The 71120-nt window shown below is 43.5% G+C and overlaps 5 protein-coding genes and 1 pseudogene across 10 annotated transcripts in view; all 6 read right to left on the reverse strand.

Moving 5' to 3' along the window:
* Positions 1-14481: 14481 nt before the first annotated feature.
* LOC111951170 (ras-related protein Rab-1B) lies at positions 14482-18238 on the reverse strand. The gene is made up of 6 exons (XM_023969217.2): positions 17898-18238; positions 17312-17384; positions 17114-17209; positions 16902-16997; positions 16681-16812; positions 14482-16498 (listed from the first exon to the last, which is right to left on the reverse strand). The coding sequence occupies exons 1-6, from the start codon at positions 17909-17911 to the stop codon at positions 16304-16306; spliced, it is 606 nt and encodes a 201-aa protein (XP_023824985.1). The 5' UTR covers positions 17912-18238; the 3' UTR covers positions 14482-16303.
* Positions 18239-18373: 135 nt separating this feature from the next.
* Positions 18374-47408, reverse strand: ehbp1l1b (EH domain binding protein 1-like 1b). 6 transcript variants are annotated; one of them, XM_070434634.1, is made up of 29 exons: positions 46808-47408; positions 40400-40457; positions 40182-40277; positions 39968-40021; positions 39652-39830; positions 39389-39528; positions 39153-39218; positions 38063-38617; positions 37394-37564; positions 37043-37207; positions 36402-36776; positions 34691-34750; positions 34330-34543; positions 33062-33565; positions 32125-32733; positions 31571-31771; positions 30840-31319; positions 26439-27758; positions 25854-26199; positions 25547-25719; positions 25253-25301; positions 24573-25139; positions 24349-24400; positions 24131-24192; positions 22040-22160; positions 21769-21868; positions 21521-21594; positions 21255-21369; positions 18374-20903 (listed from the first exon to the last, which is right to left on the reverse strand). In XM_070434634.1, the coding sequence occupies exons 1-29, from the start codon at positions 46909-46911 to the stop codon at positions 20816-20818; spliced, it is 7098 nt and encodes a 2365-aa protein (XP_070290735.1). In that variant the 5' UTR covers positions 46912-47408; the 3' UTR covers positions 18374-20815. The 6 variants fall into 6 exon arrangements, with proteins under 6 accessions (XP_070290735.1, XP_070290734.1, XP_070290733.1 ...); XM_070434633.1 differs by having other exon boundaries at positions 22040-22151; positions 31571-31981; XM_070434632.1 differs by having other exon boundaries at positions 31571-31981.
* Positions 47409-50036: 2628 nt separating this feature from the next.
* On the reverse strand, positions 50037-54181 carry fam89b (family with sequence similarity 89 member B). The gene is made up of 2 exons (XM_023969218.2): positions 53237-54181; positions 50037-50936 (listed from the first exon to the last, which is right to left on the reverse strand). The coding sequence occupies exons 1-2, from the start codon at positions 53486-53488 to the stop codon at positions 50652-50654; spliced, it is 537 nt and encodes a 178-aa protein (XP_023824986.1). The 5' UTR covers positions 53489-54181; the 3' UTR covers positions 50037-50651.
* A 418-nt stretch (positions 54182-54599) lies between these two features.
* znrd2 (zinc ribbon domain containing 2) lies at positions 54600-57412 on the reverse strand. The gene is made up of 4 exons (XM_023969216.2): positions 57306-57412; positions 56225-56376; positions 55920-56004; positions 54600-55487 (listed from the first exon to the last, which is right to left on the reverse strand). The coding sequence occupies exons 1-4, from the start codon at positions 57382-57384 to the stop codon at positions 55042-55044; spliced, it is 762 nt and encodes a 253-aa protein (XP_023824984.1). The 5' UTR covers positions 57385-57412; the 3' UTR covers positions 54600-55041.
* A 13-nt stretch (positions 57413-57425) lies between these two features.
* On the reverse strand, positions 57426-58620 carry LOC139022908 (solute carrier family 35 member F3-like; annotated as a pseudogene).
* Positions 58621-64873: 6253 nt separating this feature from the next.
* The window catches only part of arr3a (arrestin 3a, retinal (X-arrestin)), a 9942-nt gene continuing 3695 nt past the window's right edge, over positions 64874-71120 (reverse strand). The window contains exons 2-14 of the mRNA XM_070434638.1: positions 70433-70464; positions 69468-69498; positions 69272-69332; positions 69127-69171; positions 68768-69021; positions 68592-68665; positions 68289-68427; positions 68084-68168; positions 67931-68003; positions 67683-67820; positions 67507-67590; positions 66983-67390; positions 64874-66635 (exon numbers count right to left, since the gene is read on the reverse strand). Coding sequence (XP_070290739.1) covers positions 67300-67390; positions 67507-67590; positions 67683-67820; positions 67931-68003; positions 68084-68168; positions 68289-68427; positions 68592-68665; positions 68768-69021; positions 69127-69171; positions 69272-69332; positions 69468-69498; positions 70433-70440 — 1083 coding nt within the window. The 5' untranslated portion in view covers positions 70441-70464 and the 3' untranslated portion in view covers positions 64874-66635; positions 66983-67299. The remainder of the gene's footprint in view (positions 66636-66982; positions 67391-67506; positions 67591-67682; positions 67821-67930; positions 68004-68083; positions 68169-68288; positions 68428-68591; positions 68666-68767; positions 69022-69126; positions 69172-69271; positions 69333-69467; positions 69499-70432; positions 70465-71120) is intronic.

Raw genomic sequence — 71120 nt, forward strand, 5'->3', positions numbered from 1 at the left:
AGCTGCAAAGACAAAGCCATATCTCAGACTGGCCAATAAAAAKAAAAGATTAAGATGGGCAAAAGAACACAGACACTGGACAGAGGAACTCTGCCTAGAAAGCCAGCATCCCGGAGTCGCCTCTTCACTGTTGACGTTGAGACTGATGTTTTGCGGGTAGTATTTAATGAAGCTGCCAGTTGAGGACTTGTGAGGCGTCTGTTTCTCAAACTAGACACTCTAATGCACTTGTCCTCTTGCTCAGTTGTGCACCGGGGCCCTCCCACTCCTCTTTCTATTCTGGTTAGAGCCAGTTTGCTCTGTTCTGTGAAGGGAGTAGTACACAGCGTTGTACGAGATCTTCAGTTTCTTGGCAATTTCTCGCATGGAATAACAAGTTTCAGAAGAAAGTTATTTGTTTCTGGCCATTTTGAGCCTGTAATCGAACCCACAAATGCTGATGCTCCAGATACTCAACTAGTCTAAAGAAGGCCAGTTTTATTGCTTCTTTAATCAGCTCAACAGTTTTCAGCTGTGCTAACATAATTGCAAAAGGGTTTTCTAATGATCAATTAGCCTTTTAAAATGATAAACTTGGAATAGCTAACACAAAGTGCCATTGGAACACAGGAGTGATGGTTGCTGATAATCGGCCTCTGTACACCTATGTAGATATTCCAYAAAAAATCTGCCGTTTCCAGCTACATTAGTCATTTACAACATTAACAATGTCTGCACTGTATTTCTGATCAATTTGATGTTATTTTAATGGACAAAACATGTGCTTTTCTTTCAAAAACAAAGACATGAATGGTAGTGTATCAACATATCAACATTCCCACAGTAAAGTTTATGAAATGCTGTGCCATTATGCATAATTTAAATTGTGAGGCCTTTTAATTTGCAGGGATGGGCACTCTCGAATGTCTTAATTATAGGCTACCCTGACATTTTCTTTTTCCTATTTCTAACATGTTAAATATTAGCCAGTACCAGTATAGACCAATAACTACACATATCAGTAGGCCTAATATCCACACATATTCAACTTCCAATTTACTGTTAGTTCCATTCAGTTGGTATAGCCTACATTATCATTCCATTTAATTCCATTCTTTCGTTTACCTTCATTTGGCTTCTTCTGTAAACGCTGTCGCGGCCGTCTCGTTGTTGCTGAGGATAATTTGTAACAGTTCATAATATATTAAAACATGTAGGCTATTTCAATTGTTATGGACCCAATGTAACCCAATGCAAACCCAAGCCGGAACAGTTTGAACTCGACACACGGCGCAATACTTGGCCGTGTCATCACACAGTTCCATGGTTAGTGCAGGCAATAGACAAGGGTATAACCAACTATTGTACATATTTTCCTTAAAGTAATGAAATGTACACAAATTTTCCAACTTTACAATGGATTGAAGAACTGAATGGATACGTTTTCAGTATGAATCATACCACCGTTTTCTTTCTTTCCGGGGGTAAAGGCTCTCCAAACCTGTTTTTTAKGATTCATAAATACTTTCCTAAACCTAAATAATCTACAAGATCAGACTATTTTTAAATCTACCAATTGGTGCTGAAACGGAGACGAATATGCATATATTTMGATGTCTTTCTTTAATTGATCCCTAATATTCTGAACCCGTTCTCCCGATATAGTCTAGCGAGTCTGTCAACAAAATTCGAACTAAAAAGTGCACCGTATTTAAAGGGATGGCTTAAGATAAATGTACTGGAAACCCTATTGAATCAAAACTCCACGAGAAAATCTGTTGGCCAGAGGGTTTTCAGCGATTGAATGAAATGTATTCAGAGCGCGCAAGKTAGCCACACTTGCAGAGCACTTTACGTGACTGAATAAGATACGTCTTAATACCAAATACTGAGAAGTTGGTAGGAAAAGCATGCGTAGGAAAGCATACATTTCTAAGCCTGAATCGGCCCTCTAAATTTACATATGCAATAGGCAGTGGCATAGTGCATATAGCCATAGAAGCACAGTGACATATGTCTCAGTCATATACGTGGCTTATTCGGGGTGTGGCTTTCAGTTAGTTATTTTTGGCAATCTATCCCGTGAGAGTGAACATCCTTCCAGTTAATAGGTTCTGCTATATTTCATCAAATCTGACTAACCCAGTGCACTGCTTGCCATCAATTATATCTGATGGTGTTTGCATGTTGAGGTAAAAAGGCAAATAATGTCCCATTTAGAACAGACAAGTAAAGGGCATTTCTCAATCTGATTGGGTGGGCGTGCCGACGCCCCTGAGCCACGGTAGTTAATAATGAAAAAATTCAGTACATCTCATTTTGTAAACTTTTTYCCCCCCATGTTGGAATGGTATGTAGGCTATAGTGTGGAGAGAMGTTATAGTCACCAGACCTGTTTTCCCCCCAAACTCGTCTTGGATCAAGMTATGAATCAACTAGGCAACCGATAGGAATGGTAAAACAATGAAACCCCCGACAGCAGACATCTGCCCAAGTACACACTAGACTAGACTATCTAACTCTAGCCCTCTGGGAGACGGGAGGACACAAGGACGTAATACATCTGTCCAGCTCTCACACAGAGCCCAGAGACCCATGCGGACCTCTCTGGTGCAGCTCTCAGACAGAGGAAAGAAAGATTGTCTGTGGCAGGGCTTGCTCTTTCTCCTTCTCTTTCTCTCGCTTCTCCTGGCTTTTCAATTAGTCTGCATGAGAGTCTCAGATCTGTTAACTCCTCCTGCTTCCATATCCAGCCAAAAACCCAGCCTTTGTCTTTTCAGCAAGGACTTCTGGAGCTGCATTTTAGAATTGCAATAGATAGAACAGACAGGGTTATCCACTCAACATTGAAGAGAATCCATTCTATACAAAATATACTAGAATCACTAGGGTCCCCTTCTGATGAAATAGTATTGGGCGTCCTCTCAACTTTATGGCCGATTACACTATACTRCCCTACCAAGCAAAAAGGCGGCAACTGCTAATTTGGTTGAAAATGAGTTAATATCATTYTTGCTACATTAAATACATGSTTAATCATGTGGACAAGTATCCTGCCTCTATTGTATTGTGTTTTGGAGAAAATGGGGGTCATGTTAAAAGTAACTGCATAAAGTTACGGTGAAACTGTGAAACTCTACCTACATGTACATACTACCTCAAATAACCGGTGGCCCCGCACATTGATTCTGTATTATTTCACTAATGCTCTTTAATTAATTACTTGTTACTTTTTATTTCTTACTCTTATCTGTATTTTTTTGAAACGGCATTGTTGGTTAGGGGCTCGTAAGTAAGCATTTCACTGTAAGGTCTACACCTGTTGTATTCAGCGCACGTGACTAATAACATTTGATTTGACTTTGATTTGAAACCAAGGTAAATAAAAGCCATTTTTATCAGTTCCACGCTTTGAGCAGTTACTGCCTTTTAAGACACATATACAGTATGTGTATGTTCCTCTTCTATGGACAGTAAATACGCTGAGACATCATCCAATTGAATAGGTCCCAGGTGTGACCTTCTTCTTCTCTCCTCACCACTGATGCATAGTTGCAAGTTATTGCTCCTTAATGTGTAAACCATGTGCTGCCTCCGTCTCCATGGACCTGGCAGCCAGTTTACACATACCCCCGTCTCCATGGACCTGGCAGCCAGTTTACACATACCTCAGACCTTGTCTGGTGTGCAGTGCAGTGCTAAGGCACAATAGATAAAAAAATGATGGCTGGCTGTCTTGCCTTTGTTTAGCTAGTCCTACTGTATGAAGGAACCCTGGAGATATTAAAATAGCGCAGGTACTCTGTCCCCGTCTGTTTTTAGTTGTTCAGCAGACCTACTCTGAGTCTCAGTATTCTCAATTGATCTTTCTAGTTTGCTTTGAAGAAGACATTTGTTTTTATCATCGAWTATTAATCATTTCCTATTTCTATATGCTACTTTACGTGTCTCTTAACCCTAGACTTTTCTGACTAAGGAGGAAGTTGATGCCCAAATTCACACATCTTGTATCGATGTGAAGTGCTGTTTTCTTGTATTGGTCAGACCGCCCATACCCTCGCCCATGTCCTTTACRTTGGCTTCCAGGCACCACGTACAAGCCGCCGGGCAGGGTTGGGTAGRTTACTTTTTAAGTGTAATCCGTTACAGTTACCAGTTATCTGTCCAAAAATTGTAATCAGTAATGTATCTTTCAGATGACTCAAACTCAGTAATGTAATCAGATTACTTTAAGTTACTTTTGGATTACTTTCCCCTTATTTTAATGTATTTGTATTTATTTATTTGCACATAGGAAAATGCAAAACAATATTAATGAAAGTTTAAAAGGTAGACAAAAGTCATGTGCAGGAGAGGTAAGAAATCCCGAGAGGCTTGTAGCACCCCCTTTCAATGTTTATAAAACAAAACCATGCAAAAAAACATGATCAGATTTTTAAGAGAGACACATCAAATCAAATCAAATTTTATTAGTCACATGCACCGAACACCTTACAGTGAAATGCTTACTTACGAGCCCCTAACCAACAATGCAGTTTAAAAAAAATACGGACAAGAATAAGAAATAAAAGTTAAAAGTAATTAAAGAGCAGCAGTAAAATAACAATAGCGAGACTATATACAGTGGGGTACCGGTACAGGATCAATGTGCGGGGGCACCGGTTAGTTGAGGTAATATGTACATGTAAGTAGAGTTATTAAAGTGACTATGCACAGATGATAACAACAGAGAGTAGCGGGGTGTAAAAGTGGGGGGGGGGCAATGCAAATAGTCTGGGTAGCCATTTGATTAGCTGTTTAGGAGTCTTATGGCTTGGGGGTAGAAGCTGTTTAGAAGTTTCTTGGACCTAGACTTGGCTCTCCGGTACCGCTTGCCTTGTGGTAGCAGGGAGAACAGTCTATGACTAGGGTGGCTGGAGTCTTTGAACATTTTTAGGGCCTTCCTCTGACACCGCCTGGTATAGAGGTCCTGGATGGCAGGGAGCTTGGCCCCAGTCATGTACTGGGCCGTTCGCACTACCCTCTGTAGTACCTTGCGGTCGGAGGCCAAGCAGTTGCTATACCAGGCAGTGAATCAAACAGTCAGGATGCTTTCGATGGTGCAGCTGTAGAACCTTTTGAGGATCTGAGGACCCATGCCAAATCTTTTCCTGTAGTCCACAATCATCTCCTTTGTCTTGATCACGTTGAGGGAGAGGTTGTTGTCCTGGCACCACACGGCCAGGTCTCTGACCTCCTCCCTATAGGCTGTCTCGTCGTTGTTGGTGATCGGGCCTACCACTGTTGTGTCATCGGCAAACTTAATGATGGTGTTGGAGTCATGCCTGGATGTGCAGTCATGAGGGAACTGGGAGTACATRAGGGGGCTGAGCACGCACCCCTGAGGGGCCCTGTGTTGAGGATCAGCATGGCAGATGTGTTGTTGCCTACCCTTACCACCTGGGGATGGCCCGTCAGAAGTCCAGGATCCAGTTGCAGAGGGAGGTGTTTAGTCCCAGGGTGTCACGCCCTGACCTTAGAGAGCCTTTTTATTTCTCTATTTGGTTAGGTCAGGGTGTGATTTGGGTGGGCATTCTAGTTTGTCTATTTCTTTGTTGGTCGGCTATGGTTCCCAATCAGAGGCAGCTGTCTATCGTTGTCTCTGATTGGGGATCATACTTAGCAGCCTTTTACCCCACCTTAGTTTGTGGGATCTTGTTTTTGTACAGTTACTGTGTAGCCTGCAGAACGTTACGTTAGTTTATCTTTGTTGTTTTTTGGTGTTCATCAAAATAAAGAACAATGTACACTTACCGCGCTGCATCTTGGTCTCATTCCAACAACGGACGTAACACAGGGTCCTTAGCTTAGTGATGAGCTTTGAGGGCACTATGGTGTTGAATGCTGAGCTGTAGTCAATGAATAGCATTCTCACATATTGATTTGCACATAGGAAAATGCAAAACAATATTAATGAAAGTTTTGTCCAGGTTGGAAAGGGCAGTGTGGAGTGCAATAGAGATTGCATCATCTGTGGATCTGTTGGGGCGGTATGCAAATTGGAGAGGGTCTAGGGTTTCTGGGATAATGGTGTTGATGTGAGCCATGACCAGCCTATCAAAGCACTTCATGGCAACAGATGTGAGTGCTACGGGTCAGTAGTCATTTAGGCAAGTTACCTTAGTGTTCTTGGGCACAGGCACTATGGTGGTCTGCTTAAACATGTTGGTATTACAGACTCAGACAGGGAGAGGTTGAACATGTCAGTGAAGACACTTGCCAGTTGGTCAGCGCATGCTCGCAGTACACGTCCTGGTAATCCCTGCGGCCTTGTGAATGTTGACCTGTTTAAAGGTCTTACTCACATCGGCTGTGGAGAGCGTGATCACACAGTCATCCGGAACAGCTGGTGCTCTCATGCATGTTTCAGTGCCATTTGCCTCAAAGCGAGCATAGAAGTAGTTTAGCTCGTCTGGTAGGCTCGTGTCACTGAGCAGCTCTCGGCTGTGCTTCCCTTTGTAGTCTGTAATGGTTTGCATGCCCTGCCACATCCGACGAGCATCAGAGCCGGTGTAGTATGATTCGATCTTAGTCCTGTATTGATGCTTTGCCTGTTTGATGGTTCGTCGGAGGGCATGGCAGGATTTCTTATAATCTTCTGGTTTAGAGTCCCGCTCCTTGAAAGCGGCAGCTCTAATCTTTAGCTCAGTGCGAATCCATGGCTTCTGATTAGGGTATGTACGTACGGTCACTGTGGGAATGACATCATCGATGTACTTATTAATGAAGCCAATAACTGATGTGGTGTACTCCTCAATGCCATCGGAGGAATCCCGGAACATATTCCAGTCTGTGCTCGCAAAACAGTCCTGTAGCTTAGCATCTGCTTCATCTGACCACTTTTTTTGTTGATCTAGTCACGGGTGCTTCCTGCTTTAATTTTAGCTTGTAAGCAGGAATCAGGAGGATAGAATTATGGTCAGATTTGCCAAATGGTGGGCGAGGGAGAGCTTTGTATGCGTCTCTGTGTGTGGAGTAAAGGTGGTCCAGAGTTTTTTCCCTCTGGTTGCACATTTAACATTTAACATTGGTATTACGGATTTAAGTTTCCCTGCATTAAAGTCCTCCGCTACTAGGAGCTCTACCTCTGGGTGAGCGTTTTCTTGTTTGCTTATGGCGGAATACAGCTCATTCAATGCTGTCTTAGTGCCAGCCGCTGACTGTGGTGGTATGTAAACAGCTACGAAAAATACTGATGAAAACTCTCTAGGTAGATAGTGTGGTCTACAGCTTATCATGAGATACACTATATCGTGCACCAGCTGTTATTTACAAAAATACATAGTCCGCCGCCCCTTGTCTTACCAGACGCCGCCGTTCTATCCTGCCGGTGCAGCGTATAACCAGCCAGCTGTATGTTGATAGTGTTGTCGTTCAGCCACRWCTCCGAGAAGCATAAGATATTACAGTTTTGAATGTCCCGTTGGTAGTTTAATCTTGCGCGTAGGTCATCTATTTTTTTTCTCCAAAGATTGCACGTTTGCTAGCAGAATGGAAGGAAGTGGGGGTTTATTCGACCGCCTACAAATTCTCCGAAGGCAGCCCGCCCTTTGGCCCCTTTTTCTCCGCAGCCTCTTCACGCAAATCACGGGGATCTGGGCCTGTTCCCGAGAAAGCAGTATATAGTTTGCATCGGGGTCGTCAGACTCGTTAAAGGAAAAAAATAGTTCTGCCTGTCCGTGGTGAGTAATCCCAGTCCTGATGTCCAGAAGTTATTTTCGGTCATAAGAGACTGTAGCGGCAATATTATGTACAAAATAAGTAAAAAAAACAAGTTACAAAAACCGCAAATAAACAAACAACAACACAATCGGTTGGGGACACGTAAAACGTATGCATTCTTCTCCGGCGCCATTTTTAAAACTCATGATTGGAGATATATACAAAGAAGAAGGAAAATATTGTGCATTTTACTTGAAATTCAGTCGTAATCTAAATAAAAGGCTGATAGGCACAGGGATAAGACGTTAAGTCGAAAGTCCCTTAAAGGCCCAGTCAAAAATTAMGTTTTTCWTGTGTTTATATCATCTTGTRCAACAGCTGATGAACTGTAAAAGTGTGGAAAAAGTTGACCAGTGTTATCTCCTGATAGTTGCTGGTTGAAAATAAAATCTACACAGAACCTTCTAATCAGCAGGTTTGAATTGAATTGAATGTCATTGAGAGAACAGAAATGTGTCAATGTATATTTTCATCCTTTCTGAATAAAAAAGTCATCCAAGAAGTAATMATCTAGTTTTTCAAAAGTATCTGTAATGGGATTACAATATTTTAGCTGGTAATTTAACTGATTACAGTTTTTTTGTAATCAGATTACATGCAACTGATTACATGTAATCAGTAACTCCCCAACCCTGCCGCTGGGGACTCCCATTAGACATACTGAAACAATTAACTAAAGCCATATGGTCAACTAATGGAAGGGAACAAATTCCCATTGATTTTGGTATGGAGTAAAGGAAAAATGTAATAATTATATCCACATCTTATCCACAACCCTGTCTCAAACAGTTTGCAATTAATAAGCAAATGTTTCCAGGGAATCAYTCTTTCACAAACAAGAAATCCACATTCACATTCAAAATGAAAAACACTCATTCAACATTGAAACCTTGACCGTGAACAGTAGTTTCATAGAGTTAATGTGTCCATTGTGGAATTCCCTGTTTATTACCCCGGGTTCCTGCTGTTAATGACGGGGGGCGTAGACGTCCCATCAGGGTGGCGTGTCAACATAATAGAGCTATAACGAGCTCCCTAATAGGACCTATTTATCACTATGGGAAATGTCCACACCATAGAATTACATGTAAATGATAGGATCTCTATGGTCCACACAGCTATCTAAGGCTGCAGATACAGCCTAGTGTGAGAGTACAAATACATGTAGTCCAGCTACAGCGGTGTTGAAGCCCCCCTGGGTTCCTGCTAGGAGAGATGAGTGGAGGCTCTGGGCTATATCTGCCTATAGAGGATGACCGTATTATAGTGTAAATGTTTTGAGTGCTGAGATGACAGATACCAGAATGGCAGATGTTTTCTTCCAGTCTTAACTCTGYTCAGTCTCAAWTCTTGCGCAAAGAGGGGGAAATGGAGAACCTCCTCCAGTTGCAGTGCTTTATACGTCCCAGATAGTTGCAGTGCTTAATACGTCCCAGATAGTTGCAGTGCTTTTTACGTCCCAGATAGTTGCAGTGCTTAATACGTCCAAGATAGTTGCAGTGCGTAATATGTCCAAGATAGTTGCAGTGCTTAATACGTCCCAGATAGTTGCAGTGCTTAATACGTCCCAGATAGTTGCAGTGCGTAATACGTCCAAGATAGTTGCAGTGCTTAATACGTCCCAGATAGTTGCAGTGCTTAATACCTCCCAGATAGTTGCAGTGCTTTTTACGTCCCAGATAGTTGCAGTGCTTAATACGTCCCAGATAGTTGCAGTGCTTTTTACGTCTCAGATAGTTGCAGTGCTTAATACGTCCCAGATAGTTGCAGTGCTTTTTTAACAGGGGAAAATACTCCGATTCCTGGGCCAACACTGACATCTCTGTCCAACACATTATGATATATCTGTTTCCTTCGTCAACATTTTTTTAGGCTAGCTATTAAGACTTATCTTTGGTGGGAAATTATGTAATCTGTGTTTGTGTATCAGTGGGTGGCTAAAATTGATAAAGATTGTGCTACTTGAGCAGTACTCTTCCAGAGACCGACTTGTTCTGTCGTTCAAACTTTCCCCCGTGAAGAGTTAATTGAAACGTTCTGATTATTATCGCCACCTCTTCTCCACACGTGATTTTGTCAACACATTTGCGACGGGGCTCTTGCTGCAATGCTAATCTAATCTTTATAGTTCTGTACGTTCTGTACTCACCGTTGCGCATATTTTATTTCACAACGCTACAGTATGATGCCGCGATTAACGTTTAGAGTTTAAAGATGTATCACTTCGGGTGATTTACAGTGAGTCCAGTAAGACAGATTTACATGTGCAAATGATTACAGCTGTAGGCAAAAGCAGTAACATCTTCTGTTGCTGTGMTTTTCAAATGGCTATCATTCCTCCTCTCTTAAGTAACATTGAAAGGAATCACTGCAGTACGAGAATTTTCTGGGTACAAAATGACTCATAGATCATTCATTTACCAGATGAGATAGCCTCAGCTTTTCCATATTTCACAAGCATCAGTGTGTCTGTCTGTGCCTTTCTGAGGGCTGGAAGAAAAGGCAAAAAGGACTATGTGAATGGATCATGGTAAATGCATTAACAATAGGAGGTGAAATGCCACATTAAAGCTTTACGGGAATCAAAGCCTCCGACTATTGATGGTTGCCTRTGGAAGTTCACAGACTTTCTCTCTAAAGGATAGGGTGGATGGTGCCCTTGATACTGGTTACCCTAAGAGATGCAAAAGGCCCAAGTTCACGCTCTACACTGTTCTCCTGTCGAAATGCTTCATTTTTCCGTAGTAACATATTATCRAGCTTCCTGTGTGGCTCAGTTGGTAGCTGTGGGTTTGATTCCCATGGGTGACCAGTATGAAAATGTATGCACTCATTACTGTAAGTCGCTCTGGACAAGAGCATCTGCTAAATGACTAAAATGTAAATGGTTGGTTCTGGAATAACATGCAATGGTCCTTGAGCATCACGAAACCTTTCTGTCTATAGAATATATTGCGCTAGCTTTGCATAATTCTTACCAAGTGATTCAACATTCTAGATTTTTAAATATTCCAGATAATTGTTTTATTGTTTGACAGGGGTTGACAGAGCTCTCTTGATTTTATTGACAGTTCTGTCTTGATTTGTTTAACATCTGTATGCCTCCTAACCTCTCTCTCTCTCTCTCTCTCTCTCTCTCTCTCTCTCTCATATAATAGGGGAGGGGACATTTATTTATATAGGCCATTATTATTAATTTTTTTTTTACAAAACCTCATGCACAGAGAAGCATGTACATGCTCACATACACACCCCACTGATCTCTGCTTGTGGTCCTGAACCCTCTGTCTGTGGGTCACCGTGATGTCTCTGGGGGCCCTTGGCCTGTGAACTGGCTATTAGCGGAGCTTGCCGGTTGCCGTATGTTAATACACTCCAGGCAGTCTCCAGTTACTGCTCTGTGATGCGGCGTCTTTGACCTTGTGCTGTTGCCACAGTGCCTCATGAGGACGCTGGAATGAAAGTTTCCTGGATCTTGAGTCTTCCTGAGCGGCCTCTCTGAGCCAGGTTCTCTCAATACTGAGAAAACAGAGAGAATGGAAATAAKACTAGTTTTCAGGCTGAAACCATCTTAAACCAATGCTTCTGAGTCCATTTATAGACACTCAAAAACGTATTTCTGTCGTTTGAAYCCACACCAATTGGTAAGTGTGGTTTTTATGTGAACCCACTCAGTTGACAAGACACCTTGGACAGATACTGTCAGCTGCTAAACACATGCCTTACACTCAGGAAGAAGGAAACTGACCACCGAGTATAACATTCCAGTCCATTTAGAGAAAAATGTACATGACACAGGGTCAGTGAACAGCAGCCTTTGTGTATTGTACTGGAGAGCAGGGTTTCCAATAGCATAAGACACAGGAGATATTTTCACACATTCAGCAAATGTCTGGTCTTGCACAGCTTGGTTGTTATCACATTTGAGTGTCTTTTCAACAAATTGTTTTTATCTGGTGGCTGATATTCTACCCACATTTCTTTGATTAATATACACTGGGACACAAAGAAAATGTGCAGCTCCTGTGGCCCTCTAGGACCAAGACGGGACTGGAGCGCAGTGGTCCACACTGACTAAACACCTCCCTCTGCAACTGGATCCTGGACTTCCTGACGGGCCACCCCCAGGTGGTGAGGGTAGGTAGCAACACATCTGCCACGCTGATCCTCAACACTGGAGCCCCCCAGGGGTGCGTGCTCAGTCACTTCCTGTACTCCCTGTTCACCCACGACTGCATGGCCAGGCACGACTCCAACACCATCATTAAGTTTGCTGGTGACACAACAATGGTAGGCCTGATCACCGATAATGACGAGACAGCCTGTAGGGAGGAGGTCAGAGACCTGTCCGGGTGGTGCCAGAATAACAACATATCCCTCAACGTAACCGAGACAAAGGAGATGATTGTGGACTACAGGATGCACCTGAGCTCAATTTCGAGTCTCATAGCAAAGGGTCTGAATACTTATGTAAATAAGCTATTTCTGTTTTTKKTTTTTTTATACATTTGCTAAAATTTCTAAAAACCTGTTTTCACTTTGTCATTATGGGGTATTGTGTGCAGATTGATGAGGAAAAACATTTATTTAATCAATTTTAGAATAAGGCTGTAACGTAACAAAATGTGGAAAAAGTCAAGGAGTCTGAATACTTYCCGAAGGCACTGTATATTTGTATTTTGAWGTGCATGCGTGTATTAAACGTGTCTGGTTTCAAGGCTTCTGTAACTGTTCGCCTTTCGTGCAGAGAGCAGGATAACTGCCAAAGTGTCTTCTTTTAGGTGCAGCTGTTCAATAACATGGTGGAAATGGGCTGCAATGGTTGATGTGAAACAGAGATGGGCACAGTAATAATGGTGGAAATGTCAAGCAGTCTACTAATGTCTATAAGCTGCATTGCTCTACCCATGCTAAAGAAGAGAGGGACGATGAAGATGGCAGTGGTGGGTCCAGTGCAGGGCACTAGCATGGGCGGCATACAGGCCCGGAACACCAGTTTCTCAGTCAGTGGTACCACCACCTGGTTCCCCAGCCACACCAGGTTCCCCCCACACACCCGCCCAGGACCTGGGGGTCTGCAGCAGGGTGAGTATCGTGATGGGTACAACAAACACATGCACTCATGGTCATATCAACACCGACACACTGCATAGACTCACTAACACCAGGCCAACTCTGGAGAACTTACACACCAACACTAACAGTAGCATGCAAACAGACATATTGACGCTTATGCATGCTTGATCAAACTCACAGGCCTGATTTCATTTCTGTGGGGTTTTCCATAGCTGACTGGGTCAGGGGACCAAGAAGACGACATTTAGGATTGAACTTGAGGGATCAAAATGCAGTTGAGAATGTCATAGGCTACAGCAGATCCTACCGTACCAGCAAATATCMCCCTGACTAATGTTTCAGATTTAGACTGTTGTAAAATAGCATGGTTTCATACTTTCACATTTATTGGTGTGGGAAGCAGGGGCGCAACTTTCACTGCGGACGGGGGGAGGACATGATTCTGAAATTGCATTTTCATCATTGGAATGTGAYACAAAACGAGCCAACGGTCTACTTCAGGACCATACGGACGCCTCCGAGTGGTCGGGTAGGCTGTTTGGAGTGTTTATCCAACCTCCACTTCTAAAACTAAAGTTGCGACCCTGGTGGGAAGTAGAATGTAAAACAGGCTCACTGCTATGGTGAGAATGGAGTCTTCCTGGGCCATACATCTATACGTCTACATTATAGCAAATATATACCTTTTTCCCCCCAGTGCCGGCAACGATTTAGCTAAATGCATATAGGGGAAACACTGAATACTACACAATGGACAGATAACTGTGACCCAGTCCACACAGGTACCAGTTGGTACTGTAGCTTGCTCCGCCACATACAGGTAACTGCCATAATAAAGGAAACACCAACATAAAGTGTCTTAATAGGGCGGTGGGCCACCACGAGCCCCCAGAACAGCTCAAGCCTTGGCATAGATTCTACAAGTGTCTGGAACTCTATTGGAGTGATGCGACTTTCTTCCTCGAGAAACTCCACCATTCKGTGTTTTGTTGATGGAAAACGCTGTCTCAGGCTCCRCTCCAGAATCTCCCATTAGTGTTCAATTGCGTTGAGATCTGGTGACTGGCACACACCCACACTTTAAACMCCCTATACTCCTTTGAGACGCCTCTTTCAAAATAACTGAGACATCTTCTAGCCATGACAGCCAAAATAATGGGCAAACRGGCATTTTTACACATGACCTTAAGCAGGATGGAAAGTTAACAGCTTAATTGACTCAGGAACCACCTGCTTTCAATAGACTGTATTCCTAATTTACTCCAGTGTTTCCTTTATTTTGGCAATTACTTATATATAAGCTCCCAATGTAAGAGCAGGCTAGAAATAAACAGGATAGAATGGACACCCTGCACACTCCACCCAGCGTCGACAAACTATCTTTACATTATCATCCTTGTGGCATACGTGTGTTGAGATCATGCTGTTTTTAAGTCATCCCGACATGAGACGGGGTAGGCCTACGAGAGCTAGAAGGTGAACGGCGTGAGCATGCACAACTCTCTGATGTCAGATGGTGTAAAACTCCAGCGGATTATCAGTAGCCTATAACAGCTTCAGACGAGCTACTGTTTCTGTGCTGACTGACCTCTACTGGTCATTACAGGTACCACATTCATCTGAAAAAATGACGTACAAAACAGATACACAGTGAACACACAATAATGGCAATAATAACAATAAACTTTATTACTATGGACTCCTAATATCTTCTGGGCATTAAGAGCATGTTACATTGTCCACAGCAAAGAAGAAATAACCATCATGCCGGAATCTTTCCATTATATCGCTTCCCTGACCAAAAGCCAAATTATTGAATTAGTGTATTAGAAATCATCTATTTTTCRTTTAAAGGGAAAATGTAAACCAGAGAGAATATATCAAGGAAGCCAACTATTTAAATGGGTCAAAATTCACTAAATGGAAAAACCCAGCAACCGTTTCCTGGTGTGTTTACCAACCATCCGCAAGATACTTCTTCATCAAAAAGGCAAGGATATCAATGGTGATGCTTAAGAAAGTGGAATTCCCAGACAGTCATCAGCTCTACAGTATTTACTCAGGAAAGCAAAAGTGTTCCTCTTGTTTGAAATCCCATACTAATTTGAGACCCCATACGAATTTGAGACGCTGGTGATTGTTCCTCTGAGGTCCATTCTCTCTCTTTCCCACAAACATGTCATTAGAAAAGACATATCCGAAACGACAAGTTTGAGCAAGCAGTTAAACGTGAAAACAATACACTCAAAAGCTAACTGTGGTAGGCTACGTAATGTGCCATACTCTCCCCAAAATATTGTCTAACAAATATCCAAACCTTGTTGCAATGCTGGACCATGGTGACTAATGGCATGAGCTAGTACTGTAACAATACATGTTACCTTATCATCAACCAGAGGGTGTCCGTACGGTATTATAGTGAGCATGTAAAAGGTCTAATGCTACTGGTACAGCAGCATTGTGACTTGAGAACAAACTCAACGCTAAAGGATTGGACATGCCTGAAAACCCCTGGATGTTAACAGCCAGCTACCACTCCAGACAGAAAGAACCAAATGCTGTTGACCTTTGGTTATGCTCTCATTCATCAAACAGCAATAACATACTTATTGCTTACACACTTTCGGGATTAGAAGAGAGAGAATCAAAACAATCCAAAATCACAGTAGTAAAACCACCATGTGATAATAGTGTTATATAACGATGATTARAACAGACATTAAAGATGTGGACGCCGTGATTGCAGATTTCCATTTATCATGTTGTCCCCACTTTGTGAACTTTGTTTTGATAGAAAGMCGGTTATTTACTTCACCCTGTCTTCTCTTTCTCCTCAACAGCAACCCTATTACAACCTATATATTATGCGCATGGGCCCAATGACAACTTCCAAATCTGAATCTCAATTCCCGAGAGGACAGATGATACAAACGGCGCTTGTCTTCACTATTTTTCCTCTGGAGTGTGTCCGTGAAGCCTCTGGTTTAACTGTCACAATGATTCCTCTTACTTCACCTTCTCACCATCAACGATCAGCAGTCTGACTAGGAACCACGAAGGCCATAAAGGGTAGTTATGTAGTCAGCCATAGTTGAAAGAACATCCATGATTTCTTTCGACCACTTGTGTGTGTGTGTGTTTAAACAGCCACTGCTACAGATAGATACTGGATTAGCTAAAAACATTTTTCATGCCTTACAAAGCCAACCACATTTATCAAAGATGATGTTTCCAATTCTGTGCACATTGGTGAATAAAATGAGAGTGTATGGGGGGGGGGGGGGGGCAACTKCTCCTTGGGTACAAACCCTTCTCACTTAATTATGGGCATAGGTCAAGATGAAAAAAAAAATGGGGGGAAAAAGTCAGTCAGTTCTTGAAGATCCCACCACCTCCATCACCATATTTTCCTGTTCTGTCAGCTCCATCCCAGCACTGTCACTCTACCCCTGGGCCTCTGGAGGTGAGAGGAGGGGGCAGGGCAGTCCTAACAGCATCCTCCTCCAGACTGCCTTACTGGGGTGCTATCAATCTTCAGGTTGGGCTTGTCTCCTCCCGTCGTGGCCCCGGGCCCCATGCGCTTCTTAATCTCGGCCGCCATGGTCATGAAGGATTGCTCAACGTTGGTTGCGTTCTTAGCACTGGTCTCGAGGAAGGGGATGGATAGGGAGTCAGCAAATTCCTGTTTGAGGAGGGTGAGACAGATGTCAATAACCAGTCKGACTGCAGTAGTAGGGTGCTTCCATTGCAAGTAAAACACAGTGTGTCCTAACAGTTGATAATTCAGCATGTCGACTAGAGTACACTTTATTCAAATACTGTGGTTCATCTGTATCAGATTCCGCATGTTTCCTGTGGACTCACCTTGGCTGTTGTGTAGTCTACTACTTTCTTGGTGGTGAGGTCACACTTGTTACCCACCAGCAGCTTGTTGACATTTTCGCTGGCATAGCGGTCGATTTCCTGCAGCCACTGCTTTATATTGTTGTAAGACTCCTAGAAAATACCTCAGTTATATGTGGTMAATAAATAAACGTTAACTCATAGATGTTAATGAATCTCCTTTGTGGAGGGGTGTCACTAACCTGATCTGTTACATCATAGACAACGATGATACCATGGGCTCCTCTGTAATAGCTGGAGGTGATGGTGCGAAACCGCTCCTGACCAGCAGTGTCCCACTACAGACATGAGACAMGAAAAACAAGATGTTAATTAGCTAAAACACTACATGGCTGCAAGCATGAACTGAGATGACACTTCCCGACTGCTGCCAGGCCTGCTGGATTCAACTCACAATCTGTAGTTTGATAGTCTTGCCATCCAATTCAATAGTTCGGATTTTGAAGTCCACTCCGATGGTGCTTATGTAACTTTCCGTGTAGGTGTCATCCTGAAATGTATCATAAAAAAACAACAACACATATATCAACAAACTCGCACAGACACACAGTATCCAAACGTTGATTGAAAGCTGAAAACGGATCGTTTTTACCGCAAATCGAAGCAGGAGGCAAGACTTGCCCACCCCTGAATCGCCAATCAGAAGCAGCTTGAACAGGTAGTCACTACGGGGGAAACCAGGTTAGAGGCTATCAAATAATGGTTAGAGACTAACATATATATTCTATCAAACCGCCAGCATTGACTTTCATTTAGGTCTCTGACGAGTTAGGCTAGTTTATACGCAATGCTGTCATTTCCATCTGAAATTATGTTATTATAGCTAACTACAGCTGTAAGGGTGTACGATGAAATGTCCAAGAGGAAAACGTGAAAGAAAGAGAAAGGTGACTAGACCCATATCTCCACTCCAGGTCATTCAACAAACTAGCTAACCAACGTTAGATCAATATTCTTATGCAATTTTATGTCAACATAGCTATTGGTATGATCATGACAACATTGTAACTACCATGTAAAACAACCCGATATCATAGCAGATGTTCGGAACAAATATGTAAACAAGTGATGACGCAATATATTTTGTTAAGCGTTTGAGTTAACTAGCTACGTCTCGTCATCCGCGGTTACTGGACATGGAGCTAACAAAAACAATAAATATCACAAACTTCACTCACTATTCAGGATTCATGGTGTGTCCAAAATACGTGTTTTCTCGGCTCTTGTCTGGGTCACACGCGTATCCTCTTGGTAGCTAGCTAGCTGCGTTGCTAACGCGTAGGAAGAAAGAATACTTGTTGTTAACGACGTTAGCTAGCTCGCCAGACCACGTTTGGCAAATTGTTCTACAAATTCACGAGCCAAGAGGCTGTGTATAGTTTCTTGGTTCGGTGAGTAAGTGTTCAGAGACTAGAATTCGTTTTGTTACTTCATACACATTCCTTTCTTTCGCGTGTTGTTTTCCTCTCTGTCTCCCTTTTTACTTGTCTTCTCTGGTCTTTTGCGGCACTGTGCGCAGGTGTCATTGAGTGATGACGTCAAATCGTGGTCCTACACAGGTGGGAAATGTAGTTCAGCCAAAAGCCCTTCATATGTTCTCTGGTTCAGCTGGCTCCGGGGATTCAACTGTGGCTTGTAACAGTACACTGACACGTTCTTACCAAAGGAGACTTATTTATTAGTCATGCACAAATGTAATAAATATACTGAACAAAAATATAAACGCAACATGTAAAGCAGTGGTTCCCAACCATTTTCAGTTACTGTACCACCAACTGTATTTTGCTCTGCCTGCATTACGCGTTAAGTACCTCATGTGCATTTTACCAGTAAGCCTATGGTCTCAGGAGTCTTCTCAAGTACCCCCCATGGTTAGGCCAAGTACCCCCAGGGGTCCTAGTACTACTGGTTGGGAACCACTGATGTAAAGTGTTGTTCCCATGTTTCATGAGTTGAAATAAAAGATCCCAGAAATGTTCCATTAGCACAAAAAGCTGATTTCTCTCCAATTGTGTGCACACATTTGTTTACATCCCTGTTACTGAGAATTTCTCATTTCACAAGATAATTCATCCACCTGACAGGTGTGGCATATCAAGAAGATGATTAAACAGCATAATCATTACACAGGTCCACCTTGTGCTGGGGACAATAAAAGGCCACTCTAAAATGTGCAGTTTTGTCACACAACGCAATGCCACAAATGTTTCAAGTTTTGAGGGAGAGTGCAATTGTCATGCTGACTGCAGGAATGTCCACCAGATCTGTTGCCAGACAATTCAATGTTAATTTCTCGACCATAAGCCAWCTCCAACATCGTTTTAGAAAATTTGACAATATGTCCAACCAGCCTCACAACCGCAGACCACGTGAAACCACGCCCTCCCAGGACCTCCACATCYGGCTTCTTTACCTGCRGGATTGTCTGAGACCAGCCACCCAGACAGCTGATGTATTTCTGTCTGTAATAAAGCCCTTTTGTGGGGAAAAACTCATTCTGATTGGCTGGGCCTGGCTYCCCAGTAGGTGTGCCTGGCTCCCAAGTGGTTGGGCCTATGCCCTCCCAGGCCCACCCATGGCTGCAACCCTACCCAGTCATGTGAAATCCATAGATTAGGGCCAAATGAATTTATTTCAATTGACTGATTTCCTTATATGAAGTGTAACTCAGTAAAATCGTTGAAATTGTTGCATGTTGAGTTTATATTTTGTTCAGTATAATAGCGCACGATCACGATAATATAGATATTGAGAAATGACTCCTCATTCACAGAACACAACGACATCCCTCCATGAAAAAGAGTGAACAAGTACCACATAAGATATGACAACAAATTAGAGGAAACCTATTCAAACAAACTCCCAATTTTCTTTTTAAACTTCAAAAATGTATTATTTATCATTCACTGGTTCAAACAAAACATATCGTGTTCGAAATATCATTTTTAAAAAGAGGCTGGGACAAAGTAATACGTCATTACATTTTCAGTTCTACCAGTGGTTAGTAACAAATCATCATCATCATCATCATCATCATCAGTGATAATAGAAATGTGAAACTAAAGGTCTTTGCTAAAAAAAATAAACATTAAAAGAACTGCAGTGCCAGGTTATAACAGAGTATAAATATTAATATTTACAGGATGGTATTTATTGTCCTGTATGTATTCCAAGTAGGACTACTAGCTTCTCTCTACAACTAAAGTTTCATGTTTGTTCACTGTCCTCTTTTTCTTTCATTTCTGGGTAGATTGATTGACTGTTCATATAGTATGTTCAATATGACACACACCTAACCCAAACATTTCTCATGCAAATGTCCAAACCATAAATAAAAGTAGGATTGAAAATACATCTCCACCAGAAGACATCAATACGTGGTACTCTCACAAACTTGAGTTTTTCGTCCAAACATCTGGGTCCAAAGTAAAACACAGAACGGTCAGTCCTCCTGTATACAGAGCCCTTTTAATATTTTGCGTGAAATCACCAGACCGTTCTTTTAATAGCCAGTTCCACCAAAGCATTAAGGCAAAGCGCAAACTATCTAATATAGTTGATTATCTTATATTGTCGGACCAGATAAGATCAATGAGATGTTTACAGATGTGAGAGTAGGCACTTAATTATGGAACCACTTATCTTCACGGTGGGCTAAATGTATACACACACACACACACATCTGTTACAGTGGGCTTTCTGTCTACTGAATGACAGAGTAAGGCATATTAACTGACTGAACTGTAAAGGTCCTCGTTTTTTTCAATCAAAAGTTTTAAATGGATGAGAGACCTTCCCAGTACAGGGGGAAATTTGGTTCAAGTATCTTCAAAGGGGAAGGCACACAGCTCCAGCGTCCCAGGGGACGTAATTGATCATTAATGACCAGTCCCAAAATCCCAGTTAAGGAGAGAAAACACTGCTTGACAATCATCCCATYGGTGCAGAGGGCTTTGGATTTGTTGCTGAGGTGGCAGGTTCCTAGGCTTGTTTCATACTGTGTAGGATGCCGAGTGAGTGAGAGCTTGGTATAAAKCAGGGATTGTGGAGGTTTAGTTCCTGGATGGGTTGGTATTTGTCGTTGTCGTCCCGTCTCTCACTGCAGCACACACTTGTCTTTGTTGCTGAACTTCCTGCGTCTAAGCTCCAGCCCCCGCTCCAGGCGCTCATCCTCCTCAACGGCCCTGAGGACACACACACACACATAAACAACCGGCACGCTACTGCATCATATCAAACATATGGAACATGCGAGTGTAGCACATGGGRACGTGTGAAACGTACTCCTCGGCCTTAAGTGTCCCGCTTGCGTCGCCTCGTTAGCTAGCTTTTGAGGCGGCGCGATCGGCTAAGACGCATGAGGGAGGACGGTCACGTGTGTTTGTGAGGCAGAGGTCCCCGAGTTCGCGCCAGGTATGGGCCCGCATCGGGAGGGAGGGGTACTMGCTAAGCGAGCAGCGTGACGTCCTATACACATGCTTGGTGTTTCATACTGTATACGCAATGGCTGTAACAAACAGATGGGCTAGTCTCACCCTCGCTCTTTGGCGTCCATGTCTCTGACCAGCTCGTCCCGCTGGTTGACCAGAGAGACCAGTTCCTGCAGCAGGAGCTCCTCCCGGTGCTGCTGGGCCTTAGTCTTCTGCCACTCTGAAGAGATGGAGGACGAGGGAAGATAACATCACGGTCATTATGCCCGGCCCGACTGCTTTAGGTCTACAGTCGTCTCACCGGTTGTGTTCAATGTAAACGAAGGTTCTGTTCAATGTAAACGAAGGTTCTGCTTATGCACGGGACTAACCTTCATTGGCCATCATGGCTCTGAGTTCTCTATTCAGTAGCTGAAATCTTTTCTCCAAGTCCTGCTCCTCCTGCCTGTGAATACAATACATTCGGTTAGCTGCCCTCTGCTGGGTACACAAAACAGAGCATACTATGGCACATGTAGTTAGATGGCAAACGTCAGGTCAAAACCATTTCCTAGTAACATAAACGTGTTACGTATTCTTAATGATAATAGATGTGTGAGTGGTCTGGTATGTGTCTTACAGCAACTCCAGGTGGTCCTGTCTCCTTATTAGGGCGTTCTTCTTGTTGACCAGAGTGAACCACTCCTGGATCAGCTTCTCTTCCTCGTCCCGGTCACTACCTGGAGCAAGGGCACAATGTCCACAGTTAAAATGGCACCTTAAAAAAGGTGCAGTTTTTGTTGTTGTTGTATATACTGAGAAAATGAATCYGTTGATAAGCACACATAACGGTATGCCTGACACGGTTCACGTTAGATTCAGCACCCTTTGATACCTTTTGTCATTCTCACCTGATTCCATCAGTCTTCTGAGTCTCCTCTCCACGATGCCTGCTCGGTTGTCGATGTGCTTCTGTTCACTCTCCAGGGCTTGCAGCTCACTCAGCACATACTGACTGGTGTCCTGCAGACGCTGACCATGAAAATACAGAGACACACATTGCCAAAACGGAAACAGACAACAGACAGATGGGAGGACATGTAAGGACAGACACACAGATGAACATAGATTGATGACAGACAGGAAAAGGTCAGAAGATTAGAAGGAGAAACCGGAATAAAGGCAAAGAGAAGACCAGGAAGTAAATATGATACACACACAGGTTAAGCCATGGACTAAGAGCCACAGAGGCCTAGCAGTAAAGGGGTAGTGACGGACAGGTAAGCAGGGTGGGCAAACTTTTGACGCGGGCCACAATGGGTTCTAAAATTTGACAGAGGGGCGGGCCAGGAGCATTTGGAGGGAGTGTTTGGGCCGGATATACTAAAGCATTAAATGTAGTGTGTGCAAACCTCATAGCACAGTAAGAACACTACAACCCAATTTATTAACTGTCTTTCAAATGTGAAAAATAGCCCTTATCAGTTAATACATTTGTCTCAAGGAATATGCAAGATATGGCATTTACATACTATTTCGCAGATACCGGGATGAGGAAATGTAAAATAGATTAAAATAACATACGCACTGTGATTTATCAAAGATTGCGTCTGTTTTTAATAAGTTTCAATCGAAGGTGCAAAGTTAAAGAAATCAACATTTATTGAAATAGGAATCACTTTCAACATTCAAAACATATTATTACACAACGAAATACTCAAGCTCAATAATACTACTTGTGTTAAACTCCGCAAAATCATGGATGGATTGTCCTGACCGCGCGCTCTACAAACTCGCCACGGACGCCCTCGCCTTCACGCGCAAACAGTACACGTGTATCGTTGCCAAGCACACAGACATAGGCTGTATTAAATATCCTACCTCAGCTGAAAATTTTAAATTTAAATTAAGAGCGATGTGCGGCGTGTTAATAAAGCTACTGTACCGCTGCTTGTGCGTAAATGCGCATTGTGCTCTTAATTAAAAGACGCACTTCCACTTCTCCATATGCATTTTTTCTTAACACAGCAGAAAAACTCACCATCTTCAGTGGGAACAGTGTTGTTGGTCTCCTTTTTTGCCAGTGCATCAAAGTCCTGGAGTTAGTTTTGTTGTGGCCAATTCTCGCTTAATGGTGACGTGAAACGAAGTGAAAAATTAAAGTGAAATAAAGAGAATACGCGCCACTCCAACAACGTCAATGTTTTTTTGAGTGCGCCATCTATTGGGGAAACGTGGGCATTGCAGGGAAAGGGGAAAAAATGAGGTTTTTACTATAATTTGACAAGTTTCGGCGGGCCGGATTAAAAAGCCTAACGGGCCGTATGGGGCCCGCGGGCCGTAGTTTGCCCAATGTCTGGGTTTAAGCCATGGACTAAGAGCCACAGGAGGCCTAGCAGTAAAGGGTAGTGATGGACAGGTATAAGCCATGGACTAAGAGCCACAGAGGCCTAGCAGTAAAGGGGTAGTGAGGACAGGTTAAGCCATGGACTAAGAGCCACAGAGGCCTAGCAGTAAAGGGGTAGTGACGAACAGGTTAAGCCATGGACTAAGAGCCACAGAGGCCTAGCAGTAAAGGGGTAGTGACGGACAGGTTAAGCCATGGACTAAGAGCCACAGAGGCCTAGCAGTAAAGGGGTAGTGACGGACAGGTTAAGCCATGGACTAAGAGCCACAGAGGCCTAGCAGTAAAGGGGTAGTGACGGACAGGTTAAGCCATGGACTAAGAGCCACAGAGGCCTAGCAGTAAAGGGGTAGTGACGGACAGGTTAAGCCATGGACTAGAGCCACGGAGGCCTAGCAGTAAAGGGGTAGTGACGGACAGGTTAAGCCATGGACTAAGAGCCACGGAGGCCTAGCAGTAAAGGGGTCGTGACGGACAGGTTAAGCCATGGACTAAGAGCCACGGAGGCCTAGCAGTAAATGTAAAAAGAGAAGCCTAAAGAGAATACAAATGTCAACAGTCAAGTGGATAATAAGATGACGTAAAGGTTTGAACTGACCAGAGTATCCTCCTCCTGGCATGGGACACTGGACTCCTGGACTGGCACTGGGCTCATTGTCTCTGCATACAGATCAAACAGTTAGACTGGTCGTTAGAATATTTACTGAACAATGAAATCACAGTGACTGCAGCCTTTCATATCACACTTAAGCATWGTGTCAATTTCTGTTGTCGACTCCTTCAGTTCAGGTAAAAATCTCCTGGTAAATTTCCTACCTGATTCTGAGGAGCCGTTCTTCACCGCTCTGTCTGATACACTTTCAGCTGACTGGACAGGAGACACAAACACAATAGATATTATAGGTAAAGAGAAACATGGCCTCGTGTCARTAGCAAAACATTGACAAATGAATAGAACATYAATCTCTGTTCAAATGCAAGAAAAGAGTTTTAAAATATGGGGAAATGGCTTGGGAGAAAAGACCGTATTCAGCATGTACCTCTGTGCTCTTGGATGTGCTACTCTGTTGCTCCAGCCCATCYCCTTCATCCATAGACTCACTCTTCAGCCGCAGGCGCCTTTTCTTCACCAGGTCGGCATCTCTCACGTGACCAAATCCTGATTTCGCTGCAGAGGCGTGTGACCTGGGTGGAGGCACTGGGGTCTGTGACCCACCCGCTCCCCCTTCCAAACCCCCAGCTCCGCTCCCCTTCTCCTCCCCCTTTGTCAACCGTTTCGTCCGAGGGGGTGGCACTAGGCTCCCGTTGGGCTTAGAGGCCTGTTCTGTCGCACTGTCCTCCAGGGAGATGCTACCTTCCTGTAGCTTGCGGGCACAGAAGCGAGCAGCAGCATCCACATCAGAACCCTGACTGGGCTCAGTCACTGCATAGCTGGACTGGCTGCTGTTGTGCTCTATCTGAAGAACACTCAGCTCCTGCCCYGTAAAGTGGGTGCGGATCTGACTCAGGTAAGTCATGACGATCAGGCGGTCTGGCACAGAGAGCAGTACCATGTCTGAGGGCTCCATTAGACGGGAGATGCCCAGCGTGGCAAAACCATCGAAGGCCTGAGAGAGAGAGGGAGGGGTCAGGACAAAAATGCTGACTTCTGTGTTCCTTATAGACATGATGTGTATGTATTAGTATACATAGTGATGTGCAGTAAATATGACTTTTTCACCTTCTTGTTGTTTAACTTGATGTCGTTGGTTTCCAGTGCCTCAAAATCTCTGAAAAAAACCCCACCAGTAGTTAATAGAAGGACACGGACGGAACTTCCTGGTACTATTTTGTGAGAACTTCGGCTGTATCCCTGTACAAAAGGTGGAATAATTATACCTTTCTTACATTCAGCTGTCTGGGWTGAGTCCAAGTACATGCACGGACTCATAATAAAGTTGCGTGACTTTCCACATTCAGACTAGGATGGAACATTGTCGGTGGGAATGTAACTGATTGGTGATTAAGAGCTTACATCTTGTCGGGATAGAAGTGGTGTAGGATGGCACAGAAAGCCAGGCCATTACGCCAGGAGGTGTTAAAGTTGGTGACCCTCACTCCCTTATACCCCTTCGTAACCTCCTGGCACCACTCCAGCAAAGACTTGCTGGAGGTGACCAGCCCGGGACTGGACACTGGCCCTGACATCTGAGAGGGACAGAGGGAGAGAGACCTGTTATAGCTACTGACATTCTCATTGACACATTCAATGTTCAGCTGTGTTTGAAATATAATGAACTGTTKATACCGCTTATAAAAGGAAATATGAGAATCAAATGCACCTCCTGGCTGAGGACTAGMGCATCTTTCCTAAAGGCTTCATCCTTGTCTGCCGTGGTAGTGGAGGACCCCGGGGCAACTTCCGGAAGGACCACAKGAAAGGACAGGGTTTTCAACTTGCTGCGTCGGGGAGGTACAATCGTGTCTGACGCTTGACCAGAGGTGACCCCCTTATCTGCTGAGGTCTGTCCATTGGACTGTGGCTCTTCACTGCCTGGGCTGGTGGCTGGGGGCTGGTCGTTCCTCTGGGTTGTGGTGTCTGGTGTGGATGGCTGGGCCACGTTCTTAGAGCATATCACTGGGACAGCCAGGTCACCGGACGTCTTTTCCCCCTCGGCCATCTCAGATCTAAAGGGACAGAAATGGTCGAGATAAGATGATGGGACAGCCAAGTAAAGGTAGCTGCTATGTATAACTTCTGATCTCGTTTCAGTTACTATACTGTCCTGCAGACAAACAAAAACAGTTGTGCACTGATCCAAGTCAATATTATTAAACTGGGCAAGGTGTTACAAGAGCCAGRTGACATGAGCTGATTAACGTCAAACCAGGCATCGCCAAAGCTAGACAATGTCCTGCCAACTTACTGTTCATCCACCCCATCCACTGATGTATCTACAGTGCACAGAGTAGCATCCTGTTCTATCTCAAGACCATCCTCCTCCTCGACCCCTGATTCAGGCACCTTCCCATTGAGGACTGTTGCCCCGGTTTCAGTCAATAACAAGCKCTCCTCTTGGGCAGGGACACAGTGAACTGTAGAGAGCGCACCGTTGTCTACTTTAAACCCTGTGTCAACAGGWACCCCATCTGTCACCGTTTCTGTCATCGAGATACTTTCCTCAACCTCTGCTGGCTCCTTTGACTGGACTGTCGAGTTCACAGCAGAGTCTGATGATGTCATACCCTCAGTGGTTGCCACCACCGGATTAACCTCAGTAATCGTTTCTGATGGGCTACTATTTGATGAGGAGGCGGCTATGGTAGAGGGCTCACAAATGATTTCCTGCTGCCCTTTCCTTCCATCTAGATCTAGGAGGTTTGGCTCAGGCCTGTCTAGACTGGCTTCCTGAGGGATCACTGGTAATGGAGTCTCTTGTTCCTCACTGGCCTCGGAGGCTGGGAGATCTTCTGGGTTCAGAAAAGGGTCGTCCTCGTGGAAGGAGGGGATCAGGCGTTTCCTGAAGCGCGGGGCAGGCACAGGCACGAACACAGGCACATCTGATGGCTCTTCTCCTGCCATCTGACTAATCTTAGCCAGCAGCAACATTTCCTCCTCGATTAGRCTTAGGTCCTCTTTGGGGGGTTCCGTAGTGATTACGTGAGGGACCTTGGGACATGTAGTATGTGTTCCAGGTTGAGAGGGCCGTAGAGGCCATGGGACCACTGAGCTGACAGCGACATCTTTCTCTGGGACATCTTTCTCATCATCAGCCTCCTTTGCTAGATGAGGCTCRTCATTGGCTCCCTTCTCTCTGGCTGTCACCAGAATGCTATCTGAAGAAGTCGTTTCCATGGCGAGGATTAGTGGTTTTGGAATGTCTTCCTCTTTAGCATCAGTGTTAAAAGTCTCCTTGATTAAGCTAGATTTGCCGCTCTCTTGTGCCATTGCCTCACTATCCGTATTATCGGGTGGTGGAACAGTTTTCTTTTTGATTGGTGGAGCCAGGCAACTGGCGACCGGTGCCGTGTCTTGACTAACTCTCTCTGGGCCTACTTCCTGAAGAGGCACTGGAGGAGTGCATTTTTTTTTYTTGCTGCGACGACGGGGAAGTGGCTCCAGTTGAATGGTTCCAGTAATAGGTCCTGCAGGGGGGGACCCCACTGATATGGCCTGCTGTGTGGACACACTATCAGGGCGGTGGACCTCGTGCGGAGCAGGTGGTGAAGAAGAGAACACCGCTTGACTGTGAAACAGAGATATCAACTGTTAGCCATCTGGCAAGGCTACGAGAGCAATTTCCCCAAAATGCAGACTGCCACACAATCCTCGACCACGCCACAGTCAAAAGGCARCGGTCCAACAGCCGAGGCGTGGCAACAGTAAACATCAACACGGCAAGCTCATCAGCTATGTCCAACATTTCACTGGGTTCAGTTTAAAAGTTGTTTGCAAAAACACTTTTACTTCCACATGCAAATGCACATTCAGAGGACTAACATCCAACAACTAAACCCTCTCCTCAGGCATGGTAGTAGACTGTACACAAAGATCTGAAGACCGCAAGTTCATGTGAAATAACTTGACGAGAAATCAGAAAAAAGATAAGCAAAGACAACTGTACCACTCCAGATGCCTGAGTACAAAAACCCAGCCACAACCTGACAGAGCTCCATTCCTACTACATGAATACAATCTGTCTCATTAAGCCATGCAGGAAAGGAGTGCAGAGAGCGACAGGAGCTCAGGCACTTACCCTGCATCCATGTACAACTCTGCTAGCCACACGGTGCCTATATCCTCCTGGCCCATCTCAAACTCCAACTCATCTGAATCGCTGTCAGGCATGAACACGGTCTTGGTCTTTCCCTTGATCGTCTCTTTACGGGCTTTAGTGTAGTTAACGATGGGGGTGGCGTCGTCGTCGTCATTGTCTTCCAAGCACACCTCATAAGCTATTTCATCCAGCTCTGCTTCTCTCAGTGGTGGGAAATCATCTGTACAGCTTTTTGCATCCTTTTCGTTTTCTACAGGTGGTAACACAGGTGGACGTACATCCTTCTCTGGTTTACCCTTCACAGTATTCGTCTCCTTCAGTGGTTCTGTGCTCTCCTTCAGTGGGTCTGTGCTCTCCTTCAGTGGTTCTGTGTCTCCTTCAGTGGTTCTGTGCTCTCCTTCAGTGGTTCTGTGCTCTCCTTCAGTGGTTCTGTGCTCTCCTTCAGTGGTTCTGTGCTCTCCTTCAGTGGTTCTGTGCTCTCCTTCAGTGGTTCTGTGCTCTCCTTTAGTGGTTCTGTGCTCTCCTTTAGTGGGTCTGTGCTTTTCTTCAGTGGTTCTGTGCTCTTCTTCAGTGGTTCTGTGCTCTCCTTCAGTGGTTTGGTAGTCTCTTTATGTGGTTTGGTGGACTCCTTCAGAGGTTTGACCTCTTGCTCAATTTTGGTGATTGGGTCCTTGAACATCTCTTGCTCCACAGCAGCTAAACACAAAGTCTCCACTAAGCTTAGCCTGCCAGTCTCTTCAGTTGTTTCATTCTTGTGGGTCAACTGGACCGGTGATGAGTCTGTGACCATGACTGGGAGTTCCTCCAATGCATCAGAAAAGGCTTCAGGTGGTAGGATCTCAAACTCAGATGGAGAAAGTGGTCTTGAGTCTGGTTCTCCTACCGCATCATTAGACATCATTAGGCCAGATGGCTGAAGTACGGAAGTCACAGTCTCATAACTAGGGAATGGGGATATTTGAAAAAATATTTAGGGGATATTTGAACAACGTTTTTAGGTTACATGTACAGCGGGCAAGGAAGATGCAGTTCTTTTTCAATGGACTTTAAGACATATTTCAAGGTGACATTCTACAATTCAAATTTCCATCAAATCTTTAAACATATACACAGAGTACAAAACATTAGGAACAACTTTCTAATATTTAATTACACCCCCTTTTACCCCCAGAACAGCCTGATTTTGTCGGGGCATGGACTCTACAAGGTGTCGAAAGGGTTCTACAAGGATGCTGGCTCATGTTGACTCCAATGCTCCAAGTTGACTGGATGTCCTTTGGTTGGTGGACCATTCTTGATACACACTGGATACTGTTGAGTGTGAAAAACCCAGCAGCGTTGCAGTGCTGGACACGCTCAAACCGGYGTGCCTGGCACCTACTACCATACCCTGTTCCCCCGTTTAAAGGCACWTAAAATCACCCTCTGAATGGCACACATTCACAATCCATGTCTCAATTGTCTCAAGGCTTAAAAATCGTTCTTTAACCTGTCTCCTCCCCTTCATCTACACTGATTGAAGTGGATTTAACAAGTGACATCAATAAGGGTTCATAGTTTTCACCTGGCCAGTCTATGTCATGAAAAGAGCAGGTGTTCCTAATGTTCCTAATGTTTTGTACACCCAGTGTAGATTTGAAATCTTTAAAATTGGTTGAAACAAACGTTGCCATTTAAGCTTCGCATCTTATTGACGACATGTTTTCATAAGCAAAAGCTGGCCTCAGAGTCAAGAGCACTTAAGAGTCCCTAAAATGCCTGTGGCCATGCTGATCAAAGATGTCAAAGCTGAGCAAGCCTCGGTCGCCCGTCAGACTTACCCTCTGTACAGGGCCCCCACTAATGCTCTCATGAAGACATCAACATCAAGACCCTCCTCCTGTACAGCTACGGGAACCTGCTCCAGCCTGTCCAAAACCTGCTCGTCTTCCAACTCCTCTCTTGTACTTRAATCTGATGCGTCCACTGAACTTTTCCTCCACACCGGATCTAGCTGCTGCTCATTGTCGGCTTGTCCTGGGCCGACCACGGAGGAACCAGACTCACTTTCGCCTTCTTCACTCTCAGTGTTGACAACAGCACATTTTCCCAGGTATAATTTCYTCTTCTTCTTAGGAAGGCGAATGGGGGCCTCCTCCTTTGACGGCGTGTACAATTCCACTGAACTGTCACAGTCAAAGTAAATGTCKGTTTCTCTATTTTCCTTGGAGGGAGATGGGAGGGGAGTGTCCTCTAGGTACTCAGTCAAGTGGATCTCTGCTACAGATCCCTGTCCAGATGGGCTGCCACAGACAGATATGAAATGAGACACTTGATTGGACACTAGTCTGACACCAGCACAAGGACCAGAATCCATTGAGATTTCTCCTAAGGGGAATACGACYAGCCTCCAGAAAATGTATAGCCTAAACGCAGTGTTATTGGCACTTTGGGTGAGCATTAAAACGTATGAAATGTCAACACCACCACAAACATGCATGTCAAATGTAAATGTACCTCACACGGACACTTCATGCCATGCCATGAGGAGTTTAACCCCCAGTAACTTACCCCATTTGCAAGGTACTCTTGGTTGCCTCCAATGTGCTCATGCCTACTCCCTCTGTCCCTTTCTCCYTTTCTCCTCTAGTTTTCTCCTCTAAAGCAGCCCATAGAGGCTTCTCTGCCTCTACAGCCCCCGTGCTGGGAGGACGCTTCATATCGCATGGGTCCTCTTCGTTKAAATCGGACTCTCCGGCTGGAGAAATGGCTGCTTCCAATGACACAAGCGTGTCTATCTGCAATGAGCGCTTCATGGTGGAGCTTCTGAACACCTTCGTGGGGAGGTGCAGAGGGGGTGTAGACGGTGAAGTTGATGGTTCACCGTCTTTACCCTCCCCTACAATTGTCTCCTTTAGAAGTGATTCAGGAGACTGGGYTGTGGGCTCTGGGGTAGGTGGCATTTGGAACACCTCTGATTCATCTGAGGTGATGTTCTTGTGACCCTCATCTCTGCTAATGCCAGCTTCTGGCTTAACAGCTTTGTCTGAGCTGAGAGGGYAAACATATGGGAATTACATCAGTGTTACTGTATAATTAGCCTACACACAGTGAATATTTACAAGTTCAGACACACTCAAAAGAGCTGTAGGACACGGCCAGGCATCGTCATACATTTGAAGTGTTGCCAAGGATACCCACCAGACTATAATTCACACCGTTTACGACAAGCTTTAACTGGGGTAACTCTGAGGTCATCGATTACTCTCAGTGGTATAGAGGTGCCTCCCTTCCACACTTACCCKGTCTCCAGTGATTCTACRTCCGGCACTAGCATGTTCTCATCTACTTTCCCCTGTTCCTCTCGGAGGACTTCCTCTTTGATCGTCTCCTCTCCAGAGTCCTGCTCTGGTTTCTGATCCTGAGCTTTCTCCTCCAGGGCCTCCCAGAGGGGAACCTCTGCCTGCGCCACTGCATCCTCAGCTATGGTCTCTAATGTCACGCTGGATTGGATCATAGGTTCAACAACTTCATATTGAGGGGGTTCAGCCMTATTGGGTGTCTCTAGGCTTCCTGGCGTGGCATCCATGGTTTTATCTATAGAAATAGAATTACTGATATTTGATAGTAAATCTATTTCTATGGTTTTATCTACACTGACACTGCCTGACATGGGAAATGTGTCTGCTTTTGATGACACGTGGTCAGGAGAACTGAAAGAGAGGCAGAAGGTGAGATGGAACAGGATATGGAGTGGGACAGAGGAAGAGAGAGTTTAGACAATAAGAAAGGTTGACAAGGTTAAAAGGACATTTCGCAGAGAGGAAAAATGTTAACAAGATGTGCTCTCACTTACCGCTCTTTCTGAACACAGCCAGTATCCCCTCTGTGGGCTTCCAAAACGCCTGCCTCCTCTTTCGTTGCATTCCATTCTGAACTATGTGACTCCTCTTCACTCCTGTTAGCTTGAACATCAAGGGGGGCTGATTTGTGCTCATCAGCTTGTGATAATGAGGCCTTCTCATCCTGGGGTTGATTGTCTATCTGTTTCTTGTCCTCCTCTCTGGAGCCCATAATCTCCTCAGCCCATGATGGCCTTTTTGCTTTGATTGGCTTTTTCTCCAGAGGAGGGAGCTCTTGAGTTTGAATACTGGATGACTCAGCTGGTGTGGATGTCATACTGGGAGGACCAGCCTCCAGGGCAGCCATGTTTTTCATAATTTCCTTGTCTTCATCTGACTTGTTGAGGTCATATAAACAGGGAAAAGCAGGTGTCGGCCTTTGTTTCTCCTGCTTCTTCTCGACGGGCTTCTCTTGGCCTTTGGCGTGCTTCTCGGCTGCGTCTTCACACGTGGTGTTTACAATCTCTGGAAGTAGCTGCGTCTCAACTGGCCTGTGCTCTTTTGATGTTGGCATTTTTGAATATGGCCCTGCCGTTGAATTTACATCAGCTTCCTGTTCAACACTGAGAGACAGGGACACCGATGTCAAGGGTTTGAGCGTCAATGGAGATATTATTCTCAGAAGTGGGTGTGTACGTGCGTGTACGTGCGTGTACGTGTGCATATGTGTATGTACGTGTGTAAACACATTTGTGTGTGAAGAAAAGAGGTGCCATTCAATAAATACTTAAAAGAGTGCCTGTATAAAATAGCCAAGTATAGCGTTCAGGCTAGTAAGGATGAGGATAAATCGTCACATAAGGATGAGGACGGGAAAAAAATGACTTCTCTAAGAAGCTGCCTTAAGAAGAAACAGCAGCACTGTCTGCTTGCTGACAGAATGTCACTTACCCTCCATCCAGATGTTCCATTTGAGTCTTCAAGATGCTGAATGGCGACCTCTTTATTGTGTCCGCTTTTGATCCCTCTTCGCCTGCGCTGTCCTCAAAAAACAAGTTACCTGCCGTGACTGATGGATCAGGCGTCTCTATGACTATGTCATCAAAGTCGAGCTCAGGCTCAGCCAATGGCGGCTTGTCTGCAATAAAAGGTGTTTTGTCCAGGGTCGAGGGAGAGGAGTCCTCTGGCTTGGCAGGTTGATAAGGCACTTCCTTGGTCTCATTGGATGTCTGTTTGAAGCCAGACTTCTTTTCAGCCAATGGCGGGTTATCACCACTGAATGCTCCCGGGACGGTGGTAGAAGGCTCTTTGGGGGTAGTGCTCTCTGGTGCTTCTGTCTCCGGGCTAGAGAAAGGCCATGGAGGAGGGAGCGCTGGAATAAGCTCTGCTGATTCAGAGACTTCTGTGGGCGTAGGGCCAGGGATACCAGTTGCTGGGCTGCCATCTTGCCCAGAACTGAGGAACAAAGATACTTGGTGTCAGAGCTCAGACGTCGAGAGCAGGGAGGTTTCTGGGCGCACAGCAGGCAGGTCACACACACATCAGGGTCATGATTGGAAGCACGCAGTAGTGTTAGGGAGCGTTGTGTGTTTTATAGAAGGTGAAATGAAAGTAGCAGTAACAAGACAGAGGAAAGGGATGAGTAATCATGGGTAGGGAAGCATGCTATGTAGCTGGGTATAAATGGAAAACAAGACACTACAGACATAAATTCCACTCTCATGGCACTCTTTACCACTCCTCCCTGTTTGAGGGCATAAATAGGCCTATTTCTGGACTTTATGAGTCAACAGAGATCCATCAATCAGGGAATCTCCCTACAGCATGTCTCTGCAACATTGCTGTGAAACTGAAAGGCTGGCAATGATTTCTTTCACTCCATTAAACACTTGCAGCCATTGGCAACCATTTTGCGATTCGTCTCAAAATTATAGCAACGAAAAGGCTAAAGCTGCCCCAGTTGTCAAACAATTGTGAAAAACGATTCCTAAAACGTGGGGCTTTCAAAGTCAGCACACACAAACCTCATGCATGTGCTTATCTCAAACTCACACCAGACATGTTCTTCTCATGCTCATAGTGTACCACACGCGTACAAGCGTAACAACCATATAACCTCGAACACTGTCTCACACTTCAACAACAGCATTTAAAAATGGAAGCGTGAGGTCCCAGCTGCGAAGTGGCTGTACACAGTATACCACCCACTAGGAACTCACCCTTTAATGGTCCTGCCATCTTTCAACCCCACGGCTTTTTCTGACTCCGGTCGGCTCTCCCGGTCTCTCTCCAGGGATGCAGAGGCTTGTTGGTTGGCGATCCTGATGGTGCCAGCAGTTCTGGGGGAGCGGAGAGACTCGTCCCCTCTGTTCAGGGCCAGGGGAAGGGTCTCACTTGAGACAGACAGGCTCTGCTGCTCTGACAGTTTCGGCCCTGGAGGGGTCGGGAAACATAGACCAGTCAAACAAGGTTTAACAACATTCTTAGTTATTATAGGGAAAACGACATATTATGCTATAATAAAATACAGTACATCAATATATTCTGTAAATATAGCGAGAACATGGCAGAATATCTCACCAAGTGTAGAAGGACTGTGGTACTCCTCTTCTGTGAGAGTGTTTAACTCCCTCTGGATCTCTGTAAAAAAAAGGCACACATAATGTCATGGGGATAACATAGAAATGTTATTTCCGTTTAAACATTGCATTAGTGGGTGCAGTAGGACATTGTTGACACTCTGCAGTGCATGACGTGATTCACAGGAACTTCTTGTCTGAACTAAGATGTTACTGGCAGCGGTAAAGGAATGCTCTCCYCCATTACAGCTGCAACAGGCCGTGGCGTACTGTCTACTAGTCCATGAGCCAGGGGGGTTCGGTTGGGTTCACTTGGGGTGACGATGTCTCCTAGGGATTTGTTTTGAAGGTCTATGTCCCTAGAGTGGGAAAATGTGTGATAGCAGTGCAGCAATTGGAGCTTTCCCCCGGATATCACTCTTTCTTTCATCCCTACCAATGGCCTGTTAAAGCTGCCGCCGTGCAGTTCATCTTCTTTACGGAGAGCTTCTCGGCTCTGTTTCGGAAGCGGTGCGTTGATGATATGCTCTTATCTATTCAGTTGTGTGGGTTTGTTGGACACGCTCTCTGCTGTACGACAGACAGTTTAGTATGAGTTGAGTCGGGTCTCTCTCTCAGTCTCCCTCTTCTCTCCCCCATGTGGTGGATATCAAGTGATCTGGAGAAGTGCTCGTAATAGTTTCCTACTTCTATTTTCTATTAGTTTACAATTMTAAACTTGGTGAAAAGGGAATTGGAACAACATCAAGTAAGGAACATGTCATTTTCTTCGCCTCGGCTCGCAGGCCTGCTCCTGCCCATTACACCCCCCCCCCACGACTATGACTAGAATGATATTTCATACAGGTATGGTCATGCAAAATGGATCCAATAAGACCCCAGTTTGGCTATAAAATGCCTGTTTTAGCTCTGTGTGTGCAATTTCATGCTTCTATCACCAATGTTACAATCCACAAACATAGCTGCCCCACTACATGGCACTCTGTGGCTTAGCTTCCAACATTCTAATGTCAATGGCACAATATGGCCGATTGCTGGTGCTTTCAAAGTTGGCTATATTATAATTTTATGACCTTTCAGAATCACTTGCATGTCAAATAATTTATACAGGTAATTCTGATATGCACCCTAGAGGTCAAAGGTCAGAGTTCTGTTGACATGAACATTCCCARAAAATGTGTCTGACGGATAGCTGTGAATCGAAGCATTCCAAATGATATACGATTAAAGGGTATACGTSAGCAATAACTTGTATACTGACGTTGTTTGTAATAAGGGTAMAATCCCTATGGGGAAAATGAATGGGATGGAGAGATGAAGGGAAAAGTGATAACCCAATTGTGTACTGCCATCACACACGTTACAACGCCAGAGACAAATCCCTGTGAGACATCCTCACCAGATTTGGGGGAATGGCTCATGGACCATACAGACAACAGGGCCTTTGTGCAGGATATATTCTTAGCTAATTACACCACTTMATTGGTACTGTGCCTTCARCACTGTGTATAGGCATTGGAATGAATTTAGTAACAGCTAAAATTGGCAGTGGAGTACTGTGCTTGTCTCAGTCCTTTGCCAACAGGCAGTGAACCGCAAGGGACAAACCAGCCAGAATGGTTTTATTGATGAAACGAGGCTGATGTCATAGACCTAGTTGCCCCCCCTACGCCCTGATGGTATTCATSCTGTGAGACCTGTTGGTTCAGTACCTGACTGGGAGGCAGTGAGAGCTGCAGAAGCAGAGGCACGGACAGTCGCAGGAAGCAAAGGGACAGGCTTGGGTAGAGGGTCAGAGAGAGGGGCAACGACTAGGGCACGTTTACAGTGGTTGTTAGAGCGAGGAGAGGGAGGGTTGTGAGAGAAAAGACATTTGACGGGAGGTGAGGACTTAGGGAAGGGGATGGAAGGAGGAGGACAGTGAGGGTCACACAGAGCATCCAGGTCTGGGCTAGTCAGCAGAGGGACAGGGGCCATGGAATCCCTAGGAGAGGGACAGGAATAGGAGGGGGACAGGCCAGAGACAGAGGTGCCACTGGGGCCTGACACAGGCCTGGGCCTCCCCCACTCCCTTTGCCGGATGGAGGCTGAGAGCAGAGAGTTGATGAAGGGGAGAGATGGGGTGAATGGGGAGACAAAGATTTATGATTGCGGGTAAAACAGAGGAAGAGGGAAGAGAAAAAGTAAATCATTAGTTCATCAACCACCATTAAGAGTAAAGACACAGCAGCAAGTAAGCTTTGGCTCACCCTCCAAGACAATACAACTGAAGAGAAGCAATCTACACAGGCTATAACCACTGAAGTAAGTAACACAAAGTGGTCAGCGATAGCGATAGAATGTGTTTCCATACTTGGCGGAGTGTTGGGGAGCTGAGGTCTGGGAAGGGATGGCTCTGCCTGAGACAGGGCGCTAACAGTGTTTTTGTCTTGAGGAGACGCAGCAGAGGAAAAGATAGAGGGGGAGGACGGACGCTGATGAGTTGATACAATCTGAGGACTGAAGACATTTGAGCGAGCTGCAGTAGAGAAAGAGAGGAATAGAGGGAGAGAGGGCATCAGGCATAAAGGAGAAGACAGGACAGAAAGATGATAGTGAAAAACTAGAGCGTTAGACACTCAAACCGAGTCCAACTTAAAGACATAGAATGGCCAATGTGATAAGCAGGTGGCCTTTGACCTATGACTTTCCATGCATCCGGTACCTCTCTGTGGGTCGGAGGGTAGAGAGGGGTGTTGAGAGAGGCCAGAGGCCAGGGGCTCAGCTAGTTTAAATTGGGGCCGATCGGGGGCCACTTGACCAACACCCCGGGGCTTCAAATCCACTGCAGGGCCACACAGAGCCCCTGGGAGACTACTCAGAAAAGACACAGGCGCTAGGAGCAAGAAGAAAAGTAAAATAGGGAAGAAAAATTGCAGAAATAGATTAATAGCAGAAACCAATGAGTGAGAGCGTGTACTTGGTGGAAAGAGGGATACTGCAAATAGACATGCCGTATGACATGCAGTGATGTTAATTTTACTTTTCTTAACCACAGTTTCCTGTTAATAACGCAGAGAACATTTCTGTTAACTTACAGTAACACTGGTATTCTCTTCAGAAAAAGTCTTCAACACAAGCAAGCAGGTTCAAAAGTGCCACTGGTCGATGCTGCTAGTCATTTGTACGTTGCTCAAATCACTCTCATAAGACAGCCCAACCCCAGACATTACTACACCATGCCCTTGCCGGGGGATACTTTTGTTGAACAAAATTAAAAGGCAAATCATAAGCAATTCAGGGAGTTCCATCATGCAGATTGAGAAACAAGTTAAGGTTCATTAAGCACTTGTCAAGGCAGCATCATTCAGTCCATCTGCCTGGCTGCAGGTACCTGAGCCGCTGCTGGGACGGAAGATTTTGGGCAGTGCCGGTGGTTGATAGTGGGTAAAAGCAGGCAGTAAGGGCGCTGATGATACTGAGGGTGGTTGATAGCGGGTAAACACTGGCACTGAGGGAACTGTGGGTCCTAGGGGCCCTAATGGCACTGAGGGAACTGGGGGTCCTAGGTACCCTAATGGCACTGAGGGAACTGGGGATCCTAGGAGCCCTAATGGCACTGAGGGAACTGGGGGTCCTAGGTACCCTAATGGCACTGAGGGAACTGGGGATCCTAGGGGCCCTAATGGCACTGAGGGAACTGGCAGTCCTAGGGGCTCTAATGGCACTGAGGGAACTGGGGGTCCTAGGGGCCCTAATGGCACTGAGGATGAGGGCACCAAGGGGACTGGGGGTGCCGGTGGCCTGGGGGGCTCAGGGGAGGGTGGCACAGAGCGTGCATGTCTGGAGCGGGTTTGAAGACGGGGAGAGGGGGTCAGGGGAACAGGCAGGGGGGGCCTTGAATGGAGGACAGGGACAGTGCCAGCTTTGCCACTCTCTTTCCCACAGGCTATGGGATGAAGAGGGGGATGGAGAGATGGAGGGAGAGGGAGATGGAGAGGAGTATAAATAGAAAAAGATGGAGAGGGGAAGGAAGGAAGGATAAAAAAGACAAGCAAAGATGTGGAATGATATGACAGGTTAAAAATGAAATGACCGTCATAAATCAGATACAACTTCACAACTGACATTTCCAAGAGAACTAGCTAGCTGCTGCATAGCATATACATCGTTTCTAAGTAATACTGTTGCTCTCTATTATTTTTTCTTGGCAGTCCGATATCTTTGGGGAAAGTATCTGATTCAATGGAACATTTGACGAGGCAATGTGGTGACTAATGTAGAATGACATCGCAGGGGATCCATCATTTTGTAAAGTTACAATTGTCACTTGTACGGAAATCCATGGATATGGTTTTTCTTTCAAAATGATTGAAAATCCTTCATACATGAGGTACTATGCTGGGATGACGGGAAAGGAGTCACAGAGGTGAAAACCAAAGGCTAGAACAAGACGAAGAACAGGAGGTAGAGAGGTAGGGTACCTATGACAGGGGGATGTTTTAGAGAAGGCCTCCTTTCTGGGGGCCGCACTGGACGAGCAGGAGGAGCTGGCAGAGAAAGTGGAGAAAGAAAGTGTGAGAAGGAAAAAGTAGGGCCAGGAGATAATGATCGAAAAGTGAGGATGCCGTTATTCGAGTCATGTGACAGAGCGCCAAAGAATACAGAGCGCCAAAGAAGGTACGGTTTTGATCTCATGACGTTTATGATTCAAGTGTACCTGCGGCCGCTTTGCTAATGCTAGCTCCAGCACTGGACCTCCTGTCGTCCTCCTCGTCGCTCTCGTTGAAGTCGTCAAGGTTACCGATGTCTGTGGGTTTGACGCTCATCAGACTGGCCAGACTCTGCATGTCCTCGTCACTACGGGAGAGCAACACAGCATCGTCACCTTGACACGTAATGAAGTCGTTACCGACGTTATTACTGTAGTACGGCTGGTAATTCTGAATCTACCGTTAGCGGGATGTTATGGGACGGACTCACGTGGCTTTCCCCTCTCTGAGAAACACACAGGACAGGGAGAGCTTCAGAGTGGCCTCCACCACCTTGACAGACAGGGGCTTCAGCTTCAATGTCAGGTCTTGCTGAGTGGGAGTGGGACTGGCAAACTTCTTCATATTCACGTCCACTGAAGCCAACACCTTACGTTGGCCCTTTGTCTCCTGCAAGACAAAGCAGCAGGGATACATTCATGAGTGGGCTTTAGTGGTATTGTTAGCTGACCTTTAATGAACGTTCATATTTCAATGCCGGCTGTTGTGAGCGACTATAATTCGATTGAGGCAGAAAGTACACTCACACTCTCAATGACAAACGTCCAGTCTTTGTCTTCAAACACATCGGAATGGGGATCCTAGGGGTTAAGCATAGAGAATGAAAATAACAGGGAAACATAACACATGTTCCACACATTTTTGTACGTTGTCAATTTACAATAGAAATGTATAAAGAGGAATTATCACAGAAACAAATAGCTCTAGTGTACTCATGAATAGCCGTGGGGTGAAATGTACCCTGAAGAGTGTGAGGGAGATATCCACGTTTTCAGGTACGGGCCACACCACCATCCCCCTGTATGGGTTCTTGATGCCCGGCTGCCATCCATGAAGCTAGAGCGAGAAATCAAGACTACATCAAAATGTGATACAAGTTACGACAATGCMTCCCTGCCATCCAAGTGGGATAGGAGATCTGCTGTTTATCTTTTAAGTACATCTGGGTGAGTCTTTACCTTGGAGCACATACGCCTATTTCTTCTGGTCCAAACCACCCTCACTTTATCTGGTTGCCTGAAATCATAGAAAAAGGACGATGCATCAAAACATGAGACAAGCGACAGTGAGAAATGCAAGAAATTGTTTTGTAACTTCCTTACATCTCGCAACATAGGAGAAACTGTTGAGCATGAAAAAAAAACAGCAGCGTTGCAGTTCTTGACACACTCAAACCGGTGCGCCTGGCATCTACTACCATAACCCCGTTCAAAGGCACTTAAATATTTTGTCTTGCCCATTCACTATCTGAATGGCACACATACACAATCCATGTCTCAATTGTCCTCGAGGCTTAAAAATCTTCTTTAACCGGTCTCCTCCCCTTCCTCTACACTGACTGAAGTGGATTTAACAGGTGACATCAATAAGGGATCACAGCCTTCACCTGGATTCACCTGGTCAGTCTATGTCATGGAAAGAGCAGGTGTTCCTAATATTTTGTACATTCAGTGTGTTTCACAAAAATACAAACACCAACACACAAGTTCTATATTATTTGTTTGTTACGGAACAATTTTCTGAGAAGAACCGGGAATGCTCCCCCAGTAGGTGTCATTACTGGTGGTTAAGTTACAAAGTATGGTTTGTTTTACACAAACAGAACAATGCAACGGAATCAAGTCCCAACAAATGTTATTATTCCACAACAGATGAAGAAGAGGGTGGATAGCAGACAGTAAAGGGGATCTTATGAGAGTCACATGATCACAATCAGCTGTCAATGCCCAGGGGCTGGAAGAGACACAGTGTGTGTGTGTGTGTGTGTGTGTGTGTGTGTGTGTGTGTGTGTGTGTGTGTGTGAAGCCAGGGATCCTTGCTACTCCAGTTCTATACTACACAACATACTGTAGCTTTGGTCCAGACTTCCCTTACAAATGCCTTCCAGATACATCACTATGGAGAATGCCAAACATGGCCTCATACACATCATCCCAGCGGTCCCGTATCAGCAAGCCATTGGTATCCCATGGTGACTACCTCATTTAACACATGTGGACTAATTTGTAACATCACACAGACTTTTTGACTACATCTCACACCCATGCCAACTGAATTACTGTACAACATAATATGGTTTTCTATATGTCTATTGGTGAACTACCAGAAGTAAATGGTGGCATTATTTTTACATGACATAGTAATGCATTCCTGAAATATGAATACATGAAATATGTCATACACTCTATTCTATCCTCCCTCAATATGTAACAACAGTGTCGTACAACAGTATTACAACAGTGTCGCCCTGACTGGGAGAAGTTTTCAAACCATTGTTTTGTCCCTTGTTTTTGTTCGACAGACGATGAAGCTCTGGCTTCTGCAACACAGGAAGAATGGAAGGAAACTGCAATAAGGCACGTGACCTGGCTCATGGCACTGTTTTCTTGAGGGCTTTTGAGGGTGGGGTACCTCACAAGAGGAAGGAACCATATTTCTCAATCACTTTTAACCTACAGTGCCTTTGGAAAGTATTCAGACCCCTTGACTTTTTCCACATTTTGGTAGGTTACAGCCTTATTCTAAAATTGATTCAATTGTTATTTTCCCTTCATCAATCTACACACAATACCTCATAATGACAAGCAAAAACAGGATTTTATAAATGTTTGCTAATGTATTAAAAATTTTAAACGGAAATATCACATTTACATAAGTACTTAGACCCTTTACTCAGTACTTTGTTGAAGAACCTTTGGCATTACTTGGGTCTTCTTGGGTAAGACGCTAYAAGCTTGGCACACCTGTATTTGGGGAGTTCCTCCCATTCTTCTCTGCAGATCCTCTCAAGCTCTGTCAGGTTGAATGGAGAGAGTCGCTCCACAGCTATTTTCAGGTCTCTCCAGAGATGTTAGATCGGGTTCAAGTCCGGGCTCTGGCAGGGCCACTCAAGAACATTCAGAGATGTCCCGAAGCCAGTCYTGCGTTGTCTTAGCTRTGTGCATAGGGTCGTTGTCCTGTTGGAAGGTGAGCCKTCGCCCCCAGTCTGAGGTCCTGAGCGCTCTGGAGCAGGTTTTCAYCAAGGATCTCTCTGTAATTTSCTCTGTTCATCTTTGCTTCGATMCTGACTAGTCTTCTAGTCCCTGCTGCTGAAAAACATCCCCACAACATGATGCTGCCACCACCATGCTTCACCGTAGGGATGGTGCCAGGTTTCCTCCAAAAGTGACACTTGGCATTCAGGACAAAGAGTTCAATCATGGTTTCATCAGACCAGAGAATCTTGTTTCTCATTGTCTGGGAGTCTTTAGGTGCCTTTTGGCAAACTCCAAGCAGGCTATCATGTGGGCACTCTACCATAAAGGCCTGATTCGTGGAGTACTGCAGAGATGGTTGTCCTGGAAGGTTCTCCCATCTCCACAGAGGAMCTCTAGAGCTCTGCCAGAGAGACCATTGGGTTCTTTGTCACCTCCCTGACCAAGGCCCTTCTCCCCCGATTGCTCAGTTTGGCCGGGTGGCCAGCTCTAGGAAGAGTCTTGGTGGTTCCAAACTTCATCCATTTAAGAATGATGTAGACCACTGTGTTCATGGGGACCTTCAATGCTGCAGACATTTTTTGGTACCCTTCCCCAGATCTGTGCCTCGGCACTATCCTGTCTCGGAGCTCTACGGACAATTCCTTCGACCTCATAGCTTGGTTTTTGCTCTGACATGCATTGTCAACTGTGGGACCTTATATAGACAGGTGTGTGCCTTGTGGAATGTGCAAAAAGTCAAGGGGTCTGAATACTTTCCAAAGGCTCTGTATAGTCCATGATTTCTTATGGTATAAGTATCCCCTTCCTCTTTGTATGGCTTTATAATGTGTATCCGGAATACAGTTGAGCAGATTGCTCACTTATATTGCTTGTAAATTGTAATACAAGCAAACAGCAGGCCGTGCTTAATATATTTAAAGTATATTCGAAACATATTGAAGTTCCTCTGTAAGAGACTCCTTCCTAACACTAGAGAGCCATWAGGCTAATGGAGCCTGTTGAGGAGAACATAGAAAAGCAGGGCCAAATTCAGTTATGTCTCGGGTTGCAGGCTAGTTATAGCAACATAGCGAATGGGAGCCAAAGGGCATGTTTGGGTGGGGAGGGGGCTGGTTTGAAAGCATAGTGGCATCACAGGGCACAGAAATAGACTGGCAGACTGGGACAGGCAAACCCATTAGACAGGAGGAGGCATGTCCATAGTCCTGAATAACCAGAGACCAATATGACTCACATCAAAAAGCAGCCCGCTGTGTCATACTCCAGCTGTCATAAACCCAACCAGAGGCAAGACTGATCCTTGGTTGAGTCTGAAGACTTTGACCCACCTGCTAACTAAAAGCTACAATCAATGGCGAGGCTGTCTCTCAAAAAACCTCCGCCCTCGTTGGTTCTCATGTTAGAACAGCTTCTGACGAAACATGAGATGGACAGTTCGATCACACTTCCTGTTTGTGTTATTATGAGTGATATCCAGTTCAACTATTGGTTGCAAGGCTCCAAGGATTATGTATGGATATTGTATCAGATTCAAACAGTCTTTGTTWAAGTCTACATCTCATCTACTAAGAAATAATGATCTAATCACACTAATGCGGAAGACACATTTCAGTTGAATACATTCAGTTGGACAACTGACTAGGTATCCCCCTTTCAATTTTTTTTTTTTTACTCTACAGTACACAATAGCATATACTATTGCTCTGTTGCAACATGAAAAGATAAGCAAGAACGTGGCATGATTGGCAGGCCTGATTGCAAACTACATCATCGTTGTATAGTCTACTATGGTGCAACTCAGACACACACTGAAAGATCTTAAAAGATCGCATTGAAAGATCCCCCGTTATCACAGTTAATAAAAAATGAAAGTGCCAACTAACTTTAGTATTCCGCTAAGAGTGAAGACACTATTGTTTTAATTTCATCAATTAGTAGGCTATCGACRGAGGCTCTTCTCCTCTTTACTTAACATCAAAGTAGGCAAAGGGTGATTGATGACATCATGGCAACACCGATGACATCAACACAGGTATCCTTATTAACGACACAAATGAATAAATACCAACAAATCCAATCATAGTGTAAAAAGGAAAGCTAAATGTTATATCCCTCTGGAAAACAATTGCCCTGCTACCCAGTATCTGGTCATGTCAGGRCATCATAATCATAATGATCCAGATCCTCCTGCCAGGTGAGTGGACTGAAGTAATGGCTGTCATTAATCGGTCTGACAGTGATGTAGTAGGTTAGGAGTATTGATGCCTATTGGGTGCATCAAATCTACAGTAGGCCTGTGCCCATTGCCTACTGTAGGTTCACTAAAGTAAACGTGGAAATGTAAGKGCTCGATGAGCTTCTGTTATTCATATTACTGTATCAGAGGAAACCAACCTGGGCTGTAATTCGGGACACTTCAATTCGTATGATATGCTATGTATTCATCTGTGGATGTCCATCATCCATCTTGTCTCATATGTGACGAATTGCGATTCGTACAATATGCTACGAATTTGCAAAACGTATGATATGATACGAATTCCAATTTGTTGTGGCTAACGTTGGCTAGGTGGCTAACGYTAATGTTACCTAGGTGGCTAAYGTTAGCTAGGGTTAGGGAAAGGGGGATACCTAGTCAGTTGTACAACTGAATGCATTCAACTGAAATGTGTCTTCCGCATTTAACCCAACCCAGAGTGGTGCGGGGGGCTGCCATAATCGGCATCCACGTCTTCGGCGCCCGGAGAACAGTGGGTTAACTGCCTTGCTCAAGAGCGGAACGACAGATTTTTACCTTGTCAGCTCGGGGATTCGATCCAGCAAGCTAGGCTAGGGGTTAGGGGTAGGGTTAAGGTTAGGAGATAGGTTAAAGGGTTAAGGTTAGGGGATAGGTTAAAGGGTTAAGGTTAGGAGATAGGTTAAAGGGTTAAGGTTAGGGGTAGGGTTAGCTAACATGCAGTTGCAAAGTATCTAAAAAGTAGTAGGTATACTGAAAAAAATATATAAATGCAACATGCATCAATTTCAACGATTTTTACTGATTTACAGTTCATATGAGGAAATCAGTAAATTGAAATAAATTCATTAGGCCCTATAATCTATGGATTTCATATGCCCTCCCACGACCCCAATGGTGGGAGCCAGGCACACCCGCTGGGGAGCCAGGCACACCCGCTGGGGAGCCAGGCACACCCGCTGGGGAGCCAGGCACACCCGCTGGGGAGCCAGGCACACCCGCTGGGGAGCCAGGCCCAGCAAATCAGAATCAGTTTTTCCCCACAAAAGGGTTTTATTACAGACAGAAATACTCCTCCATTTCATCAGCTCTCTGGGTGGCTGGTCTCAGACAATCTCACAGGTGAAGAAGCCGGATGTGGAGGTCCTGGGATGGTGTAGTTACCCGTGGTCTGCGGTTGTGAGGCCGGTTGGACATATTGCCAAATTCTCTAAAATGACGTTGGAGGCAGCTTATGGTAGAGAAATTAACATTAAATTATCTGGCAACAGCTATTCCTGCAGTCAGCATGCCAATTGCACACTCCCTCAAAACTTGCRACATCTGTGGAATTGTGTGACAAAACATTTTAGGGTGRCTTTTTATTGTCCCCAGCACAAAGTGCACCTGTGTAATGATCATGCTGTTTAATTAGCTTMTTGATATGCCACACCTGTCAGGTGGCTGAATTATCAGGCAAAGGATAAATGTTCACTAACAGAGATATAAACAAATTTGTGCACACAATTTGAGAGAAATAAGATTTTTGTGTGTATGGAAAAATTCTGGGATCTTTTATTTCAGCTCATGAAACATGGGACCAACACTTTAAATGTTGCGTTTATATTTTTGTTCAGTATAGTTGCAAAGTTGCTAATTAGCTAAAATTGTCAGTGATGAGATAAAAACACGCAATCTTTCGGTTGCTGGACGTCCACGTTATACACACACACACACATCCACCCCTGCTTTCCCTTAAGTAAYCTTCTGTTTTAAGTAACCATACCAAACGTAATTAGGTGTCCCGGTACTAATTTAGGTGTCCCGGTTTTACGTTTATTAGTCTAGTATATGAGACCAGCAAGGTTGCAACCAGGCTGAGGAAACAACTAACCACATCTCCTTCCTGAAAGTGTAACGTTAACTCTTGTCACTTGTAATGAGGGACTACGGCCCGTTATGGGTTTGATCCGATGGTTTTGATCAAATAATGTAATAAGTTATTTGACATGAAGCATAAACAGTGGCCATGTTGTTAGGCTGCGGAAACCTACTTTTAAAATAGAAATATTACAAGAAGAAACGCCCGTAATGGGAGCAGTTCAGACGACGTGCATCAAATGGGATGTTGTGAAAAGTAGCCCAGTTACTTTTAAAGCAATAACATAACCTACCATTTCTTWGTGCATTCCAACACAAGTTCTTGATAGGACGCCACAAACTGGAATTTTGAAGCTTTCTTGCCAACGCGTTGTAATCTTTTCCAAACCGAAGTCATAATTTAGTTGAGGTAATAAAAAAGTTTTAAAAAGTAAGTTCCTCTTTCTTCTCTCTCCTTTCAAAGTAGGCTAACCTAAGGATGGCTGTACAATGACAGTTCGTGGTGCGTGACACCGATGTCTTCAGGCTGCCGTGTTCAACAGGGACACGCCGCCGATGAAGTTTCATTGAGTTGAGTCAACTGTCGCCATATCAACTAAACGCATTGAAGAAAAAACATGTAGCACGAAACTACCGTAGCCTAATTATTTATAAGCGGAACCAAATCCACTTTCGTCCTCATCTCAACACTTCCACATGATCAGAATATGAAAAGCTAAATAAATGCAACAGGTAGTCAGTCCTATTCCCAAGGAAGTCCGTGTCGACAATTCATTTAGGTATAAAACTGTCCGATAAAGCCACCATAACACATTTTACATGATAGATTATAGTCAATTGAATACGCTCCCCAAGTGTTAGCCTTTCATTTGTTGCGTCTGTGTGGTGCAGATAGACAAGGGGAGCGGTATGCAAAGCATTGATGATGCGGCAGTATGCAAAGTTCCTTGTCTCTATCTTCTGCCTATTGGTACAGCAATGGTAACAACTATAACTCCTCAGACTTTGGATTGGTCCATTGTACACTGCCACTGCCAGTATGATGGCCAGTGAAGARCATATATATTAAGGGTGAATCAGACTAATCCAACTAATCCAATTTTGCTGAACTTTATTCAAAWTGAATACTATATGCTGAATTGTTCACTCAACTATTCTAGAAATTCTGCAAGATACATTGAAGCCATGTGTAAAGTGCTCTTGCCTAATTGACACTTTTATCCTTATTCGCTTATTTACATTTTAGGAATAGCATTTMATTTCCTTACTTCTCTAAAAGGTTTGTGATACAGTTTGGGTCAAGACACATTGTACAATAAGATAATGCATGAGTTTCCATGAGGAAATATGTCCTGGCCTACCGTGCGTATTAGGAGTAGCCTTGCATAGGGATTTTCCCTTGCTGTGTGGAGTATATTTTTAGGAAGGAGAGGAGGGATGGATGGACAGAGGCAGCTGGGGATAGAGGAGTGTGATTCATCAGTGACCTAGAATCATCATTGGACTAGAATCCCTATACCAGCAGCAGCTTATGTGTAGGCCTACCTCTCCTTTCCACTTTGCAATACAGTCTAATAACAACACTGACAGAGACAGGAGGCACGGTCCCAGGCTCCTAAAGATCAAGGAATTCTGTTGATGTTAGGAGTTTTACTGTGTCCAAGTATGTTCAAAACTCTTCATTATTTAACAAAGGGAATTTAAAAAAAAATGTTTACAGTATTCAGGGCTGAGATCAGTGAAGTAGAGAGCTGGCTAGAGCTGAGATTTTCCTAACTCAATCCACCTTGTTCTCGGATGTGCAAGTCATGACTTAACATGTCATTTACTGTGACTCAGGTAGTAAACACTTCACTATTAATCAGTGTCTGAGAGACATAAGGCCACTGACATTTGCACCCTTTAAGAGCAAACCCCAAGAGGAAATTGAGATCTGAAGTTATTTGCATGTAGATTTCCCAGACAAAACCATTAAAAGTAGGTTGTTAAAACTGGGTGATACTGGTCATTTATGTCCAACCAGACTAAAATGGCCAACCAGACTAAAAAGGGTCCTCAGACAGGCCCCTTGTTGTATCTAACAATATCCATAGCATCTGTGGCCTATTKATAGAAATACATGGGAATTTCTAAAAGGAATGTAAAAGCACTCACCCCTGTTTTAATGTTCTGTTGCTATATGAGTAGTACAATGAAATGGGAACTGACCACCAATGGCAATAAGATATCAGAGACTGTTATTACAAAAATATAAAACAAAGGGTGGAATATTGTRGCCTTGCACTGTGGCTATGAGGAAAATAACGATGGATGTCTGAGGGATGTAGGGGGCTTCCTGTTTTCAGTTAGTCATTTCCTGGTGGTTAGTGGATCTGTAAAGTAGCTTGCGTAAAGGTATAGTTTTAATCTATTCCTGTAATTACCCTGTCACAAGTTACTATGTGCAGTTGAGCACAGTACTTGCCTCTGGCCTTTTGTATGTTTTCTTTGAAGATAGAATCCAAATTAATAGTCGCAAGTACTATCTGACTGCATGTGTACTAATATACTTATAACACTGTGATTACAGATATTATTCCATTATGCTGGCATAAGGTCTGTGTAATGTATATGGACGTGTGGTAGAAAATGGAAGGAACTATGTGGAGACAACAATAGGCCTAGCCTACTGGTAGGCCAACGCTATATTGCTTGATGTTGACCTTGATAAAAATAGAGATGCGTTGCCATACAACTTTGAAAGTCACTGCGGCAATGTTTATGTTTTACACTAAATATGATGGCAAGATAAGTTACCTGGGATGCCCTGGTTGTATCCCTTTAATTCRCCTTAATTTACCCCACATGTAAAGGGTGTTTCAAGTTGAAACATTACTTTTGAAATGTTTTATTCAAATGATCTTTCAACCACTCAAGAAGTAGAACTATTAGATGTTCAGGGTTAATTCTGTAGTAATGAATGCATGATGATGGTATTTGTACATCTATTTGAATGTTTTACAGCGCCTGTGTTCTGGGCTCCTCCTCCTTCTCCCCCAGGAAGAGAACAAGGATCATTACCTAATAAGACTGTGTGTGGCTGGAATGGTTTGTTTATACTGGCCAGACAGTGGGAGAGTAGTGATCTACTGAACCAAAACATGCAACAGCACAGCCACTGAACATAAGTTAACCAACTGTATCCACATATAATACTAGGAAACGTTTTTGCCTTCTGTGAGACGTAGTAGTTTGGCATAGTTAGAAACAAGTTGCATACTTTGCCATGAGCCAGAAAAACATGAACTATAGCACAGTTTCTGAAGCTGAAGGTCTTTCTGGCTTAATTTTGGGAAGCACAATATTTCAGGTTTGCAATAGCAGAATGGACCAAAAGCTGACATCTCTCAGGCACAACAAATGTTGCCATCTAGTGGTTAGAKTAAGTCAACAACCCTTTCCAAACCAATACATTACAGCTGAGCTTGACCCATTACCCCGGCCAATGAAGTAGAATTATGAGACATAGTAATGAGACATATGTTAGCATTGCATTTTTATTTTGGGGCGAATATTTAAAAAAAAGTTCATTATATAAACTGCACATACACAACAAACAAAAAACGAGTAATACAGGCTTGTGTGTATGTGGCTACGTGTCTAAGAYTACATTCAATCTTAAAATTGTAGGAGCAAATTACAAGGCATTTACAATCCTAAACCTTTGACATCAGACACTGCCACTTATACAGTCTTCAAATGTATCAATAAGTGTGATTGGATACCAATAAAATATGTTCAATTAATTGTAGGCATTGTGTACTTACATCCAATCGTAGGTAACAAATGACACCAAATTCAAATGCCTCCAATTCATCAGGTATCTGAAATACTGTATGGCTTTTCTTTTAAAGATGGGCWCAATCAGTCCAAATATATTAGAATGGTCTTTTGAATATAAATTGTATAATTACAAGGTTGTTGTAGAAAATGTCAGCTCCTTGTGTGATGAAGACAGTTCAGATCAGAATGGTGCCAGTTTGAATATGTCCTGCTGCCAATAACCTAGGTGGGTACCAGTATAATAAATAATATAAAGGCTATACAGAACAGGGAACAGTTAATATCATGTAAATATTGAGAAAAAGATTTGTACGTTTATAAGGGAATGTGGAAAGACTCTTTGATCCATTGGTCACGAGAGTTTTGAGTTGGCTGGAGAGACAGTGAAGTGCCAGGTGGATCCCTAGGTACATTGTCAACATCGTTGTCCTCCTCTTCGTCATCCTCCTCTTCCTCAGAGTAACCATTTTCTGTAGTGAAGGTGCTCTCTGAAAGCAGAGAGGACGAGATGTCCTGGAAGGCTCCTTTGTACTCCTGGATAGACTCATAGAGAGACCACAGCTGACAGAGCAGAGACATGTCCAACTGCCTCAGGCCCACCTAGGACAGACAACAGGAACAGATACTTGTGACAATCATCTCATACATGAACTATAGCAACTTTGTAAATTGTGTAGAAGCAGCTATGATTCCATTTGGAAATGGAATATTGCATAATACTTCTAGTAGTTTTCTAGAATAATTGTGTTTGAAATGCGATGTATTTGCTTACAATATCCAAAGAAAAAGCATCAGTGACAAATGGAACAGTCACTGTATATGACAAACAGGGCTGTAGCCAGGGTCTGAGTTTTAGTGAGGTCCGAAAGTGGGGGTATGACATTTTAAGAAAGTTAAATCGCATTCATTAATTTCTATAAAATGTTAAAACTCAAATGCTATTTGGACAACAGCAAAAACKACCCCAGCCATTATCACATTGGTAGCTGTAGCTTCATTAAAGGGATACCTCAGGATGTTGGCCATGAAGCCCTTTATCTACTTCCTCAGAGTCAGAYGAACACTTGGATACTATTTTATGTCTCTGCGTGAAGGAAGTTGCTAACTAGCCTTAGCGCAATTACTGGAAGTCGATGGTATCTACTAGCATGCTAGCAGTTTCCATAGACTTCCAGTCATTGTGCTAAGGCTAGTTAGCAACTTCCTTCACACAGAGACATAAAATAGTATCCAAGAGTTCATCTGACTCTGAGGAAGTAGATAAAGGGCTTCATGGCCTTTAACCTCAGCCGATCTACAAACACATAGCCTATTAGCTATACAGTTACCCACTACACATTAACTCACATTTACTCAGCACTAGGATTAAAAACTATAATTTATTTCATACAGCGGGACCTATGTTAGTAGAAAAAGTATTTTATTAACAAAAGCTAAACAAATATGTTTGCTTTACATTACTTTTTTGTGTGTGCAGTTTTACAGATAATTTAGTACAATTGTACACATTTTTACAGTTTTAAAAGCTAATTTCCTGCAATTCTACACATTTTGCCATGTTAATATGATCTCTGAGTCAGTGACTAACAAATTCAATGGGTGCCCCCTGGAGGTCAAGGCCAGGTTGCATAAAACATCTATAGGGTTTATTAAGGAATAACTTTACCTTACCTAAGGGAATTGTTTAAGGGCGTTGAATAGAGACCCTAAAATATTACCTTAAGTCAAATSAAATTGTATTGGTCACATACACATATTTAGCAGATGTTATTCCGGGTGTAGTGAAATGTTTGTGTTCCTAGCTCCAACAATGCAGTAGTATCTAAAAAGAATTCACAACAATACACACAAATCTAAAAGTAAAAGAATGGAATTAAGAAATATATAAATATTAGATTTAGTCATTGCCACTCCGATATTGCTCAAATACAGTAGAGTAGAATACAGTATATACAAATGAGATGAGTAAAGCCGTATGTAAACATTATTTAAACATTATTAAAGTGACCAGTGTTCCATTATTAAAGTGGCCAGTGACTCCAAGTCTATGTATATAGGACAGCAGTCTCTAAGGTGCTGGGTTGTGTAACCGGGTGGAAGCCGGCTGGTGATGGCATACTTAATTAAGGGGTTTTACAGTAGTTTGAAGGCATGTATGGCAGAAAGAGTATCTGGTTACCATGGAGACAGCCTGGTACACTGATTAAATGCCTCCTCGAAGAGATGGCTTTTTATTTTGTGAGATAGCAAAATAGAACTTCTACAATCAAGGMAGGATAATAAACCACATTTCTTGTAGCTACTTTTTTATATTAATTTTCTATTTCAAGTTAGTTTACAGACTAGCTAGCTAACTAGCTAGCTAGCTTTGTAACCATGGATTGTGCACCTTCCATTGTTAAGCTAGCTAAGTAACGTTAGCTAGCTGGTTGATGTTTTCCTTTTGTAACCGGAACAGATGAAAGACCTATTCACCTCCACAAATGCTGTTTACATTGATATTCATATTGAATGAAGAAGTTAATGGGCCTCATGGCCACCCTTACCATTTCACTTAATTTAAGGGGGAAATTCACATAAAATGTTTTGTGCAACTGACTTAAAGTTAAGGAAACTTTAAATCAGTTGCACTGGTGGGTAATTCGGTCATGATTACTAACGTTACAACTTTACACTAACTAGACCAATTTACAAATCWATGTAAATGACTGACATGGGCTAATTGAGTGACATATAACAAGAGGAAAACTGCTGATACGTAACCAATTTAATCTTGTGTATTCTACTATGCTACAGTAARTTGATACCCCGACTGAGGTCCGGTTCAAAAAATAACGGTGTCCTCATATATAGCTAAGACCCTGAAGACAAATTACTATCAGAAATAGCTTTCCTCATACCATTTCTTTGCGCAGCACAGCGAGCGCTGCATCCAGACTTGGAGGCTTGCTGAGGCCAAGAGAGTTGCTCACTCTAGACTTGCTGATATCGGCCTGAATGCGTGTCCGTTTACTGTATACTTTTTCGATGTCTCTCCATGAGCCACCACTGGAGTTCAGGATGCCGCTGAGGCCTTTTGGCAAAGGGGGTAGTCCTTCGATTGAAGAGACGCTCCCTGGACATTCAGGAGGACTGGACTGGAACCCATTCATTTTTTCCCTACCTCTTTATCAATGTATTTTTGAAAAAGAAAAAACCTTGCCGCGCGTTTAATCATATAGCATAATATAACTGCCAGAAATATTAAATCATAAAGAAAATGTTGAATTCAATAATGGAAGAACACTATCACGTATGTGATTTCAAAATAGTAGTTTTCGTTGATTGCCTCAGATCAGCGTTTTACTTCTACCGATAATGAGCGTTTAGTTACAACAGAATATGTTGCATATGTAAAGAGGGAATAGGTCTACCGCAACATCGTTTCAATAAAAATAAAAAACTCGGTTCACCTTCACGCCTATTATTGTAATTCCAACGAGTCCTCAATAGTACAATAGCGGCGCCGTGCACACAGCGTCCATCGTTGTGTGGATGAAAAATGACTTTGACCATGAAAACATTAATATCGTATGTTTAAAAAAAAAAGCTGTTCGCAAGATTCATTTATTCCTCGTTTCCTTGTTTTTTTACTCCACAACGCTTTCCTTTGTCTCAACTGACAACCTCGCCCCTCGATATATCCCCGCCCCATCCCACTTCATCGCAGCGAGGCGCTTCACCGCTGTCAAAATCACTCACTATATTTGGGGATAGAGGAAACAGTAGTAGGATGTCCTTAGGAACAATAACGCTGAGGAACTAAACTATCCTATGTTGATGCCAGTGTTTGATTTAATCCTAGCAATACCAAATTCTGCACCTTTACCCATTTCTAAATGCCTTTATACATTAAGACAAAAACCACTATGAAAACTCCCACAAAATATTGCTATTCATAAATACTGAATATTYAAATATTGTATATAGCTCCTTTACCTCAAATTCTACTCTATTCCATTTTTTCCAATTATACAAACAAATTGAAATTCACCCAATAGCCTACTACATAAGTGACCCTTAAAAGTTATAATTATGACACTAAAAACCACTGTCCTTATCAAAAACATCCCAGCTGCTTCAACACGTCAGGAAACTCTCACTATAATACAGAATATTAAGTATATCAACTAGTATAGATTGCTACTGTATCTACAATGCTATACAATTACATTACATGGAAAATTGTTTTAAAATGAATAATAACCACAGAGAAAGTATGAATAACGTGGATAAATTCTGATTTTATAAACAATTGACATACATTAATACCAACCAGTCAAACACCATTCAACTATATTTAGCTCAAGATGTTCGACCACTCAGCGGTGCCCATTGTCATCATGCAAGTTTGTGTCAAAACTTTACCCTGCATCCACAGAGAAGACTGCAAATAAAAAGTAACAGCAATGTATAAACAAAATATAACTACAGGTCAGGCCCTCAAAATGCAAAGTATGCATATGCAGACAGTTGTCCAAGTTTATTATAATAACCTTAACCGGCAGAGGCGAAGCAGCTTCAACTTGTCACAAAAACCATTGCAAGGGAAACAAGCTGCTATAACTTCCGGTGTTGCTTATGTGAGTGAGTGTGTGTTGATGCCTTATTTCTTTCTTTTTATTTCTTTTTTTTGTGTTTTTTTTGAATTGCCATCAGTTCAGTCTCATGATTGGTGAAGCTCTTTCAGGCTGCGCAGTGAATCTGCACAGCTGCGGATCAAGCTGCACAGCTGGATACTGGCCTCTACTGAGGCTGAGTGCTGGAGCTCYTGTGTGGCCCACCGCAGCTTGTGCAGCACTACTTCCTCAGCACTGGATAGGGCTGGGTGAGGTGCAGGGGCTACTAGGGGGGCTGGCACCTGGACTGGCTGGATGGAGGGGGTGGACGGAGGGAGGAAGCTGGGGGTCACGGTGGATGCAGGAGAGGGGTTGGCTGGTGGAGGTAGGGGTCCTCTCAGTCCTGACGCAGCCCCCTCACAGTGCTCTGGTCTGGGCTGCCCAGTGATGGAGAGGGGGGCGTCGCTGGAGGGTGCTTCATTGGCCTGAGGGACAGGCTGAGAGGCCAGCTGTCTCTCTCGGACCTGTGACAGGGCAGCTTGGGCATTCAGAGCTGAGTGTGAGAGGAGAGTAAGACAAAAGAGGGAAGAGAAGGATATGAAAGGAGAAGAAAGTTTAGTTGCAAACCAAGTCATGACTCATAATCAGGGCCCAGYGTTAGGTAAGGAAATTCCTTTCCTAGCCTTACTACCCATTCACATCGCTCCGGCCAAACGCCATGCCCAATGGCGTTACTTCTCCACGATTTGCTTTCCCCACGGACGTCTTGTAGAATGCTAACACATTGACTGTTCTGATCGGACCCAGAAACCGATGGTTTGGGCCAGAGCAACGCCTCTCATTTTGACATCAGCACAAACTACTTCTAGGATGACAATGTATGGAGCGATCAACAGAGCAGTGGAATTCAATTCAGGAGTCGTCGTCAAGCAACTCTTTCGCCTTCTCATAACAGAAATGATCCTAACCCTGCACAGACTCTTACCTGGGTTGTCCTTGTCTACGTCAGAGTCCAGCTCCTGACATGCAACACAGTAGTTCTTCTTCTGCTTGTCCTGAAGGAGAATCGTCTGGAGGCACAAAAGACAAATTCTTCAACACAAGACCTAATGTCATACCCCTTATTAGTAAAGCTACTTAGATGCTGACTAAAACCTCCAAAGACAAGATCAATCAATCTCTTTARCATAACATAATAMATATATTTAGCTATAGATCTCACTRTATCTAATGTTGGCTAACATGTGGCAAATATATTAACTGGGTTGGTCTGGATTATCCCCCACTCACCCCACATTGCTCACAGCATTCTCCTAACATCTTGTAGCCCTTGAGGAGGTAGGCGCCCATGAGCTTGCTTATCTTGTCCTGTCGTTCCCGCTGAGCATGAATAACCTTCATCTCAGATTCTGAAGGGGGTGTCCACTCGAAGTCATCATCATCTGACAGGGCAACCATGGTGGATGAGAGGAGTAAACCGAMATTAAAGCAACCAGAACTCAGTCATTTGGACACAGCTGGCTGGCTAGCTGTTTTTAGAAACGTGTGTGTATTTGCATACACTAGAATTGCTTTCAATTATATTGACATTAGGTTTTTTATTYAACTAGGCAAGTCAGTTAAGAACAAGTTATTATTTACAATGACGGCCTACACCGACCAAACCCGGACGACGCTGGGMCAATTGTGCGCCGCSCTATAGAACTCCCAATCACGGCCAGTTGTGATACAGCCTAGAATCGTAGTGACGCCTCTAGAGCAGCGGTAAGCAGAGAGGAATTGGGTCTACAACAGACCCACGTTTGGAACGTCTGTTTAATAATACCACCCTTTTGATAATGTCTCAAATTCCCTCCACCGACACAGTAGCTAAGTTGAAATGGAATTGTATTTAACTTCTGGCTTCATGCGGACTGTTTTTGTGCAATACACCCGCGTTACTAAAAGCACCTAACGTTACAGTAGTACTGGCTGGCTTGCTCATCACGCAGCTAGCTAAATTAGTTAGCTTATCAAACTGACAGTAGATAGTCGATTTCAGTTAACCTAGATAATGTTAGCGGCTGATAACTTTAGATAAGTGAGTTAACTAGATGGTTAGCAAGCAAGTATCACGCGACGTCAGTTTGTGCTAACTGAACTGGAGACACYGGTAGACCAAAACACCTAGCTGGCAAGTTAATTAGCCAACTAGCTAACGTTAGCTGGCTAAGCTAACCATGCTAGCTGTCAAAGTGGGCTTTCAGGCTAAACTTTAATTCMCAAAAACGTCGGAGTCTGGCATTCTGAAAGACAATTAGCAAAATAAACTTGTGAGAACACCAACCAAAATAAAACATGAGTATTTAAGAAAATAAGTTGTCTTATTTACCTGCATTCAGTGCCATAATTCCACTGCTATGCCTGGTTGCTGCACGCCGTTTCTTCCCCCARAAAAACGTTGTACACATGCGTGCACTGACTTAACTTAAGGTGTAACGGTTGAGCTCCGCTACCGCCACCTTTCGTGCTGGAAGAATACAGCCAGCTCAGAAACTGAAGCTACCGCCATAGAGATAAGAAAAATCAGATAAGTAAAATAGAAAATGCATTTCATTTTCTGCATAGAGAAATACCGATTTTTTTTATTTGACGGTATCTAGAAACACATAATCCACTCTCCACAATGTTGTAACATATGGCCATCTGGCACTTCAGCTCTTAAAGACACAAGACAATGCATTGAATATTTGTTGTTCATTTCGAGAGACTTTTGTCACCAAGTTTTGCCCTGTACAACCAAAGCATCTAGTTAGGGCAGAAATGCCTGCTAGTTTGTGCTTGGGCTTTGCATTTGCTCCTCCATCATCTCCAACCACGCTGTCCTCTTGTCATCCTCCTTGCTACAAACCCTCTATCCARTGGACAACACTGTCATCCCAGTCTCCTGGGAGCAGCAGTAAGAGGTAGCCCATCACGATGATAGCTGCTGCAGCCACTCTGACCCGGCTGAGCTGTGGGGCTGCAGCGACATAGAAATCCAACGCTGCAGAGATACAGTAGAGGTCAGGCATAGTGGAATGCTGTTTGAGATGCCAACAATGACCTCAGGAAAACATGTATGAAGATCTCTCATGACACCATTGTTTCTCTTGATTTATTATTGGGGTTTTATTTAAACAGATACATCTAATTATTCTGTACCTGTATTAGCTGGGATACTTGGTAACATTCCAAGAGAAATAAGGGTGGGGTAGGCAAGCACACTTCATAGATTCACCAACACATTAAAAGCTGATGATGAGAGGGGAGGAATAAAATTGAAACATTTGCTAATTTAATATCTGGACAGAAATGAGCGGTGGAGTGTTACAGAGGAGCAGGGAGGCCTTCACACGCAGTGTGTCGCCGAGGATGTAGTAGGTTAGAGGCCAGTACTCCACATGTGTGAGGTAGAGCAGCACATACACAGCTGCATATACCCACATAGGACAGAAAAGCACTTGCCGCACCTGGCTGCATCTCTCCCACTCACTTTCTAAACGACACCTSAAAACAACGAACACATGAATATGTCTTCCCACCACAACAGTTAAGATTTTCCTGTTCTGAACAGGAAGAAGTCGTGTCCATGGATGAGTCGGGCGATGACCTTGTAGAGAGAGGGCTGTGGTTGAAGCTGAGCCTACTCCCAGAACCACTCCTGTGATTAGTTAGGAGAACTTACGCAGCCGGTTAGGAGATTTAGCGTAGCAGGTTAGAATAATAAGGTTAATYTTAGGGAAAGGGTTAGGGTTAGCAAAAAAAATCAATATCACCAAAGCTGTATCCCATCTAGATATGACCACACCACTAAGGAGGTGTTCAGAACATAGAGATAGTTAGAGGACTCAAAGTGGCCAAAAATGGAGATGGTCTCAATGGCGTTGCTGCGCGCTCACAGACGCCACAATGGGACAGATACAGTACAAAGAATAGTCCTCGATCATTCTCTATTGTTCAGAATCCTCAAATATTGGCACTTTCATTTTCTGACTGTTTTAACACACTGCAAAGGGGTTGGCTTGAAGTTACTGTATTTCATTTTGCAGTACACCTACTGTAATCTAAATACAGTATCAAAACAAGTACTGTGTAATGACGCACATTACAATACATTGACCCTGTTGTACTGTAAAAAAGTAAATGCTACTGTTATCGTAATGAATGAATGGATTAAGTAAATTAATTGAAGGGATTGGGGTTTTCACAGTATTTTACTGTAATTACACTGAACAAAAATATAAAYGCAACATGCAACAATTTCTAAGATTTTCCTGAGTTACAGTTCATTAAAGRAAATCAGTAAATTGAAACAAATGATTTAGGCCTTRATCTATGGATTTCACATAACTGTTAATACAGATACGCATCTATTGGTCACAGATTCCTTAAAAAAAGGGTAGAGGTGTGGATCAGAAAACCAGTCCGTATCTGGTGTGACCACCATTTCTCTCATGCATGGCGACACATCTCCTTCGCATAGAGTTGATTGTGGCCTGTGGAATGTTGTCCCACTCCTCTTCAATGGCTTTGCGAAGTTTCTRGATATTGTCGGGAACTGGAACACGCTGTCGTACGCGTCGATCCAGAGCATCCCAAACATGCTCAATGGCCGGGCCACATGTCAGATGAGTATGGAAGAACTGGGATATTTTCAGCTTCCAGGTATTGTGTACAGATCCTTGCAACATGGGGCTGTGCATTATCATGCTGAAACATGAGGTGATGGCGGGGGATGAATGGCACAGAAATGGGCCTCAGGATCTCGTCACGGTATCTTTGTGTATTCAAATGGCCATCGATAAAATGCAATTATGTTYGTGTCCGTAGCTTATGCCTGCCTATACCATAACCCCACCTCCACCATGTGGCATTCTGTTCACAATGTTGACTTGACATCAGCAAACTGCTGGCYAACACGTCTGCCATCTGCCCAGTACAGTTGAAACCGGGATTCATCCGTGAAGAGCACACTTCTCCAGCGTGCCAGTRGCTATCAAAGGTGAGCATTTKCCCTCTGAAGTTGGTTACGACGTCGAATTTTAGTCAGGTCAGGCCCTGGTGAGGACAACGAGCATGCAGATGAGCTTCYTTGAGACTGTTTCTGACAGTTTGTACAGWAATTCTTTGGTTGTGCAAAACCACAGTTTCATTAGCTGTCCAGGTGGCTGGTCTCAGATGATCMCGCAGGTGAAGAAGCTGTATATSGAGGTCCTGGGTTGGCCTGGTTCCGTGTACTGCCAAATTCTCTAAAAYGATRTTGGAGGCGGCTTATGGTAGAGAAATTAACATTCAATTATCTGATAACAGGTCTGGTGGTCATTCCTGCTGTCAGCATGCCAATTGCACACATCTGTGGCATTGTGTTGTGTGACARAACTGCACATTTTAGAGTGGCCTTTTATTGTCCCAAGCACAAGGTGTACCTGTGTAATGATATGCCACACCTGTCAGATGGATGGATAATCTTGGCAAAGGAGAAATGCTCACTAGGAGGGATGTAAACAAAATTGTGCACAAAATTTGAGAGTAATAAGCTTTTTRTGGGATCAACACTTTACATGTTGCGTTTATATTTTTGTTCAGTATACATGGGATTTGTGAAAACAGATTGGCTGCCCGGTGATTTGCTTACACATGACAGAATATCAATGAATATTATAATATTATAACAAAGGCTTCTAAACTGGCAGCAACTAAAGGGCAACACAGACCAAAATAGCAAAATGCTCAACCATTAAGACTTGCTGCCACAGCAATGTGTTCCTTATACATTTTAAATTAATGGGGCATTACTACGACCACATACCAGTACAGCACTCACTAATGGGTGGAACTAGCTCCAAAAATACAGTACGGTACTGTATTCTGTGGGATGGACATACAGKACCATTCAACAAACAGCAATTCTTTCCCTGGCCACAACATTTTCCCACAATGCACCATAATTTACAGTATGCTGCAGTAAAATGTTTTACAAAATTACCGTATAAATTACAGTTTTCCATTACTGTGCAGCTTTTGAGGTATTTGTGGTGGGTGGGTGTGGCCTGATCAATAAGGGTGTGATCATTATCCATTGCAATCTCCTGCAGCACACCATACACAATCGCCCTTTGGGCCACCATAATCACGTAGTTCAACTACATTTTGCTGTAGCTTGKTGGAAGTTGAACTAAATTGAAATTTACAGTAGGTAGTGTTTTCAGTAGTTCATAACTTTTTTTGCCATGTAGCGGTGTAGCTAGCTACTGGAACTGCGCACTACTTCTTTTGCAAAAATAAAATAGGAAGTAGGCAAGAATTTCCTTTATTTTTTCAGCATCAGTCCTTCCTAATTCTCACTAGATACATAGTTTTTGTGTTTAATAGGCAAGAATTAAACATTATTTTAACATCTGACTCCAGAATGATCTGTTCAATGATATTTCAGATTTAGATATGATTATTTTATCACAAAGTAGTTTTTCAAAGTAACTTCAGTTAAGTAAACTATATGTTTCTTAAATGTAGCTTTAGTGTTGCTTAACTTCTTCCAGTGTGCTCTAATTGGCCGTTCTTCAACTGGTCTTTCAGTACAGTACCATTTCCATTGAATTAAACTTTGAACACCGTTCTGTCAAACTGAATGGAAATCTGAAGGGAAATCTATACCTTTGAGAATTGAATGGAAGCTTTGATTGTCCTTACCACCCAGCGAGGTTCTAGCCTGTATGGCTCCTGGGCGAACGCCCCCCCCCCCCCCCCCTACAAAAAAAAAAACACCATTCTGGCACCTAACTGTAATTTTTATTCAGACATTTGGAACAACACAAATAAATAATCATAACATTTAAAACTATATAAATATAAAAATATATACAAAAATAAGAAACAAAGACAAATAGAAACAAATTGTGGTATATAAAATACAAATAAAAAAGAGAATTGAATTATTACACTATTACCCTATTGCTAACAAAAAACACACTAAATTGCACAAATCCTATATCACACAAATACACAAATAGAATACACACTTATAAAGAAGAGAACACAAACTAAATTGCACAACTAATTGCATTACTAATTGCATTAGTACTGTACAAAGTTAGAGGTGCACTTTTTGATAGATTCCCCCGCTCCCCCTACCTCGGACTTCCAGTGGGGAAACCTGAGGTCAACCTACCCCGCCTCCCTCCCCTTCTCGTACTTCTGAGTGGGGGACCTTCCCAGGCAGTAGCCTGCTTAGCTCACAAACTAGTATCAGGGTGCCCACTCTGACGAGGTTAATTGACCCACAGTCCCCCACGGTGACATGATATCATTGACATGACGTGCAAATGAGCGATAGGAAACCGATCGCTCAAATGTAACCATTCCGAATTGTTTTTTTTTGTTATATTATTATTATGCGGCCCGGGGCGCCTGCCCATGTTGCCTATACCTAAAKTYGCCACTGCTTACACCCACGAAAAAATTTAAATAATAATTACAAGCATTTCGTTACACCCGTAATAACATATGCTAAACATGTGCATGTGACCAATAAAATGTGATTTGATTTGATTTTAAGTGGTCGTTGAGACCGATCCAGGAGAGTAGGAAGATGAAGGCCTGGCTACAGCAGAGAATRGCGCTGGCGTCGCCTGCTGAGATGCAGCGGAGGGCCAGCAGGTACAGATAGCCTGATAAGACTCCACRGCACCCTTCAGGATCACTCTCACTATCATTTTCTCCTCCACCAGGAAGCACCTGCACTGCCTGAGACACAGGGAGACAGGGAGACACCTGGGGACCTGGTCAGCCCATAGGCCGCGCTTGAGTTTCAAGTTTGGGGAAGAAAATTTTGACAATAAAAATGCACCTTTATAAATAAAGCATTCCATTCATCATCGCATTTGGAGACTTATGTAAGAGCCTATATTCATAAGRTGACGAGTAGATTGGATAGTCATAATTTAGCTTAATMATATAACTCAATCACYGTTCGCWAAAAAATAACGTTCAATGCATGTCTGAGCACGTATAGCCGAGTCTATAGGCTATAACGTATTACATACGTTCCTTCTTTCTTTGCACTGAAAACATTTGGTATTTTATAAACACATTTCACGCAATTCTACTTMATTTTATGTSACACAAAAACAATAGCAGCCATTAAACTCCGTAACTGTTTTAAAATCACCATTGGCCTTATGGTGAAATCCCTGAGGGGTTTATTTCCTCTCCGGCAACTCAGTTAGGAAGGAATTGGAAGCCTGTATCTTTGCATTGAGTCGAGACTGGATGTATTAATACACCATCTAAAGCCAGTTCATAACTTTCCCATGCTTAAAGGAATATTCAGTGCCTGCTTTTTATTTTTTTTACCCATCTACCAATTGGTGCCCTTCTTTTTGAGGCATTGGGAAGGCTCCCTCGTCTTTGTGGTTGAATCTGTCCTCGAAAGCGTTCCACAGGGATACTGGTMCATGTTGAATCCAATGATTSCCACAGTTGTGTCAGGTTGGCTGGATGTCCTTTAGGTGGTGGACCATTCCTGATACACAAGGGAAACTATTGAGAGTGAAAAACACACCTTGCAGTTCTTGACACAAACTGGTGCGCCTGGCACSTACTACCATACCCCGTTCAAAGGCATTTAAATATTTTGCCTTGCCCATTCACCCTCTGAGTGGCACAAATACACTTCTCCTCCCCTTCATTTACACTGATTTAAGTGACATCAATAAGGGATCATAGCTTTCAGCTGGATTCACCAGGTCAGTCTATGTCATGGAATGGGCAGGTGTTCGYAATGATTTTTAGACTCAGTGAAAAATCAAGACATTTCAGTTATTTGTACACATTTACATAAYGTTCTTTTCACTTTGACATTATGGAGTTTTTTGTGTAGATCATCGACCAAAAAATCCAAGGGGGGTGAGTACTTATGATAGTATTTAAATATTTTTTATTGTAGTAAAGTATTGAAAAAAATTACATGGTTTGCTGGACATGTGCCTGGTGTATGTTAGAGAACACTATAAAACATTTATTGCTATGAAGACCCCTCATTACCCGATGCCAGTTCAGCGCCATGGACATCTCACCTAAATGCACTGCAATGAATGGCTGAAAAAGCAATCTTAGAAGTATATGTGGTGTTTTTATTTGGTTCAATTACTTATCAGCCAAAAACATACAKACATACATACATCTCACAGAAAAACTCAATTCTTTGAACATGATAAACTACCGGACTCCCTGTCGGTTGGAGTAGTTTATGAGTAGGATTTTATTGACAAACCAATAAACCCCCTGTATGTTGGATGCAGTGGAGATTTTAGCATGTCAATCTTGGTGGGGCAAAAATACTGTATATATAATTATGCAWGCAAGCAAAGCCATTACACAACACAACACTAAACAATACATTCATTGCACTATATCGGTGACAAATAGTGCCCACAAACTTTTATGGAATCCATAAAGCAGAGCTTTCTTATCAGCACTATGGAGTGAATCCTTACCACCGTTACACCTGGCTATCAGTGGAGGTTTGTCTGACAACAAAACAGGTAATTCAGCCTCATTTACTGCCTTTTCAAAAAACAATATAACTATTTGTTTAGCAAATGTACAGTGACATAATTCTTACAGTATTCTCCCTGTACACCAAGTCAGAACCGCAGGATAAATAAAGGGGGCATATAAGCAGACAATGAAAGCTCTTACAATATTCGATGGTGACATTTCTCTAAAAAAGGCTATAGGCTACATGTGCACCATCAAGTCATWACAGTAGGCTAAGTTATGAGGGAGGAAAGGGACCACATTTTTAGGGTGAGGCACATGGGCAACTACCAGCTTACTACAAAACATACTGTACACTTAATATTACTTTCTTGGCTACAGTATACATATCTCCCTGGCTTATTACATAATTTNATGGGCAACTACCAGCTTACTACAAAACATACTGTACACTTAATATTACTTTCTTGGCTACAGTATACATATCTCCCTGGCTTATTACATAATTTATGCAGCAGCATACAATACATTTTTGGACTCACCTTGTTGTGCTGTGCTCACTTGAACAGGAAGGTGGCGCGGCAGTCCTTCTAGTGGGCTCTAGAAAGAGGCCCGAAATCCCAACTTGGAATTCCGAGTTGAATGACCGTTCAAAATTATTTTCTGTATTTCCCAGTCAGAGATAGTTTTATCCGAGTTCCCAGTCGTCTTGAATTCACTGAAGTCTGAGATTTCCCAGTTCCGAGTTTCCAGTTGTTTTGAATTCTGCAGAATTCATGCTGGATTGACAGCATGGCCAATGTATTCAAACTTTTCTTGCCCATGGCGTTACCCCCTTTTTTCGTGATATCCAATTGGTAGTTACGATCTTGTCTCATCGCTGTAACTCCCCTACGGACTTGGCGAATGTTGAGAGCCAAGCCGCACTGCTTCTTGAAACACTGCTCACTTAACTCGGAAGCAAGCCGCACCAATGTGTTGGAGGAAACACTGTCAAACTGATGACCGAAGTCAGCTTGCAGGCACCCGGCCCACCACAAGGAGTTGCTACAGCACGATGAGACAAGGACATTGCTGCCAATCAAACCCTCCCCTAACCCGGATGACGCTTGGCCAATTGTGTGCCGCCTCATGGGTCTCCCGGGCACAGCCGGCTGTGACACAACCTGGGATCGAACCCGGGGCTGCAGTGAGCACTCATTGTTGAATTTGCGATTTCCAACTTGTTGTGTAATGTCCAATGGCCGATGAGCACCGAGACGTTTTATCTGTAATTTCTCTTCGTATGACAAGGATTGAAAAGGATTTGGCAGTAGATTACCGACTTGATGCATAATGATGACTGCTTGTCTAGCTTGCTAGCTAAGATTTTGAAAGTATGATGTTCACATGATCAGTCCAATCAAAGCTACGGTAGATATAACGTGCTTTAACGTCATTTTATCTGTGGCTAATGACCTTGAGCCTTCTTGGATGGGCACTTCTAATGTAAGTCTATGGCAGCACTCAAGGGGATTGACTTTTCAAGCTCCACCCGTAGATTTTTCAGTGACATAGTGTTCCCATGAGTGACAGAACACGGAGGCAATCACGGCGCAACTAGAGAACAAATCCTATGCTCCATATTTTCCGCTGGCTGCCCCACCACCACAGAAAGTACTGAGCTAGGCTGAAACACCTGCATTTTGGAGCTGCCTTACTCAAGAAAGCAAAAAAGAGACCATGTTTTACATTATTTGCAAACTGATATGTGACACGTATGAATGCCAAAATAACATGCACAACAGGCAAACAAAAAAAAACTGGTTCAAAACGGCCCCACCTGACCTGAATGACACATCGCCACTGGTTGGATGTGATCGTTGACCCCCCCCCCATGGATTTATGTGAGAAGTACAGAGTGAATGGTAAAGCGATATGATTCATATGCATGGCTGGATATCAACATACAGTACAAGCTCACAAAACCACAACTGAAGACATGTCTGTAATAGCAAAATAAATCAATGTCGTGTATTTGATGGATGGTTCTTCTTATGAGGTGTTCCTGTTTCTACGTTGGTTTGTTCGTCAGTCTCAATCTGAGCAGCTGTCARCGGCGTTGCTCCATTCATCTTTGCAGTCCCTCTTTCTTTTCTCTACTGCTGAGGGAATTTACTCAACCTCAAGCGTGACTTCCCTTCTGGGGATTCACAAAACATATACAATCAGTATCGCCGCTTGGTGACTGTCACAGACGACTACAGTGAAGGACAGCATGTGAACTGAGGCAGTGAACTCTGGTCCTGAAGTAACGCCATGATTACAAGGATTCAATTTAGTCACAGGATCATCTGAGTAACCTACAGGTTTTTCTTTTTTAACTTAATTGAAATACAACCGTGGGTGCCTTCATGCTAATTCTATCCAGCACAAAGCCTGGCCTCTATAAAGACCAGAGTCCAACAGCCCAACAATGAACAGGCACTTCACATCAAAGGTATGTCTACAATACAGTAGGGTCTACAAGTCTGTCGGATAGAAGCTCACCTTCACCCTTAGAGGTTTCTACTCTGGGTGGGGGGGAAACATGAGAACAACCCAAACTCATAAGGCAATTCAAAAAACAACACTTTAAGCTGAATACTGTGGTGTGTGCTACTAATACATGCTTGTTTATTGTATTCTATAATTGTATACTCACACTTCTGTTCATGTAATAGGGTTCATTATGGTAGAAGGGGAAAGAGTAGAACGGGTACATTAGCAGCAACTCTGAATGAGTAGAGAGAGACATTACACCCTCAGCACATCAGCTCTACTTTGACAGAGTTTATTAGATATGGCAAATCCTATTATTTATTCGGTCATACTATCAGTTCACCTTGGGGTTTGGGATGCATGAGAATCAGCGGGAGCTCCACCTGTATGTCACTGGCTGTGAGACCTCCCAACAAGCTGAATGGGGGTAAAGAACGTAGTAGATTAGAACGTGTTATTTTCCTCCAATTCAATGGAAAGCATGACATTGGCTTACAAACAACAACAACAAAAACTTTTAAGCTAAGCCTTACCCTCCTGAAGACACCATCAAGTTGACCTTGATTTTGTAGGAGACCAAGATTCCCAACACTTCCTTATCCATACCGGCTCTAATACTAATTGGGGGAAAGGAGAAGACGGTGAGAAATGGACTCAGGTTGTTCCAGTCTAGATCTGAATCTGATAATATTAATGGACTGCCACTCACATAGTGTTGGAGGCCAGGTTYGTGTCCTCGTCCTTCAGTCTGCCGTCCAGYGCCAGACCGCGCTTCYTCTTGTTTTCGGCCAGTAGGGGGGTGATGGCAAGGGATTTATCGAATGTGCTATTGGCATCTATTGTCTCTCTGTAAGAGAAGGTCGGAGATGTTAGGACCCAGAGCATCAGGGGAAGTGCCCTCCATAGAAGACGAGGAGGAGAGGGACATTGCCTGAGGGTGGGTTTCTGTCTACTCACCCAAAGTCTTGAGAAAGTACGGTTTTGGTGTATTTGTCTGCGGAGTAGAGAACCACGTCTGTAGTCTGCTCAACTGAAGGAAAGAGACCCCCGTTACCAAATGAAGTAGAGCATTTTAGTTCTAACATTCAGAGTCAGTGGTGATAGACTTACCTATGATTTTGATTTTTGTCACTGTTCTGGAGGTTTCATTTTTGACTTTGATGTTGACGTCGATCGGATCTCCATGATAGTAGATCTGACATCAATAAGAAGGCAAAATTGTCTAATGTCTGCATCCCCTTTATATTATGTGTTCCAATAAAGTTGCTACAGTAGATGCGCTGTAGAATCCAGCGAGGCCTTCTGTGTAACTCACCTCCTTCTCCAGAGAGGCCTGTAGGTGGACAGGCTTGTCAGACATCATGAAGCTCTTGCAGATGTCAGCCTTGGGACCAGGAGCACCAGTTGCATCTGGGGCAAACTGGATCTTACGGACGGTCATGCGGGCAGTGTCTCTACAAAGACGGAGGGGGAAATTAGCAAAGTGAAGAAGGGAGGGAGACAGGGAGGCAGAGAAGAAAAAAGGTCAGAAAGAAACAATTGGTTTTAACATGTAGAGAATCTCTAATGTGTGTGAAATATTTCAATAAACAACACAAAGATTTGGATAGCCACTCACTTCCTATCAAGTTTCTCTTCGGGGTCTGCCTCAGTTGCAATGTACGTCTTGACTTCAAAGTCCACACCGCAAGCCTAGGTGTACACAAAAGGTCAATGTAAATATAATGAATCATGGAGTTCTATCTATCTGGGGTAAAAAAAAWWWAWAAWAATATTATCAAGGCAAGGGCCTACCTTTCCAGCATTTTCTGGTCCTGGCTGGAGTGTGACAGAGCAGGGAAGGTTTGTGGCAATATCGAAAGTGAAGGCATGGCCCTGCTCTCCTGCCTTCTTGAGCAGGCAAACGTGCATGGGAGTGAGGTTGGGTTTGTGGCCAGCATCAGGGTACAACTGGATGTGCTTGACCCAGATGTCTTTCCTAAAGGACAGTCCAATGACATCCAGGTCCTCGCGGCCATAATGGAAGGCACACGCCAGCTTCACAAACACTGGAGAGAACAGGATAAACATGAACCAGTGTGTTATCATTCCGCAGAATTGCTAACATGAGCAACTTCTCTGTAAAAAAAATAGTATTGKAAAAGAAAGTGTACCTTTCCTGCCTGCAAGGCCTGCAGAATCAATTTTCACCACTCCCTCTGTAACAACGATGGGTAGAGATTTGAGAGATTTGCCCCTCAACACAAATATCGAAACTGGATACGATACATAAGTGCGAAGTCTAAAAGTAAGACTTACCGATAGGGTCCACATTCTGAACAYGGTCGACATAGTCTCTCTTTCCCAGGTAAAGGGTAAGCTGAAGAAAAGAAGAAGAAAAAAAATGTCAACAGAATGTAACTGGAGCTCTTTCACGTTCATCACAAATCGGTGATGGTCTCTATTTCCATGGGGGCAAGTATTATTAGAGAGACGGGAAAAGGTTTTCACTTACTGTGCCATTCCCAGAGGTTTTCTTGTATAACCTTAGCAAAGATCAAAGAGAAAGGAAACAGTCAAACTCAGCAGCATTCCAAGTGTTCCACTGTATAGTGGCACATTCTGAAAGGATAAAACACACAAAGTTCATTCCAAGTAGTGAGAAAGACAAATGGTCAAATCAACAGTTCATCAAATGTGTGCAGGTGTGCAACTGATGACGACACAACCCGATATAAACATATAATTTATACTAAATGATGATAACTGACATGTTTTGTCCAAAATGTTTCCCAATCCTGAGTTTGTACWTGTGTTTGTCGGGCCATAAGTCATGGTCATATGTCGTCTTACAAGAGCAGAGCTGAGGAATTAACCCTTGGGTGTAGTTTTACCGAACCGACTGGATTGGACTTGGGCTGTAAGCCACCCTGCATGAGTGACCATTCATCACATAGTGCTTGGGGTATTCACACATGCTCAAGTCAAAGCTGCAGCCTTGCCTGCCTCTCTCTCCAATACTGTTGAACTGAATGGAGCCCTCCTTTCATAATCCCTCAGGGGAAACCTATTCATTGACTTTGATTAGCACCTTATGGCAACCAATGTCATAAAAACCTTAGGAAGAAACACTGCTCTATGGAGTTTTTCTTATGAGAGATGAAAAGTCTGAGGTAAGCCTAATGCCTCTGACAAACAGACAAATCATTTGCGAACGGTAACACTTCGTGGTATTAATATGCATGTGCTCAGTGTTGGATAGGAGCCAAGTTATTTCTGGTGTGAGCTTTCTCCGGTTATGGTCAGCAGTCCCTGTGAGCTCTTAAAAGTATTGCTTGCCATATTTGTTAGAGACCTTTTCCTATTCTGCTCCATTTAAAGTATACCAGCAAGTAAGGTTATATCAGATAGGCCTACCTGGAATAGAAAGGTATGTAACATGGAGTGTTGCTACCCCCTAATAGAAAAGGTTTGACTCACTTAGCCATTCTACAGCAACTTCAGGTATATTTCTGTGGAAGACAAAAACAAACAAAAAAACATGTACAATGTGTGACTTTATAAAAATGCCACGACAAAAAGGTGAATGTAGATCACAATCAGGAATAACCCCTATTCCAGCAATGAGATGGAAGGATGCTCCGTCAGTGTCGAGTGCCAGGGAAAGGCGGATGGCTAATCTGGTGGAATGAGATTACAGCATCACTGTGAGTTACCTTTAGCCAAATCTTGGCTGGGGATTATCTTTTCGCACTGCTGCTATCGACAAATCTCATCCAATAGACTGCACAGGAAMCCTGGACAAAACCTCAAAGTACCCGGGCAGGAATTACACGGTAGCGTATTCTTATGTCACACTATTCTTCTCACGGCTCAAAGTCAATCTAAAAGGAGAGTTTTCATCCTCACGTCCCTGATGGATTCCACACATTGACCAAAGTCCCCCCCCCCTCAAAAGCATTCACAAGGTCACAAGTTGTCTTATTTTCCTGAAAGATTTACAGCAGAWAGATGAAGATAATGACATGAGATCATAACAGTATCAATACACATAAGAGGAGTGAAAAGAAGAACAAGAAGAATCTCATTTTAGTCGAATTGAAGAATACGTTTTAGCCAGCGGCGGTCGGTGCCGTTTACGATGAGGGGGCCTCATTTCTATTACAGC

Source organism: Salvelinus sp. IW2-2015, linkage group LG23 (genome assembly GCF_002910315.2).
Source record: "Salvelinus sp. IW2-2015 linkage group LG23, ASM291031v2, whole genome shotgun sequence".
NCBI lineage: Eukaryota > Metazoa > Chordata > Actinopteri > Salmoniformes > Salmonidae > Salvelinus > Salvelinus sp. IW2-2015.

Coding starts and splice junctions, on each gene's coding strand:
- LOC111951170 (XM_023969217.2), bottom strand. Junction 16,998..17,113: donor AGACTATCAAACTACAGATT/GTGAGTTGAATC, acceptor TCATGTCTGTAG/TGGGACACTGCTGGTCAGGA. Junction 16,499..16,680: donor TAGACTACACAACAGCCAAG/GTGAGTCCACAG, acceptor CTCCTCAAACAG/GAATTTGCTGACTCCCTATC.
- fam89b (XM_023969218.2), bottom strand. CDS start 53,488: ATGAATGGGTTCCAGTCCAGTCCTCCTGAATGTCCAGGGAGCGTCTCT. Junction 50,937..53,236: donor CTGTGCTGCGCAAAGAAATG/GTATGAGGAAAG, acceptor TGTCTGTCCTAG/GTGGGCCTGAGGCAGTTGGA.